Consider the following 72,089-nt stretch of genomic DNA (forward strand, 5'->3'; position numbering starts at 1 on the left):
AGATCAAGGGTTTGGGAATTCAAGAGGAGAGTGGATGTTCCCTTGGGCTTCATGGAGGAAGTAAGTCGCATATACATGAGCCGGGAAAGACAGGTGAGATTCAGACTGATACGATGCCCAGGGCAGCAGGGGAATCTGGCAAATTACATGCAAGGAGAAAGAAAAGAACAAAGATGTAAATGAGGAAAACAGGGCTGCATGGTTGAAGTGGCCAAAGATCCTTCCAGAGAGAAGATTCAAACCAAAGAGTAAGTAGGAATAACATTTTGCCCTGATGAAATCGGGTCAGAGCACAAATGGCACTCATTGGATGCCAGCTTTCGGAGGTTGGACATATTTAGGACGTCTGCTGGGAGCCATTGAGGATTTATGAGCAGGTTAATGATATTGGAACTAATCTTTAGGAAAAATAATCTGGCATCAGTTGTGTGGTAGTATGGAAGAAGGGGAGACAAGCCCTAGAGATGGAAGTTCATCCAATGTGAGACAGTCCAAGAGACTGGAAACATGGCGAGGGTCAGCAGTCTGGGACTTTGATGTTTGGTTGAGCCGACAGGAGGAAGGAGGCCAATCCTGCCGACCTCCCCTTGATCTGCCTCCGCTTGTGGCACAGACGTGGTGGAGAGTCCCACGTGGCCTCAAACTCACTTTGCGCTCTGCCTGCACCTCACCTCAAAGCCTCCTCGTGCTTCATTCCATTTGCACCCCAATGCCTTCTCTGGAACCTAGAAGCTTCCCGCCCACTCCGTGTCTCAAGCTCCGCTTTGGGGATACTCTGAGACAGACATAGCCCGTGTGAGGTGGGCAGTGGGCGTTCAGGTGGAGCTTTTCCTAAGACCAACGTAAATGTGACTCCAGAATTTTAGACTGATAGGGGAAAAGAAGGAACAGAGGTAATTTGATGGTCTGAGGCAAGAAGGGAGGGAGGAGATGTCTTAGTGTAGAAGAGATGTAGAGGGGATGCATCCCGGGTAGAGGGAATTGAGCCTGTGGAAAGGAACGTATTAAAGATGCAAGAGAAAGGGAATCATATGTGAAGAAGGACTCAGAAGAGAAGGAGGGACCGAGACCACAAGTGGGGTCCAGGGAGTCTGGCTTTAATGAGGATTCATTCATCCAGCCATTCAACAGGCATGGATTCGGTCCTTCTGTGAGCCCAGGCTTCGAGCTAGGACCCTTGGCACAAAGAGGCGGGCGAGGCACAGCCACTCCCCTCTAGGAGGGAGGAGGGGGAAACAACCATCCCTGGAAACAGGCTAGCTTCCAGAATGGAAACATTTGTGGCGGAAAAGGAAGAAATGCTCCTGCTTCAAATAGCGCCTCTGACGGCTTCCCCACAGGGGGGCCGAGAGGGGCTTACCTCTTGGAGGCTCACTCTCCTCCTCTTTCACCACGACCCCACTAAGCTGTGACAGCAAACCAAGCAGAAAGGTGCCGTGTGGCACCACCGATCCCAGCAACGAGACGAGCGCGTACCGTGCCTTGCAAGCTTAGCTTTCTTTCTTCCCGGGGCAAAGCACAACAGTACTATAGAGGATGACACATTTAACTCTGTCCCGAGCACCAAGTAAAGCTGTTGAGAGAGAAACTTAGAGCTGAGGTAGGGGAAAGGGAGAAGGTGGTGAAGATTCAGGAATAATTGGAGTTTAGAACAGGGCAATGAGGAAGATAGATCTGCTGGCTCTGGTCTTCTAATGAACAGAAAGCAAGGTTGTCTTTTGAGGCGGTATGGCCTGAACTGTGCCCGCCCCCCATTCATATGTTGACGTCCTAACCCCAGTATTCTGTAATGTGACTATTGGGTGATAAGGCCTTGAAAGAGGTACCTAAGGTAGAACGAGATCATACGAGTGGACCTTAAGCTGACCATGTCCCTGTAAGGAGAAGAGGTTAGATCACAGACACCCTGGAATAAGACGGCCGTGTCCAAGCCAAGGGAAGTGGTCTTCGAAGAAACCAACCCTGCTGTCACCTTGATCTTGGGCTTCTAGTCTCCTGAACGAGGAGGAATAATACATTTCTGTGGTCGAAGCCACCTCGCCTGTGGAATCTGTTACAACAGCTTTCACAGATTTACACATTAGGGGTAAGGGGACAGCAACGGATTGGAGAGAATGAGAATGTTTTGGAAGAACCATAATGGGAAAGTCTATTAAATCTGAGTAAATGGGCTCCTGAAGAGAATATGGTCCATCTAACTAGGGATGGATCCATGATTTTTTTTTTTTTTTTACCTCCAGCAATATTTGGGAAGACAGCACAGAAAACTGGGCTGTGTTTGGGCTTGGCAGCAAGAGACCTCTGAGGTGGGACAGTGGGGACTTCCAGAGTGACAGTGAGCAGGTGAAATGGCTGCCCAGGTAGGCACATGAGGCTGGTGAGAACAGACAAACTAAGAGGTTAAGGAAGATTCTAGAATGGGAGAAGACTTGGGTAATTACGGGGGAGGGAGTAGGAGGTAGAAGAGGGCAGAGTTGTGCTCGCAGAATGGCAGTCAGCTTGGGGGGGTTGCTCATGGTTCAAACACAGTGGACAGAGTTTTGTCATATCATGTGAGGTCTGAGTCAGACTGAACAGTGGTCAAATACAACATGGAGAGTTAGGTTAAGGATGTTTTGCAGCTTCCAGTGGTCCATGTTTCAACAGCAAGGTTCTGAAAAGTGGAAGTCCTGGCTTGCGGACCCTTCTTGTCTGCTATGGAGGGGCATATCCCCTTTATAAGGATGGATATATGAGGCCTTGCATCCTTCCCTAAAATGATTATGCTCTGGTGGAGCTGGAACCTGGGTGTCCTAATTCCCAATTCAGGGCTTTCCACAACCTGCTCACGTTAGCAAGTGCGTGGTGGTGAGGGCACCGGTGTCCTCCTTCCACAGAGGACATGGGTTAAGAGTCATTTTCCCAACACCTCACCAGGATGTAGCCTTGCAGCCTGTGGATTAGCAGGACCCGGTGACCAGAAGGAGGCAGCTGAGGGTACAGGCCACATGATAGGGTTCCCTCTTAGACTCTCCCATTCTAGGGTCCTGGAACTAAGGCCACAAATCATCCCTACGTGCTTGGAGAAGAATGGGAAGTAACTGGAATGACATATGGCAGAATGTCATTGGCCTTGCCAATTTTTTTTTAAAGTTTATTTACTTATTTTGAGACAGAGAGAGCAACCGAGCCGGTGAGGGAGGGGCAGAGAGAGAGAGAGAGGGAGGGAGGGAGGGAGAATCCCAAGCAGTCTCCATCCACACTGTCAGCACAGAGCACCATGCAGGGCTCCTTCCCACCAACTATGAGATCACGACCTGAGCGGAAATCAAGAGTTGGGCACTTAACCAACAGAGTCACCCACGTGCCTCTGGCCTTGCCCATTTTCTGCCTGATCTCTGCTTGGGTGATTTACTTTCTTTTTTCTTTAAATGCTTATTTATTCTTGAGAGAGAGAGAGACAGAGACAGAGTGCAAGCAGGGGAGGGCAGAGAGAGAGGGAGACACAGGATCCTAGTAGGCTCCAGGCTCTGAGCTGTCAGCGCAGAACCTGACGTGGGGCTCAAACTCACAAACCATGAATCATGACCTGAGCCAAAGTCGGGTGCTTAACCGACTGAGCCACCCACGCGTCCCTGCTTAGGTGATTCTCTAAACCATTCTGAAAGATATTCATAGATTCCAGTTACTCTTGCAACAGGCAGTCATGCCCCACACCTAGCACAGAGCCCGGCACCAAGTAGGCACTCAGGCGTTTGCTGAGTGCTCATAAATCGTCCTACCCAGAGGCTCTTATACTCTCATGCCCTGCTACACGTGTGTTCCTTACAGTGTGCTTGGCTGTTGGTTTCTGTGCCCTCGTCTGGGGTGAGGCGCACTGCGAGTACTTTGTTACCAATCATACAGCATCAAGTCCGAGAAGCTTTTATTTGAGAAAGAGAGAAGATCTGAAAGAGAGCTTAGCTTATCATAATGTCTCTTGCACCGCACCCGGCATTTCCGTTTGCTCTTAGAGGGAAAGCGATGGGCAGAGTCACAGCAGGATTGCAGGGCCTGGCGCACGACCTCTGTAGAGGCAGTGGGGGCTGTCTGGGGTATGTAGCTTTTGTCCAAGTGTCCTGACTTAGTCAGGGGGCGGGGGTGGAAACAAGCATGAGCCTTGCCGCTGACACATTCATTCCTCAACGTGGGGTGGATGGCCAGCTCTTCAGCTTTCTCCTTGCCAGGCCGGATATGCACAGATCCGCCCAGGGGACTGGATGTTTAGCACACTCCTGAAGAACATTTTAATTGTCTGAGTGGGTCTCTGAGGACCTGCCCCCATTAGCATGAGAGTGATTCCTGAAAGTTGCCCAAACATAGCCGTGTCCTAACAACAGGGCGCCGGTGACCTCTGAACCACGTCTCTCTCCATAGCCTTGGCTATTTCAAAGAGATCATTAACAAGGTGGAATTGGGTGCCCCCAGGGTCACAGCACAATATACATTGTTACTGTCTTTTAATGGACTTTCCCCAGACACGGTGATTCTTAAACTGCAGCGTCGGCAGCTGCTAACGCCAGGCTGAGCCACGCTGTCTGCAAGGAGAGAGCCGGCCTGCCAGTCCTGCCAGAGCAGATCTGAGCTTGGGCAGATGGATCGGGCTGAGAGAAAGGAGGAGGGGACGTGGGCTTAAGGGGAGGGGGCACCAGCGGAGAAGCCTGGCAGCCCTCGGAGGTCTTTGTTATTGATTTAGCGTGAGGACTCAAAGTGGCAGGCAGGCAGGTGGCAGGGGCTGGCGGGCGGGGAAGACAGGTGTAGGCGGTCGTGGGCAGTGATTAGCCGGGGTGTTCCAGATGTGGCTGGGGGTGTCAGCTGGTGGTGACTAACGTGGGTGCTTCTGAGGGGCGTGGCGTCAGATGGTGGTTTCAGAATGCAGATGCGAGAGTTCTGGGCCCCCCCCTCGCTGCTTCCACACCGCTTCACACGAGTTCTACTCTCCCGAGCATGCGCGTTCAACTTCGTCTTTACTTCCGTGTCGCGACTACCCCCTTTCCTACATTCGTCTCTAGGCCAAGGGCAGGAATATGCAGATTACTCTCCCCCAGCCTTCAGCCTTCAGCCTTCAGCCTTCAGCCAATTTTGGAGATGATCACACGGACCGAGCATCCTCGATCGTGTACGAGCAAGTACAATCAAGTACGATCATGCGCGTTCACGTGAGAAACATACCTGGTGGCAGAGGACGTTCATAGTCCACGGTCTTCTTTGCCTGCTTCCTTTTTGAAAACCTGCCTACGATTTTTATAAAAAGATTTTTATCGAAGTAGAATATACACAAAAAGTAAACATAGTAGTACCACTCCCACTGGATCAAGAAACAGATAATTCACAGCACTCCAAAAGCTTTTCTTAGTCTGTTCCAGTCACACTAACTCTGTTCCGGCCTTCTTCTCCAAAAGTGGCCACTTGCCTTCAATCACCACAGATTCGTTTTGGCTGTTTCGGAATTAAAAAAAATTTTTTTTTAACATTTATTTATTTTTGATAAGAGAGAGAGCATGAGCAGGGGAGGAGAGAGAAAGAGGGAGACACAGAATCCGAAACAGGCTCCGGGCTCTGAGCTGTCAGCACAGAGCTCGACGCGGGACTTGAACTCACGGACTGTGAGATCATGACCTGAGCTGAAGTCAGACGCTCAACTGACTGAGCCACCCAGGCGCCCCATGTTTCGGAATTTTATATGAATGGACCCAGACACAATGCATTATGGTCTAGCCAGCTCTTTTTGCTCAACATTTGTATGCAATGTTTGTTCTTTTTCATTGCTGTATACTATTCCACCATCTGAGTCATTCACAATTATCTGTTCCACTATTAAGAAACATTTGGATTATTTATGGATTTGGCTTACGATGAATAATGATGTCCTAATCATTTTGACAGGTATTTTGTTCTATATATGCATCCGTTTCTCTATATTTGGGAATGGAGTTGTTAGAATCATAGGGTATGGGTATGCTCAGCTGTAGTAAGCACTGTTTAGTAGAAAGGATTTTGCAAAACCATGTACCATGCCTTGGCCTTGATGTTATGGCACCAGCCCCCTTCCACACCACAGGGGCCCAGGAACTCACCACAAACCAGTCATCACCCACAGCCTCCTGTCTCAGGCATCTTGTTGGACCACTCAGCCTCTTACCCACTTTGACATGTGGCTCTCCCTATTCATCTACTCTTGCGTACTGACCCTTATGAACTCTGGCTCCCTATGACCATTTCAGGCCTTCCTTGCTTCAATGACCCCTTTGTATCTGCTTCTGTGACTCACCGACCAATGAAACTCTTGACTACACTCCATCCCCAATCACAGAGTTCTGGTGTGGCCTCCACAGAGCTCATTCAGACCAGCCCCAGCTCCTGGCCTGTGTGTTAAGAGTGGGTAGAGCGATCGGAAGTAGAGCTTTGCCATCCCAAGAAGAGAAGCAAGTGAACTGTAAGACAGGCAGATCAATGAAATCGGCTTTTTTCATTATTAATGGGCCCAATTTGTCCTGGGTTAGTGGCTATTTACAAAATTTCAAGATGCCCAGCCCTTTGAACTTCCCTGTGTCCCGACCAGACTTCCTTGCTATGGTGAATGTGTGTGCGTGTGCATGCGTGCGTGTGTGCATGGGCATGTGTGTGATGTGTCTCTTTCTCCCAGCGTCTGTGACTTGCATGTCTGCAAGCAAGTGCTTGCACCCAGAAGGAGGGTGTGATGAAACGCTGTCACGTGGCTAGCCGCGGGCAGTGAGTCAACGAGCTCCCCCACAGCCACCTCACTGGAGTGGAGGGAACAGGAACCACCACACTTGGCAACTTGGGCTGTGTCCACATGGTTGGAAACAATCTGTGAAGTGAGTCAGATCCATTGAGAAAACAATTAAGTCAGTGGGAAAAGAAAATCGGTAGGCCGGGTTATTTGGCATGGTGAAAGAAAGCAGCCCATTGTTTGTTCACATTTGTCCCTTTCCAGCTGGTCATTGTGACACTAGCTGATGCTGGGCTTGCCTACACAAGTGCTTTTAACAGTTTGACCCAGACTCTGTCTACACAGCTCTAAAACCCTCCAGCGAGCTTGTCCAGAGTCAAAGAATCAACTATCTGCCTCACTAGTAATTCTGTCCTCAGGACGGTTTTATGGGGATCCCACTGGAAATGATGGCAGACATTTTGGGGCAAGATAGGACTTTGGGGTTGCTCCACCACTTCTGGTGAGTTCCATGTCTGAGGACTGAGTAGCTTCAGGCAGCTCTAGATAATATCTGGCCACTGGTATGGGAGGCAGGGATAGGGGTCAGATGAAGTTCAAAACTGTGAAATCCAGAGATAATCCCCCCAAATCATGCTGACCACCTTTTTTGTTTTCACTTAGGATTGTTGGGTGAGTGACCCCAGAAGAGACAAACTTCTAATTCCGGCCTCTTGGAGATCATTATCCCAACTCCCAGATTTTTTTTAAGCTTTATTTTTTTTAATGTTTATTTCTTTATTTTGAGAAAGAGAGGGTGCATGCAAGTGGGGGAGAGGGGCAGAGAGAGAGAGAGGGAGAGACAGAATCCCAAGCAGGCTCCATGCTCAGTGCATAGCCTGACACGGGGCTCGATCCCACGACCGTGAGACCATGACCTGAACCGAAATCACGAGTCGGACGCTTAACTGACTGAGCCACCCGGGCGCCCCCCAACTCCCAGATCTTAAAGGGGAGAAAAGGGAGGCCCAGGGAGATAGAGAGACATACACAGGGCTACACAGGTAAAAAGTGAGTGTTCACTTGGCTAAATTTAATTGCACCTGGCTGTCTCCAGTTAAGGTGCTAATGAACCAGGAGACGCAGATACAACATAGCAACCTGTAATGGACATGTTGAAAAGGAATGGGTTATGAAGTAGAATTCTCTCTTAAGAACTAGGGAGCTTCTCTGAGTCCTTTTTTGGGCACCTTTCCTGTATCCAGCTGCTAGTTACCTGCAAGAACTCTCATCAATCTCCAAAGAACAGCGGTGTCCAAAAGTTGGGGAATGTGTATGATGTGGCTTTGGCTGGAGCATATTTATGACCTGGAGTGTGCTCTAATTGTGCAGATATTCCCATAAATGTTATTTTATTAAGTTGAGCTACAGTAAATCTGTCATCTCCATAAGTAACACCACAGTGAATCTGTAGGTAAGCTCAGAATACTGCCGTGAGCCATGCTGGGCTATTAGCTTCAGTCCAATGTTGTTATCTGCGCAGTTATAGCATCTCAGGGGCAAAACTCAGGCACTGCGTTTACAAGATTTGGTTCCTCATGCATGCCCTTGGCTCCCAAAGACAACAGAAATGGCTACAAAAGACGGAGGCAAGAAAACCAGAGAATGCTGAATGTTTGCTTCCTCTAGCCCGTTTGGAAACAGCTCAGGCCAACAAAGAGCGCTGGAACAGGGAATTCAGCGTCTTGGGTTCTATTGTTACTCTTATGAACTTCTCAACCTAAGGAAGATCCGTTGGTGTGACGGGTCTCACACCTGCCATCTTGGAAATGGCGGCACGGTAGGCATGCCTCTCCATGGTAAATACCGCAGTCCTGGAAGCCAAGTTGTTGAGATCTCAGGGTGAAAGCAATAATAATTAAGTGTATCTATTACCTGGTCTGATATCCTCTGACCACCACCTGGAGAGGGTCCATAATCCACTATCTCCTTCCCCTGGGGAAAGAAAGGAAAGGAGATTAATGATGTCTCTTCCTCCAGGGAAATTTATGACACGTTGATATCCAGGCACTTTGTTCATGAATCTGGATGACTCATGTCTACTTGTGGTGTAGAAGCCAGACTATTGTAAACATAGCATTCCTGAGTATATTAGGAATTTTCCAGAGCTGACAACATTCAAGAACAATCAGGTTCAGCCCTAGTCCTTGCCCCTCAAAACCGATCGCGGGCTCCCAGTTGTGAGGCAGTACAGTGTGTTCAGAGGAAGCAGTCTTTGAAGGGACAAAATTGGGAGGCATTTGCTTTAGCGCTCTGGATTGAATTAGTTGTTATTCATTACAGGAAATCACGTTTCATAGTTCCTAAGAAATAAGGCAAACGTTTTTAAGATTTGATTCCATATCCAATAGAATCTCTCTCCACAGCCTTTTCAGAGCATCACTGTAAAGTCCCCCAGCCCCCGCCATTTTTTTTTATTAACCTGAGAAGAAAATGAACTGAGTTTGGAGAAGGATGTTAGGCGGACACAAGGGAGGGTTTACAGACCCAGGGAAAATGCACTTGAAGAAAAAATGCCACAAACTGGGGTCAGCAGACATTAAATTATAGACATGCCCATGGTTTGTCCAGATTGGTTAGAACATGTTTCTTTTCAGCAATAAAAAACAAGAGCCATTAACAAGCAAAGATGTTAGATGGAATTAAGTGGCGTTCAAACGATGAAAGGGGAATTTAAGGAGCTAACCTTCCACTGCCCAGGCAGTTTACCCAGTCAATTAAAACACAAGACTGTCTTTCCCACCGTCCTGCCATCAACGGGAGAAAGTGACTCTGATAGGCCACAAGGCTTGGCTGCCATATACCCTCACGCAGCCGTCCTTCCCAGAGCCTCCTGACGGCTTCAGGTGACTAAATGGCCAGCTAAGCACAACACATTTCGATTGAGAATGTTGTGTCTCGTGGTGGTTCCCTGATGCCTCCCTGATGCAAGGCACTGTCGTAGATCACCGCCATCCTACAGGCACGCCACCCAGATAGCAACCATAGGATTGTCAACAGAACGATTCACACACCGGCATCAGCAGCTAAACGCAGCGCAGTTTGCGACCCCAAGCACGACACCAAGATTCTAAATGGGATGTTGCAGCAGCAAAGATTCTAAAACACAACTGTGTCACTGGGGCATTCAGAGGGTGTCACGACCTGTAACTGACAGGCACACCTGCCCTGGTTTCCCCCTGGGCACAGCATTCTTGCATTCCCCTGGGCCTCCTGTTGCATTGCGGCTGCTTATTTGCATCCGCAAGCAGGGAGCAGGTATCCTGCAGAAATAGTCCGGGAGTGGTGTCTGATTCCCATAGGCCTTTGCAGCCAGCTCTAACGGAATGATTTCCAATATTCAGTTTCTGAGAATTCTAACCATGATAGGCAGACCATGGCAGATCTTAATGACAATAATATCATCTCATATTTTCATGGCATTTAACAGTTTACAAAGTGCTTTCACATACATTATCACATTTAATCCGGTGAGGTCGATACTCTCTTCTTTTTTTCTATTGGCAGGTTGGTGTAGTGGAAAGAGTGCTGGACCCAGGCAGACGTAAGTTCAAATCCCGGCAATGACCACCCACCAGCTGTCCAACCACAGACGATGTGCTCCCATTCTTCCAGTGTCCTTTTTTTGTACCTGTAAGATGGGGAATCATTTCTACTACCCGTAAGATGAGGTATGCGGTAAGAATTAAACAGCCTATATAAAAACACAGTGTAGGTCCTGATGCATAGAAGCACCGGATAATCGTTACTTTCTATCCACTTACAGAAGAAAACGAAGCTGGAGAGGTTAAGGGAATTGCTCAAAGTAACAGCTAGTAAACGGCAGAACTGAGACTTCATTTATTTTACAAACATTATTGAACACCTACTATATGCCAGTGCCTCAGGCATAGGAAAGTGGATAAGTCCTAATTCTAGTTCTCGAAATGTTCACAGTAGAGTGCCAGAGCCTGAAACGCAAATAATCAATTACAGTCTAGTGTGATGTGAAAAGCAAGACGTATTTAGGGAATGTCCTAAAGCCAGGGGTGAGCCCAGGTATCGACACAGGAAGTGAGTCTTAAGAAGAGGACCCTTCAGAGGAAGCAGCCACGGAGTTCAAGCTGGAATATACATCGCAGGTGGACGCTGCAGCCAAGAAGGGATTCGAGGGACAGGTGAGAGGGAGAGAGGAGGAAGCAAGGGTGGGCAGAGTCAAAGGGGCTCACAGGGGATGCTGTAAGGTGATCCCCTTCATCCAGTCCACGCTGGAGCGAACCCATGGGATGACTTCACATAAGGACCCAAGGTGGTCAGATTTGCATTTTTGAGATTGGGGCAGCAATGTGGAAGATCGACTGCAGGAAGGAGATAATGGAAGCAGTAGTTCAATGAGAGATAATGAGGCTGTGAACTAAGAAAGTGGCAGAGCAGACAATTTTGAGAGGTGTAGCAGAGTCAGAATTGACAGGGAGAGGCCATTGATTTGATGTCGAGGCATGAGAGAAAGAGGAGTCAGGAAGAACTCCCAGGTTATTAGCTTGGATGGCCGGGTGAATAGGTGCCCTCCCCGCCCCGACACAGCGGGGAGTGGGCTTGAAGGGTCAATAATGAGTTCATTTGGACTTGCTTGTTCTGGGAGACCTGGGGACATCTAGAAGCAGGTGTGCAGGAGAGGGCTGTGAGTCAGCCTTGGGAGAGAACGGGGGTGCTGTGCTCTGATCTGGGGGTCCCTGGCTTTTAGATGGTGGTTGAAGTTGGACGTAGGCTAAGACCACAGAGCAGGAAGAAAAGAGGGTCATGGAGAGCTCTAGGGAGCACCAACATTCAGGTGCTAGAATAAGGACTGTCAGAGACGCGGAAGTCCCAGGAGAAAGAGGGGCTTAAGACTCCAAGGGAGACAAACATTTTGTGATGGCGCAAGCAGACGGAGGTGTCAAAATCTACCCGGGGTCAAAGAAGATGGAAACTGAAACATGCCTATCACATTCGGAAATTAGAAGGTCACTTTGGCGACTTATTTTAAGATGTAGTTAAGAGAAGAACTTTTCCACTTTGGTTGTTGCTGTTGTTACTATGATCCAGAGTAAGAAAAATGTGTTATATTATGACCTGGGACAAAAGTTTCATGACCAATACTCGCTCTCTGATATTTCAGACTTTTCTATTCTATTCTATTCTATTCTATTCTATTCTATTCTATTCCATTCCATTCCATTCCATTCCATTCCATTCCATCCTGTCCCATCCCATATGGATGCTCCTTAGTATGCACTAAATTTGCTTTATGGCCAAATAGTGGGCTGCAAGCTGCAGTTTTAAAAAGCATCGGTTTAGATAGATATAATTTTCCTAGAAGAAGAGAAATGTAGGATAAAGGAAAGAACACTGGATTTTGAGTGGAGATACCTGATTCATGGCATGACTCAGCTACTTATTGCCTGTGTGACCTTAGATGTGCCCATTAACCTCTATGTGTCTCTTTCATTATCTGTAAAATTCAGATAATACATTAGCTGTAAAGGGATATTCTGGGGGATCAAAGAAGATAAAATATATGAATGCAAAGAGAGTATGTCTAGAATGGTCTTGGAAAAACTACGACTTTTTAGTCACATTCAAAGAAAGAGCAGAATAATGTCTTATGTGTCCCAGTTGGTTCTAGCTCTCTAACCTGAATCCTGGAGCCATACCACTGCAAAACACACCAAGAACCAGAATGGAACAAAAAAAAAAATCAGGCAAAATTGGTGGTGTTGCTACATTTATAAAATACTCTTGTTCTAATACTATTGTAGCCATCTTAGTTTCCTGATTTATATCCAGAATCTAATAGAGGACTTCCCTTAATAAAAGAAGAGCCAATACAGGCAGTTTTTTTTAATGTTTATTTTTGAAAGAGAGAGAGAGAAAGACAGAGGGAGACAGAGAATCCATCCAAAGCAGGCTCTGCACTGACAGCAGAGAGCCCAATGCGGTGCTCAGACTCATGAACCATGAGATCATGACCTGAGCCATGGTCAGATGCTTAACTGACTGAGTCACCCAGGTGCCTCTACAGGCAAGTTTCCTCACCACTGTGTGAAATGACAGCAGAAAATACTGCAGGCAAACACAGAAAGATGGGATCCCAGTGGCACCTGGGTCCCAGTTGGTTGAGCGTCCAACTCTTGGTTTCGGCTCATGTCATAATCTCACAGTTCATGGGACCACACCCTGCACTGGGCTCCTTGCTGGCAGTGCAGAGCCTGCTTGGGATTCTCTCTCTGCCCCTACCCTGGCACACATTCTCTCTCTCTCTCTCTCTCTCTCTCTCTCTCTCTCTCTCTCTCTTTCTCTCTCTCTCAAAATGAAAAAATAAACTACAAAAAAAAAAAAAAAGAAAGACAGATCCTTTAATATAGACAATAATCTTTACGAATTCCAGTAGACCAGCTGGTATCACTGTATTAAGGCATAATACAGTAATTGATTTTTATGATTCACTCAACAAACTGCTACATTTTAATACCTAACATATGCGTTGACTTAGGTGTAAGGAAGACAAAGATGACCAAGGCATCATTTCTAACCTCTAAAAATGTGCAAACAGGTGGCTGAGCAGACACCTACATGGATAATTCCAATTAAATGGTACAACTAAAAGAGATATGCATTTGAGTATAATAACATATGAACATACCATGAGAGAAAAAAAGAGCAGCCAGCCCAATCTGGAGTTCAGGGAATGCTTCCTGAAGTTCACCTTGCCCAAGACGAGTCTTGGTGTAAGCATTAACAAAGGAAGCTGGGAAAGACATTTCAGAAAGGCAGAATAGTCTAAGAATGCCACAAAAGTATGAGAACCTGTATAGTGTATACACTATCTCTCAAGCATAAAAAGGCAAGAACAAGCTAGACAACAGAGGTAGGTATGGTCGCCATCTTGGAGAGACTTCCCTACCAAGTTAAGGTGCTTAGAGTACATTGCATTGGACATGGAAGCCATTAATGGGGACCAATCACTCTGGAAGCCTTATGGAGAGGAAGTTAAGAGTAGGTCAGGGACATATTTGGCGATAATTGCAGTGATCCAGGAGAGACATGTTGAGGGCCTGAGGAGCAGTAATAGAGAAGGAAGAGAGGAGTTAGATTTGAGGAATATTTTGGATGCTGAGATTAGATGTGGGGGGTTGAGATCATATGACACTCTACTTCAGAGACCAAAAATGAGTAATACTGACCTATACTGCCCAACAACATTGTCATCCTCAAGTTCGGGGTCCAGTGTGGAAAAATTAAGACAAGTCTGTTGTAAGCACTTGTAACACAAGGTTGAAGATGCTAAGTGTTGAAACAGAGGTGTAGACACCTGGCTGTGGGAGTCAGAGGAAAGAGGCATAAATTCCAGTTGAGTTATCCAGACAAGGCTTCATGGAAGAAGTGGCCTTCAAAGTGGGCTTTGAAAGATATAAAAGATTTCACCATGAGTTCATAAGAGGAGAGGGCATTTCTGGTGGAGGAAGCATCCTGAGCAGTCATTGGGACAGGGAATGGTGTAGTCTAGGGACAATACCACAGGCTCTGGAGTTACACAAGCCTGGGCTCAAACAGCTCTGTCATATTCTAGGCAGAGAGTTAGGGGTAAGTTACTTTGCTCCTCTGAGCCTCTGTTCCTCATTTGTAAAATAGTTATAATTATCATTTATCTTATGGTTCCTCTATTTAATGAAATAATGTATTTAACTGTGTTTGACTCAAAGCAAGCCATCAGCACAGTTAACTGCTATCCTCTTATCATGGCAGAGCAACAGGGAGTGGGGGCTGAGGCAGGGTGTGTCATGTAAAGGAGAATGCATATGGTGCAGAACAAAATGGAGAGGGAAAGTGGGTCAGAGAGCCTGGGAGAGACTGTGCAAGGCCTTGAGTGCTAGACTAAGGAATTTGGACTTTACTGGGTTGGCGGTTGGGAGCCACTGAAGATTCACAAATAGGGCTGAAGAGTTGAGCTGTGTTGACTGAGATTAATAAGTACCCATACGAAAGATGGTTTGGAGGAGGAAGGGATTGAAAACATGACAATCATTTATGAAATGATTACAAGAGCTCAAATGAGAGGCAATGAAGGTCTGAATTTGTGTAGTGTCAATAAGAATGGGGAAGAGATATTAAACATGGGGGAATTTGTTGAGGTAAACTAAGAGGAAATATCAAATACCCAAATTTCCAATCAAGGTTACTGGAAGGAGCACCAACAAATATTGGGACAGGAGTTGTGAGAGTCAGGAAATAGACAAAATGGTGGGCTTTTTGAAAAACTGAAAAGTTTTGGGGGTTGCTAATGATCTCAATATTCCTTCTCCGCCATGCTGTATAGATGGCTACCCGGCTAAAGACTTCATTTCCCAGTCTCCCTTGCAACAGGTGTTGCCATGTGATTAGGTTCTGACCAATGGGATGTAAGCAGAATGATATGTGCCACTTCCAGATCATTCCCTTAAAAAGAGTCACTTGTTTTCCATTCTTCTTTCCCTTTCCTAAAGGTCTATATAGGAATGGAGTAGTGAGCCATGCAGGCGAGGGCAACCTCCAAAGCATTAGGATTAGAACAACAAGGGGCCCCAGCAGAGCTGTGCCTCTTACCCAGACCTCTACCAGCTCAGATTTTCACATAAAAGGGAAACACAGCTTAAACAGTCCTCTAATAAAGAGACAATGAGTTTGGTGTATAGTAGAAGGCAGAGGTGGCCAGGAGAGGTCAAGCCTGAACGGTAGGTATAGAGATGGATCCAGGGTGTAGACAGGGATTTAAGAGTCATGTGAGTCATGATGATGCTTGAAGCCATGTAGTGAGTGAGATTGCTCAGGGAAGCACTGGAGAGAGAGGAGAGGTGAGGACCACAGGGCACCCGGACAGCATGTTTGCTCAGGTGGGAGGGAAGGAAGAGGAGCAGGGACTGAAACTGAAATGGAGGCAGGTGCACAGTGGCGATGAGCTGAGAAGGAGGAAGAAGAGACAGAAGAGAATAATGGCAGGGTCATCGGGAGAAATTTTTTTCCTTGATGAAGAGTGGCCAACAATGTCAAAATCTGCAGAGGACAAGGGAGGTAAGAACTGAGAAAAGGCCACAAAATTTACGGAGATTAGAGTATACTTAGGACAGGAAGCAATCAAGAAGAAGTCAAATTATGTTGAAAATAATGTGCTTAAGAAGCCTGGGAATTTATTATTTTTTATTATTTATTTTTTATTTATTATAATTTATTATTTATAGTAAAGTGCAAAGAGTTCAATCAATCTAAAATTATTTTTTAAAAAGTGTAAGGCAAATAATATATGTAGAAACGTCTCCCTCTGGGAGGTAGAGCTTAATCCTCCCTGTCCCTCAGTATGGGCTGGACTTAGTGAGTTGGCTTCTACAGAATAGGATGCAGAGAGGGGAAAAAATAGTAACTTTAGAGTGGAGAAACCTGGCGAATACCTCCCACCTTACCCAAATGGTCAAGGTCAACTACATCAGTGATAAGTCACATGGATATAATGCGCCCTTGTGTGATGTGTTGAGAAGGGCAATTCAGCTCTGTGGTGGTCTTTCCCAAAACCCATAACCTCAGCCTAGAATTGAGGAAAACATCAGACAAACTCAAATTGAGAGACGTTCTACAAAATACCTGACCAGTATCTTCAAAACTGTCTAGGCCATGAACAACAAGGAAAGACTGAAAAAGTGACACAGACCAGCAGCTATGGAGACTTGATGATCAAACGTTATGTGGATCGTGGACGGGATTCTGGAACAGAAAAAGAAAGGGTATTACTGAAATCTAAATAAAGTCTGGAGGTTAGTTAACAGTATCGTACCAACATTACCTTCATAGTTTTGATAAATATACCACAGTTATATAAGATGTTAAAATAGGGGAAGCTGGGTGAAGGATATCCTCTCTATTCTTAACTATCTTTGTAACTTTTCTGTAAATCTAAAATTATTTCGGTATAAAAAGTTTGGGGGGGGGAGTTGTTTTGTTTTGCTTTGTTTTTTGAAGGAGTAAGGCACGGGCAGAGCTAGGTCCTTACTAGGACTAAGTAAGTTTGCAATAGGAAGTATCTGGTCTCCCACTGCCCCACCCCCCACCCAAGAAAAACTTTCCGTTAGTCCATTATTACAGTACAATGGAATGTTCAATTTCACACTGTGTGTGACATTCCATGCCAGCTAGAATAGTTAATGCAACTTTACATTTATGACTCTGCTTGGGTGTGAATTATTGTGTTTATGAAAATCTCCATATTAATGTCTGATTGTAAATCATTCTGCCGGCTCCTTTATTAATAGCTCAATTCCCACTACTCACTGCTGCAAGCCATTCAAATTACGGCAACCGTACAGGAAACGGGCTGCTTCCCATTTGTTTCCCATCTAAATTTAACCATCTTGGGCTTTGCTTTAAAGCCACTGTTCCTCAGAATTGTTCAAGCCAGACATGTTTGACTGTGTTCATTGGTGAAGTTAAGGCAGCGTGTCTGAGGGGTAGTTTATTACTCTCTGTGTCTGGATTTCCTGCTCTTCAGAAGTGATCTGGGCACAGATCCTGGTGGTGTTGGTTCAAACCCTGGCTGTGTTACTAACTGGCTGTGCGATCTCAGCAAGCTATTTAGTCTTTCTGGGTCCCGGTTTCCTCATCTAAAGTGGAAATCATAACACATCATTTTTATTTGTTTATTTTTTTAATGTTTATTCATATTTTGAGGGGGGAGAGGGGCAGAGAGAGAGAGAGAGAGAGAGACCCAGAAACTGAAACAGGCTCCAGGCTCTGAGCCGTCAGCACAGAGCCTGATGCGGGGCTCAAACCCTTGAATCATGGGATCATGACCCAAGCCAAAGTCGGATGCTCAACCAACTGAGCCACCCAGGCACGCCAATCTGAGCTATTGTTTTTAGAGTTGGTATGAAAATTGAGCGTGATGTTGTTAGGAAAACTGGTGGTGTAGTTGTGGCAGGTAGGAAGCTCTTGGCGGTCTTTTTGTGATGGGAATTATACTAACAATAATGATAGTATTAATGGTGGGTATAGCTGAAAGAATTTAGGACTGGCATCCAGAAGGTCTGGGTATAGTTCCAGTTTGTCTGTAAACTAGAGTTGTGATCTTGGAAAAGTCACTTTATATCTCTGGCTCTCTGTTTCCCCAGGTGTAAAATGAAGGAGCTGCCTTTCTTAAGCATCTCTCTTCCCCAGGCTAGTATTCCAGGCTCTACGTGTGCAACAGTCACCCCTAAAAGGTGTGCCCACCTTCATTCCTTTTTTCCATCCCTTCCCCAACCACCGCCGGCTCCTCGGGTCAGACGGCTCAACTGGAGGCTACAGAATATTCAGGAAGGGGCCAGCCTTGGCTTTGCATTTTCAGGCTTCCTCACACGACAGCTCAAATCAGACCCCCTACCCCAGCCCCCTTACCGGCAGGAGGGGAAATATGAAATCTCAGCAGGCAAGGAGGTTTTTTATGCTTCTGTAAATCATTAAAGTGGCCAATATTTCCCTTTGCTGCACTTCTCCCACCTCACAATATTTTTTTTTCCTGCAGTGAAATCCATTCGCCCAGCCTGGAAATGTGGTCACTTTATAGAAAATCTTTAGCTTGTACCAGCACAAATGGATGGGTCTTATTTCCTGTCTACAGTTCATGGTGTTGCAAAGGCATTGCCAAAAACTATTGACTGAGACATAAAAGCAAGAAATGGATGGAAATGAACGTGGGCACGTTCGCGTGTACATTTACAAACACACAGAGCCGAACATGATCAAGTCTACACTTAAAGGAAGAGATTCCCTGAAGGGACGTCCTAATTCATAACTCAGCCCCCTACCCTGCCCATGTTCAGAATCTATCTCACGCTCTGGAGGAGGGAGAAGAGGGTAGGACCAGGCAATGTGGTTTAGATACTGGGGAAGGAACTCCGTCCCCAGTAAGTCTCCCTGATCCCTGTGCCATGATGCTGGAAATAACACCCTTAACGATCCATCCATCTTGTAATTTCAGAAGTAGAGAAAAACATTCAGAATCCTCTGCGATTCTTTTTTTACTAAAATGATACTTCCTAAAAACGACTGCACCTTGCCTTTTAAGAACGAGCTTTGGGGTACGTGTAATGCCATATACGATTTTCACAGATTTCTGAGGGAACTGTTAGCACCCCCATTTTCCTGATGATGAAGCTGGGGTCCTCAAGGATGAGGTGAGGCATTCGACATCACCCAGTTAGGAAATGGGGCAGTGGGGACCCCAGCACACTCTCTTGAATTCAGTCCCAATGTTCTTTCCACTCGGCCACATTGCCACCTGGCAGTACCCTGAAGCAGAGGGGCAATCACCCTCAGGAACTCAGCTTCCTTCTGATCACAAGGTTTGTAATCTGTGGGAAAAGAGATGGAGCCCGAGAGGCAGGGACCCGGAGGCACGGATGGAGCCGCGGGACTCACAACAGTGAGCAGCAGTGGGGGCGCGCCTGTCGCTCACTTTCCTCACCGGATCTGGAGAGCCCAGTACGTGCTCAACAACACCCAATCTCCCTGGACACCGACTTACTCCCTGTGTGATCGCTTTGTGTCCCATTTCCTCATCTTTCAAGAGGGAGTCACAATACTGATTTCACAGAGTATTGCGAGGATTACTGAGACATCTAATAGAGAAACGTGTTTCATTTCTTCCTTCTCCCTCCCTCCTCCCTCCCTCCACCCCTCCTTCTACCCCTTTTTCCCTCCACCCCTCCTTCTACCCCTCCCTCCCTCCACCCCTCCTTCTACCCCTTCCTCCCTCCTCCCTTCCCTCTTTCCCACCCTCCTCTCCCTCCCTTGTCCCCTCCTTCTTTCCTTCCCTCCTTCTCTTTCCTTCCTTCCCTCCCTCCTCCGCTTCCTCTTTCCCTCCTTCCCTCCCTCACTTCCTTCTTTCCTGCCTTCTTCCTTCCTTCCTTCTTCCTTCCCCCCTTCTTCCTTTCTTCCTTCCCTCCTCCCCTTCATCTTCCCTTCCTTCCCTCCTCCCTCCTCTCCCTCCCTTGTCCCCTCCTTCTTTCCTTCCTTCTTTCCTTCCCTCCTTCTCGTTCCTTCCTTCCCTCCCTCCTCCCCTTCCTCTTTCCCTCCTTTCCTCCCTCACTTCCTTCCTTCCTTCCTTCCTTCCTTCCTTCCTTCCTTCCTTCTTCCCTCCCTCCCTTCCTTCCCCCCTTCTTCCTGCCTGTCATCCTCTCCCTCTGTCTCTGCACTGTTTGGTAGCTTTGGACCCAAATAACCTGAATTGAGTCACTTGAGGAGCTTCAATTGTCTGCTGGTCCCTCACCCCTGGCCCACCCCCACTTCCTCCACAGAACACTCAGCTCTTTCCCTCCAGGCGATGTCCTCAGGAAAATGCTGGCCTCCCTTGCAGCCAGAGGCCAACAGGCCAGCCCAGCACAGGCCACGTGTCATTACACTGAGGGGCCCCCTGCACAGTCTCGTCTCTGGCAGAACCAACATTCAGACCAGGTGGGCTGCCCGCTGTGCCCAGCCTGCTATCGGGGAGGCCTTCTGCCCAAGGTCAGGCTGCAAGTTCAGACTGACCCAAGCTGCTGCCCTGCTTCCTCCTGCCACACCTGCGACCTACCCAGAGAAGTCACCTAGTGCATGGTGACAAAGGCCCCCAAAGAGAGGCAGGGCTCAGAGCCAGTGCTCTGAGGGGCAGTGAGATTCCCCTCGTAGAGGGGAAGGGGCCACTCGGTCCCCAGCACAGTGACACCCCCTTCTCAGGGCCGGATGCCACCTCGGCCCTCTGCCCCCAGGTGCGTCTGAGTGTAAATAATCCCCACCTCCGCCTGGGCTCCCGCCCCATCACCCGCCCTTCCCTGGACTGTACGGACTCCCTGGAGGTTAGGGGACAGTGGCTGTTTTCCTTTTGTTCCTCCTTAGATGTTCTGTTTGTTGAGCGAATTGTTTTCTTCCAGGCTCCGAGCTGGCGGCTGACACGGGCTCACCCGCGCTAATTAGCTAGGCCAGCTGGTGCGTTGGGAAGGTTTTTCTGTGCTCCTCGGTATGCGTTTCCTTTTTTAAACATGATCAATACCCTCTCCGGCTGGGCTCCCTCACACACTCCCCATTGTTCTCCCGTTTGCATTGTGCCCTAGTCCTGGTCAAGGACTCAGGGAGCCTCAGAAGACACGCTTTTCCCCGAGGCTGGCGCACAGCCTGCAGCCGGGGAGAGACCGCACAGCAGATGTGGCTCGACCTTCCCCTGCTCCCGTGCCCGCAGCTTGGAGCAACTTTCAGTAGCTCTGGACGACGGCCCGGGGAGGCCCAAGTGGATGCCGAACGGTTGGGTAAAGAGGAGAGATTGCTGTGTGGCTCCAAGCAGATCCCTTGCCCTCTCTGGGCCTCTCCTTCCTTGTTTGTGAAGGGAGGAGTCAGTTTCCAGTTCTCGTGTGAGTAGCCTAGGCCTGTAATTCTCAGAAGTCTGAAAGGGGCATCCTGAGATGCGGACCCTTCTAGAGGGAGGGATATGAGGACAACATGCTCACCACAGGACCTCAGCTTGCTCCCCACCTCGGTCCTGAAGGAGGACAATGCAACCTTTTCTAGGTGGACACTCAGAGAGACCTCAACCCCACAGTGGCAGCCTGAGGCCTGACCCTCCCCTATGGCTGGTCCTGCCGTCCTCACAGCCCACTGGGGTCCACTTGCTTATTTCACACAAGAGACTCTGAGAAGATTCTCTGACGTCCCCCCTTCTCCTAGTCATCCAGCTGTGGTGACTGGGTAATCCCTGGGTGCAGAAGCTGAGAAATGTCTTCAACGTGTTTTTGTTTTACACGTATTTTTTAATAAACAGATGCTAGTTCAAATACGGTTTTACTGACAACTCATTCTGGGGCTTAGCTTTTTTCTCCCGCCTCCTTCAGATTAATAGTGTCTTCTGAAAATCACTGACAGACCAGGTGCTGGAGAGATTTTTCTCCTTTCTACCCAAGGTCATAATATTTTTCCCGTTTTCAGAAAGCAATAGTGATGATTTCTCATTGTTACGGAGAACTTAGTATGTGCCAGGTATTGGCACATGGCATGAGCTATTTTGTTAATCCATATGATGCACTTATGACATCCTCATTTTCTAAGACTCAGAGAGGTGAAGGAATTTGCCCAAGGTCACACAGGAAGTAAGCTGGAGAACCCAGAAGCAAGTCCTGGCCTTTCTGACCTCGAAGCCCCTTCTCTCTTGGATCTTCTCCTGGATGTCCTGTTTCAATGCCCCATCCCTGACTGCTAAGACGTTCATCACGTCTGATGACAACATCAAAGAGGAGGGAAGACACTGGCCTCAATGTCAAGTCCAGGTTTCCAGCCCTGACTCTATGGTCTTGTACCAATTAAAAAACAAAACAAAACAAAACAAAACAAAACAAAACAAAACAAAAAACAAACACCCTCAAAACCCCAGTAAGCTCTCCAAGCTTCTGTACCCTACTTCACAAAGATACCATGAAAATGAAATAAGATAATAATCATGAAAATGCTTTGAAAACTATAAAGCTCTCTCGGAATATCCAGTAAGGTATTTTGTTCTGACACCCGCCAAGACGGAGAACCACATTAATTCTCCAGGCATGGAAAAAGTCCTCCCCCCCGTCCCTTAGTAACGCCCGCCTCCAGGTCCCTGCCGTCAGCCCCGCTGCCCGCCCGTCCCACCCCCCACCCGAGGAAGTGTGAGAATGAAGCCCCCCCACACCCCCCACTCGCCCCCGGCACTGGGCTCTGCAGCAATCTGCAGCTCCTTTACTCCCAAGGCTCCCTCTGGACTTACAGGAGCCTAGAGTGGCTGAGTCAGCTGCATTTTCTCCCGTCTCAGGGCTCCCTTAAACCTGTTACTGAAATTGGCTCCCTGGTACCCGCAGGTCCGCTTGCCATCCAGCAAGTCCCCCGGGGTGGCCCCATTAATCACATTTGCTCTCTCTCTCTCTCTCTCTCCTCTGGCTAGCTGGGAGGACAGCAGGTAGGTGAGCCAAGCGTCCGCAGGTGTGGGTTGCGTGAGCCTGTGTGTGTCCCCCGGGAGCGCGGGGACTAAGTTCTCCCGCAATAAAAGTGAGTTAGTTGCTGCCTTCCTGATAACCATAATCCATCCCACTTCTCCCAAGGAAGTGACAGGCCCCCCGGGTGATGCATCTCCAAGACTGGGAGAAATCAGCTATTTCAGTCCCTTTTCTCGCAGAGGCAGGCTCCCAGCGCTATCTCGCGGCGGCCTGCCGGGCCCCTCTCCCATGCTGTTCGCCAGTTCCCGGGCTCCCCAAGACCATCCACGTGAGCTTAGGAGCTGGAGAGACACCCCACGCTGCTCTGCCGGGAAGCTGGCCCTCTCAGAGGTGGGGATATACCGGATGCTTTCAGGGGTTTCCAACCACTAAAGTTCATCCTGACAGAACAGCCTGAGAGAGTCCGCCTCCCGCCCTCGTGGAGGCCTGGGGGCACAGCCCGGAGAGGCCCTGCCACACGCCTGCAACGCTTCTTTGAAGTCCTACGGGAAGTCCCTTGACTTTTGCATTCCATTCCATGATGTATACAAATGTTGAAGCCCACATCTTCAAGTAACAGGGATCGTAGACTTGTTTACCCACGTCATCTGCCACTGCGTACCCCGGGAACACGAGGACTGAGCCGAGAAGCGCGTGAAATAATGCAGCAGGACTCCTCCCCAGACTTCTGAAGAAGATCCCGCGTCTGTCTGCTCAGCTCTCCTGTCTTCTGTCCAGACGGCAGGATAACAGGGAGAACCGAAGAACTGGGGGAGCCACAGAGGCCACACTGGTCCACGGTGTCCGGCTGCTTCCGAATGTTTGTTGAATGAATACTCTTCCTTCTGGCCTTAGCTCCACCTGCCGATGGAGCGTCACATCCTAATCAGACAGAGCCTTTTCCTCAGCTCGAACCCCGCTCCAGTAACAGCACAGGCAGCTTTATTATCCACCCACATATCATTTGCGCCTGCCTCGGAGAGTGGAAAGGAGCTTCTTTATAAGCTATGAAGTTCCTAGAAGAAATGACCCTGAGAAGTTCGGGGAAGAAGAGGCGATAGTTTTTTCCAATTCAAATTGTCTGGAGGGAAGGCCAGTCATGAGGAAAACTGATGTTGGGATTGAGTGGGTGAGAAAAAGAGAAGTCAAGGGACCTTAGAAAATGAGAGTGAGGAGAATTGATTTGACCTAGAGGAAGCCTTTTTGGATGATCAAGGGGATCCCACCCAGACTGGACAAATAGGGCTAGCGGGTCCCTGGAGGAAGTCCCCAGAAGTCAGGCAACTAACTCCACATAGAACAATTTCAAGGCCCGTCCGTCCTGGAGACAGGGGGGCTGGAGCAGGCGATGTGGGGCAGCGTCCGCCAGCCCCCTCCCTCCTCCTCCTCTATCTGCTACGGTCCCCAGAAGGTACCACTACAGGCGAGATAAATTATGGGACGCAAAGGCACGACCTGATATAATATTTGCAGTATTTCTTAGACAGACAAGGGAAACATCCAAGTCTGTGATTTCGCTTGAGACAACAAAGCCAAACCTTTATCACACAAGCATACGCGGAAGCCAGGAGTGAGAGAGCTGTAAACATCTCAGAGCAGCTCAGCAGACAGCCCCACATGGAGACACATTTCAATGGGGGTGGCCGGGGTGGGGAGGAAGGCTGGAGCTTGCCAAGTCACAGGGTTTTGATTTGCAGGGAGCGCAGGGTGGATATTTCAAATCATTTCTTTTTCATTAGTACCTAATCTCCCAGCTGTTCTCCGAGCCCTGGCTCAAATGCTGGGAAACAGTCAGCCTCAAATGTAAAAGCCACAGGGCTCCTTTAAATTATGTTGTCTTGCTACATTGGTGTGTCCTGTCAGCCCAAACTCCTGTATAGCTTCTGGGACAAGGGAATTTGTCTGATGGTGAATTTAAAGGAAAACGAGCCTTTTTTTTTTTTTTTAATCAAGGCCACTTACAATTAAACATAGCTTGGGCTGTGGTCTTATTTGAAGGCTCAGGAGTCCGTGAGGGAGGTTATTTTACAGCCGGATCAGAATCCCCAGTCTCTTTTGCAACTGTCCAGGCTGTGAGGTCTGAAGTGACCGTGAGCTTACGAGCATCAGGGGAAATGGAACCAATATCTGATGCCTGAATCCCAGATGAAACTTCATTCTATTCACATTAATCAAACGCTCTGTGATGCAATGGTACATTTGCCCGTTCATATAGATGAACTCACGTAGCCCCATGAAGCACCGAGTATTGGCCCCATGTTTCTCAGACGTGGAAACTGAGGCTTGGAGGGCTGAAGCAACCTTGCATAAGGATCCCACACTTAGAGATGGTGCATCAGGGTTTGAACAAAGGTTCCTAATGTCCAAACTTGAGCTTTTCTATTCTACCACTTTAAAAGGAGGCCTTAATCCTCTCTCCCAAAAATAAATAAACCTTTAAAAAAATGTAAAAAAAAAAAAAAGCAGGGGTGGGGGCAGCGCTTGGGTGGCTCAGTCGGTTAGGCATCCGACTTCGGCTCAGGTCATGATCTCGCAGTCTGTGAGTTCAAGCCCCACGTCAGGCTCTGTGTTGAGAGCTCAGAGCCTGGAGCCTGTTTCGGATTCTGTGTCTCCCTCTCTCTCTGACCCTCCCCTGTTCATGCTCTGTCTCTCTCTGTCTCAAAAATAAATAAAAATTTTAAAAAATGTAAAAGGAGGCCTTAATCTACATTCATGGGTTCACGTATTCGTTGATTTATACACTCAATAAATATGCACCAGGCATCTGTGGACTCAAATAGGCCAGGCACTAGGGAGGTACCAAGATGACATAGGCAAGTTCTCTGCACTAACAGATTACAGAATCTAGTGGAACTCACAACCTAGTCTTGAAATATTTATTCAACAAATATTTAACACTTAGTAAACAAACAGCTGGCCTGAGTGCACACAGTTCTCAAGCAACTGTTGTCACGTCCCATGGTTGCTACATTGCTATTGTTTTATGAGTGGGTTGCATCCTCTGCACTTGTCTTCAAGAAGCAAGGCAACCTCATGGTCCATACCCAGGAAGAGCCTCGTCCTGGATTCAGTCGGTCTGGAGCAAGGCCCAGATACTGTAGTTTTGCAGAAGCTCTACAGGTGAATTCATCCCACTGCCACCTGAGAGCCATTAAAACCCAAGGCTTGGGGGAAACACATTCCCTTGCGATCTAAATATAATTTTGCTTTTCTGGTTTTTAATCTATCATTTTGGGCCTTCATTAATTTTGGAAAATTAATTCTGGAAAAATTAATGAAGAGGGTTTTTTGCTTTTCACTTATGATGTCTTGTCTTGTTACATTAAACAGAACCTCGGTCTTACCCCAGACCTCAGCTGGGTAATATTGTACATTGGTCAGGGGTTATGAGTCACTTGTTTGAAACTCTGGTCATCGAATTGGCTTGACGTTGAGCTTAGCTCCTTCCCCACCCAGAGCCTTCCCGAAGACGCTGTCTAGGAGAACTCACCCTTTGTCCCCCATTGCTTCTGGAAATCTCATTGATGCTGCTTCTGCAGATGCCCTGTCTGTTCAGAGGTGCCAAACCTATGCTCTGGTTCTGACACCTGCTCATCATCCCTTGCCTCCGTCTCTTTCATGCTCCTCACACCCAACTCCCACCTGCCGACCCCGCTCCAGTGACCTGTGACCATCAGGTCAGTTTGAGCCGTCTTCCCTTGGCCCTGCTTCCTCGAAAACCCAGACTCAGCTTAGCTCATGGGAGGTCAGGAATTTTCTAAGACCAGAATAATGATGAAGAGAAAAGGAAGAGAAAGGAGATAGTCATAACAGTCTTCTCTTTTCTCATCCCCATACACGCATGTTTTGGTGCTTAGGACTGATAATTTACCATAGACCTTTACCATCCTCCTCCTCTTCCTCCCCTTCATGCTTCTTCCCCTCCTTTTTTAAAAACATTTTTTAATGTTTATTTATTTTTGAGAGAGAGAGCGAGAGAGAGCAGGGGAGGGGCAGAGAGGGAGGGAGACAGAATCCAAAGAAGGCTCCAGGCTCTGAGCAGACAGCACAGAGCCCAATGAGGGGCTCGAATCCACGAACCTTGAGGTCATGACCTGAGCCGAAGTCGGACACTCAACCGACTGAGCCACCCAATTGACCCTCCTTCCTTCTTTTTTGATTCTACCGATCATTTAACCCAAGACAGAGAATCATCCAGGGGGAAAAAAAAAAAAAAACAGAAACAAAAACCAGAAACAGATAATCAGAGCCGAATTACTTTGTCCAATTCTTTGGTTTTGTAGACAACAAAAGTGAACCCAGAATGAGGAGTGCTTTTCCCAAAGGCACACGGCCTCACAGTACCATTGGCTGGAGCCCAGAGTCATCTTTCTGAGGTACAAAGGAGAAGGCCGCGTGTTCGTGTCAAGGCCCGTGGTGAGCACACACCTCCAGATGGCCAGGGATGTGTCCGCTCCCCGCTCCAGCCGCTCAGCCTTAATACCAGGACACCTTCTCCGGTAGAACCAAGTAGAAGACAAGGAATTCTGTGATGGGTCAGGCCTGCAGTGCCTCCAGGCAGCAGCCGGGTGTCAGCCGGGCGGCCGAGGGGTCATTAGCATTCAGGAAATATGACAAGCCTCTGCTCCCTGTCTGCTGCCGTGCATCATGTGTTGCTTTACACGACAGGAGTGGCCCCGGCTGCAGACGGGAATCGAAGGCAGGGCCATTCCTGCAGCTGCAGGTTAATAGTGGACGAATTACACACTTGGAAAACAGTTTTCCCCTCGATGCATTATCTGGACCATTTCAAAGCCCTTTGTCTGGGCTAAGCTGGCTGCGGGCGATGTTTGCAGGCTAGGGACTTGCAGAAAAGATGTATTTTCTGACAGGGAGAAGGTCACCCGGGCAGAGGCCATTACAATGTGCTGCGGTCGGGTCGGAATTTCCCGGATCCCGATCGATGTGGTCTCTGGGCATTACTCAAGCATTGGGATTAGAGCACTGGCCAAGAAAATGCTCTTCAAATTGGACGACAAGTCACACGCCATAGAAAGTCACTCTCTCGTTTACCCTCAATCCTTCTGTGCTGAAGCTGGGGCCTCAGGGGTCAGCAAGACTTCAGGAGGTCAGAAGAGGAAACTCAACAGATGGGGTGCTGGGAGGGGTGGTTTGGTCTGGGGAACCTGAGTCTAGGGAGCTCCTGGCTCAGTAGACTGAGCTGGTAGAGGGATGTCGGGTCCCGGCCCCAGTTTTGCTCTGGACTCAGATAACCCTGAAGAGGTCACTCAGTTTACTCATCTATAAAGTGGGACTAATGATACTTACAGGCATCCTTGGTACTTCATGCATTAGACACAACAGATATAAAAACTCTGAAAACATTAAAGTGGTATTACCTTTTGGATGTAACTTTTGGAAACAAAAGTCTTCTTTGCCAAGCCCCTTAGAGGCGTGTAGATGGGAACAGAATGGGTTCTAATCAGTCCACCCAGCAACCCAGCCAAATTTAATATGAGCAAAAATAATGTGCACTAAGCTCAAAACTATGGGCATTGCTTCCAGTCAGTCATTCCCAAAGTGTTGGCCCAGTCTTGGGAATTGGCCCATCTTGTCCAGCCCATCTGCTTTGAGCTGCGTTTTCCAGAGGCAAGCTGACCCCCAAATCCAGCCCTGATTTTAGGTGGTAGTGAAGTTGGGCTAACTACCTGTAAGATTTCCTGATTTCAAAATGCTGCAAACCTGGGCTTTTGTGGTTTGAAATCACACTCTTGATCACACAAATGCAATGAGCTGCATGTGCTCCAGGAGATTCGGAACTGACGGACTCATTTAACACCTCACAAAACACACTTAGGCCCCAGAGAATGCTTTGCCCTGTCCAGGGTTTCTATCCATAGGGATGTGGGGACAGTGGGGCACAGGTGAGAAATGCTTCTGTTATCACGTCTTAACAGCCAGCTAGCTCATTGTCCATCAGGACCCCTTGTCCCCAGGCTGAGCATATTGGACTCCTGTCCATGAAGTGGGACAGGTGCCGTGGTTTGCACAGCCACAGTCCCACCCGTGCTTTCTCCTTCCTGGACAGTTGCCATTTCCATGCAGTTCTCTGGGTCCCATCCTGTTCTGTGATTCCAGTCTCCCATTAGTGGATACCTCCTTTGCTTTTGACGGTCACATCTGGTCTACCCAAAGTTCGGACCATCAGCTCTCCTTGAAGAGTTCTGTCTCAGGTCCGTCCTATCTGCTCTGTCTTCCCAGTCTATACCCTTGGCGGTGATCAGAGGGGTGCAGGCCACCCTCACCCACTATAGAGTGTTTACCGAGCACCTTCTGGTGCCATTCTGCCATTGCCTTCTGTGGTGCTGGGACCCTGAGACAGCTCCTTGGATGGTGGATGTCATGACACCATCACATCACAGAATGTTCTAGCAAGAAGAGCCTCTAGATCTCACCTCATTAGCAGTAGAACCCTTTCTTCTGGTGAACTACCACACAAAGCCATGATACATAAACTAGCTTTTTTAAAAGGTGGGGGTTCCCCTGGTCCAGGCAGGCACCTGAGCTCCACCCATTTCTCCAGCGACCTCTGGGTCCTTAGAGTTCTAGCTACTCCACTGAGCCCCACTTGAAAGCCACCGATGCAGCCCACTCTCTTGATTTGGCACATAAGGAGACAGGGGCACGGAGAGGTGAAGTGACTGTTGGCTGAGTCACACAGCTGTGGGCGGTAAAGCTGGGATTCGCGCCTGGAGCGCTCACCACCTAAGTCCCAGCTATTGTCCCGCACTTCCTCATTCTCTTCATCCGCTTCATCCTCATCGTCATTCTCTTTCTTTCTTTCTTTCTTTCTTTCTTTCTTTCTTTCTTTCTTTCTCTTTCTTATGTTTGATTCATTTTTGAGGGAAAGAGCATTGAGTGGAGGAGAGGCAGAGAGAGAGGGGGACAGAGGATCTGAAGCAGGCTCTGCACTGACAGCAGAGAATGTGATGTGGGGCTCGAACTCACGAACCGTGAGATCATGACCTGAGCTGAAGTCAGGCGCCCCTCGTCGTCATTATTTTCATCAACCACAGTTAACACTGTGTGCTAAACCACTTCCTTTTGTGGCTATGGGTAGCTCTGTGCGTTATCTGCCAGGCCCACTGCGGTGTCTGTTCCAGAGACGAGAATGTGGTATAGTTAAGGAAAAATGGTAGAGTTAGGGAGAGACCCAGACTGAGAGGCAGAGACCTTCCCTAGCTGCCCAGTCCGCCTACTTGCTAACTGCATAAGCTCTTCGGGCCTCACTTTCCTCATCTGTGAAGTGGGAGGAGCACCCTCTACTTTAGAGATTGGTTTTGAGAGCCCAGGGAGGAGGCATCTATGGAAGGGCTTGGCACGGTGTCCCATGTGCAGTGGGTGCCCCCACTAAGTGCATTCAGTTCTGACGGGAGGCCCGCAGGGAACCAGCATGAGGAAGTTCTGCTTTGCCTGAACGGAGTGGGCATTTCCATCAAAATAAACTCGGTGTCTTTGCTCTGCACTAATGCTTTCTCTGGCTGCTTCCGTGGCCATGGCTAAATAAATAGATAGATAAATAAATAAATAAATAAATAAACAAACATGAGATGGGGTGAGAAGTGGGAGAAGGGATGTGGCAAAAGACAAAGAAAGAGAGAGGGAGATTGATTTCTGGGCAGAATTTATACCGTTTTGGCTTTTTCAAAGGTAAATGAATAGATTGTTGTTGTTTTTCTGCCTGCCGCTGAGAGTATGCGTGCGCCTCTGTTATGTATAGACCCTTTTAAAGGCTTCTGGAAGCAATCCCTAACATTTTCTATAGGTGCAGACAGATAATTGAATGCTTTCAAAGACCACTGTGAGGCAGGGAAAGTTCAATTTTGCTGTGTGCCATTGCCTGCATTGACTGAGCGCACCGTGTGTGTGTTTTCCTGGGGAAGCTGAATTTCTCTTTTGCTTTTCTTCCCACTACTGCCCCTTCACCCCTGTCCCCCCATCTCTGATGAAGCACTTAGACAGAGGACAAGAAACAATATATATTCGCCCCGAAGTCACACCAAATAAACACAGCCAAACCTCCCAGCCACATCTCTGGCTGCCAATGAGAAGTGCTGTCTCTGTGCTCCGGGGCCTGACGGACAGGGGGGCCTTTCTGCTCGGCTACTATTAGAGCTGCCGCGGCAGAAGCCCAGGCAGCTCTGGGCGATGGGGGGTTCTTGTTTTAATTTGTTGCCTGTGCAGCCAGAACAAAGCGACATAGGGAGAAAGGATGGGGGGATTCCCTCCTGCTGCTATTTCTCTCCACGACAGCCATCACGTGTGTGTGTGTGTGTGTGTGTGTGTGTGTGTGTGTGTGTGGTGCAGGGGCTGCGGCCTGAGTGTGCCTGCTGTGTAGAACAAGAATATGCTGTATCCGCAGTAAAATGTTCCCTTCAGGGCATGAAGACGAGACGGACAAGGGTTTGAGGCAAGGAGGTAAAGAAAGCCCACCCCTCCAGATTCATGGCAAATGTGATTAACATTGACCATCACCTTTACGGGAGATCCTCACCTTAGCTGTCACAGCTACCCCTTCTCTTTGTAGATAAAAACCTGAGGCTCAGAGAGGTTGAGTGAATTACCTAAGGTCTAGCCCAACTGGCTCTAATTTCAGCACGATTTCTAATAATATATTTGGCATGCCCACTGCGTTTGTGGGGTACAGCAGAAAGAGAATCTCTTAGGGTTTCCGATCCAGGCACTGGGGACGATTCAGCAAGGTGCTTCCTCCTGGCAGATGGGTACAGGGCAGTGTGCCCTTTCTGGAGGTTTAAAGAAGGAACGTCCCCTATGTTCCCATGGCGCCACTGTATGGCTCTACTCCTATCTACCACTCAGGGAGCACCCACTCTGTGCCAGGCCCTGGACCAAGAGCCTATGCACATATTTCTTCTATCCTCAGGCTCTACGTCAGAGAATGTAGCACCTGCTACCAACCAATAAGGGATCAGGCAGGGATTCTCACCCAGGTCCATCCCTGAAGCCAAGTGGCTTTATCTTCTCCAGACATGTGAACAGGAAAATTCCCTCCCTGAGTTCAAGGCCCACCATGTGATGTCTTAGTTCCAGCCTGGTCCCACCACTGCTCCTCCCAACTGGACTGGAATGGCACTTGTCCCGAGCTACATTTCTGTGTCCTGAGCAGCACATCGGAATATTCGGAAAATGCTGTTTCCTGGCTTTCTGTGGTCGATCTTGCTTCCCCACTTGGAATGCAAACGCCCAAAACAAAGCCCCCAGGGCCAAGAAGTTTGAATTTACTTTTTACTCTTCACCAAGAGTCTCTAGCAACTCCATATGGAGCACTCACTATATTATGCTGAGTCTCCGGGTGTTATTTATACAACCCTCACGTTAGACACAGGAGGGAGGGATTGCAATAGCCATTGTACAGACGGGAACTCAAGGCTCAGCCATGTTGCATAACTTACCCAAGATCAAACACATAGAAGTCTTTAAACCACATTAGAACCCAGTGCCCACGCTCTACTTACGGTTTAATGCCTCGCTGTGTGTGCGGTGCAAATGCCTTTCCCCTTTCATGTCATGCTGCATCCCAAAACAAAACAAAACAAAAATGGTGCCAAATGACAGACTGACCAAAGAACCAGGGGGCCACACAAGATCAGACTCTCACTAGAACAGGAACAAGCATATAGGCTATATCAACCAGGAGTAGGTACAGTCTGGTCACGGTGTTAGGAGAAAACAGTGTTTACCTCATTCTGACTCCAAATGAAGAATCGGGGGAGAGCCACCTACTTTCCAAGCTCCTTATGGAGGATATTTGTGGTATTGTCTGCCCAGCCTTGCCTTTCAGGGCACTGCCCATTCCCTAGGATCCAGCATCTCCCACGCCCATATCTAACACAGGAGCAACAGTTTAATACACATGATCAGGCTCTTCAGCCTCAGCTGTTAGGTCTGGGGATAAGCAAATGACTCAGGCTAATCAGAGTTCTTTGCTGAGATGTTTAGATTTCACATCCAGGCTGAAGCTTTAAGGCCAAAGGTGTTTTTAGCTGTTTCCTACCATGTGGAAAAAGCTTGTCTGCAGTGAGAATGAAGAATAGTGCTGAGACTCACTGTGATGTGTACAGAAAAAAAGGATGAGGAGTGAGGACTGATGGCCTTAAAGGCCATCCTTCCAGGTGTTCTTGAGATGCAAACACAGTCCTGATGATGCGTCCCTTTTCTCATAATGAATTACCATTTTGCTCAAGCTAGTTCCAGTTATGGTTTGTATTTTGTTTTTCGATCAAAACTGACCTGATGCTTCTAACAACTAGTTAAAAGCGTCCTCAGTCATCTTCTTCTTAGGACTCTAGCATAAGATCTTGGTGAGAAGGGCTGAATCAGTGGGCGATTTATAATTACCCACGTGGATTGAGTCTCATTTCTGAGGCCAGCCTCTACCTTTGGACTCCACTTTGACACCTTGCCTCCTCCTCCTCCCCAAATATTCAAACTGACTCCAGTGGTTCAGATGGCCAGTCCCTGTATATATCCAAGCGCATCCAAATTTACAGGGCACACATGGCTTAGTTTTCAGAAAATTAAGCTGAAAGAAAGGGTTGGTCTATACCCTTTGGTCCTCTTGGGAAAGCCCTTGAATTCATACCTCTTAATGATGTGGAGTTTCTTGGACACAAGCCCCTATTGCTTCTGCTCTATGACAGCCCATCCCCCTAAGGAGCTACTAATCTTTCTCTCTACCTGTCATCTCACTTGAATGAGATATGGTCTTGGGAGACAATGAATCTCTTTGTTGCTATGGGGTAATATGTATTTATTTTTTAAATTTTTTTCATGTTTATTTTGAGAGAGAGAGAGAGAGAGAAAGAGAGAGAGAGGGAGAGAGAGAGAGAATGCACACAAGCAGGGGGTGTAACTACCACCCAGATCAAGATTTAGAATACTTCCAATATCCCAGAAGCCCTCCTATATCTCCTCCCAGTCAGGAGACCACGACCAGCCACCCTCAACGATAACCATTACTCCAACCTCCAAACATCGTAGTCAGGGTTTGCATGCCTTGGAGCTTCATACCAATGTAAGCACACAATATGTACTCCTGGCTTCCATGGTTTCACATTCTGCCTGCGAGACTGACCCATGTCGTGTGAACAGTACCTCACCTTGCTGCCCGACACCAAAGCGATGCGATCATTGTGTAGATATGCTACAATTTGTTTGGCCATTCTACTGTTGATGGACATTGGATTGCTTTTGTTTGCGCCTATTGGAAATAAGATTGCCACAAACATTCTTGTACATGTCTGAATAGACATGAGCCCTTGTTTCATTTGGATACATACCCAGGCAAGTCAGAGCACAGATACGTTCAGCTTTCAGTAGATTCTGTCAAATAGTTTTCCAAAGAGGTTGCATCCAACTGCACAATGTAAGGATTTAGTTCATCAAACAGTCTTTGTGCACCGATGATGAGGCAGGCACTCCACTGGGCACTGGGCACATGATAAAACGAGGATCATCCATGGCCCAGAGTAGCTACTAGCCTGGTCACCAAACCAACGGATGATTTTACATCACATAGTAAATGATAGGGCAGAGGTGGCCTTTGGGGGCTCTGGGGTTGGCTTCCAGACTTCAGATGATCTAACAAGAGGGCTTTTCCAGGTGAGGAAGCGCTGGTGTTTGAGGGAGAGTCTGCAGAGGAGGAGACTTTGGTCCCTCCAGAGGCAGACCCTGCAGGTCCTTCCCAGCTGGGAGTCCCACTGACGGAGCGGCCAGGCCCAGCGAACGAACGGCTGCCAACATGAGCAATGATTTAAAGGAGAAGGTTGAGACGTCGGGGAGATGAATACCACTGACTCCGCTGCCATCCTGGAAGCGATCCATCAGGGCGGCTTGGCAAAGAGGGGCATAAATCCCCAGCCAGCGAGGCCAAGCAGGGCTCCAGGAGGAGGAACAGGACGTGATGGCAAGTTCCAGAGCTGCCTCCGGCTGGGTGGGAGCCAGCAGGTTGAGAAGTGTCACGCTGGAAGCATCCCCAGAGGAGGGTTTTGTAGTGAGGGTCCCTCTCCTCCTGAGATGCACATCCCCAAGGAAGGCACCCTCCTGGTCATTTGCCATATTTGTGCCACATTCCATGCCCCCTCGTGGGAAGCTTTTCATCAAAGGAGGTTCCGCCTTTCTGTCTCCTCTCCAGCCTGAATCTTGCCGCTCCTGGGGTTTGGCTCGAATGACCCATTTTTCAACCAAAAGGGGAAGATTTGGGTTTGAAATGCATCCACACCTCCATCCTCTGAGCCTCCCCTTGATCACCCTCCAGCAGCAGCCTGAGGCCCAGAGGGATGTGGACCTGGGACGTGAGCGGGAACAGAACACTGAGTGGGAACAGCAAAGTGTGTGAGTGAATGGGAGATTTTTATGAGTGAAATTTGCTCACGAGCTTCTTTAATAATGTTATTCATCTTTCTGTCAAAGCCGTCACATTAATGTAGCGGGGAGAGATTTAGAGGAGATGAATTAAGACTTAAATACACAAAATGACTTGGGGAATATTTAAATACAATACATTTTATTTTGGTGCTGCATCCTTCCTCGGCGTCGCTCGTGACTCTTGCCAGGCGAGCACAGCCTGAGAATCGACAAGCCCCTCCCTCCCGGCACTTCATTCACTGAGCGTTTGCTGTGCACCTAGTGTGGTGAGTTAATACAGTCTAAACAGAGCACTTTCACAATAGCCCAGGAGTCAGGAGACCTGGGTGCCGGTTCTGGCTTAGATGAGCCACTTTTCCTTGGGGGCCTGCTTCTTCATGGTGAAAATGAGAGGCGTTTCAGTCTGAATTTCAGAGGATGCAAACAATCCTTAGGGACCGTTGCAGAAGAACGGGGGGGGGGGGGTGGGAATTACTCGGGATGCGGAGTTCTGAACCCCCTCCCATCTCTCCATAACAGTTGGTTGCTCTGTTTTTGCATATTGGCAGCTAGCAAGCATTTCATTTGAAATAAGAAGATTTTGACTTTGGAAAAAGAAGAGTGTATGAATTTGTTCATTCATTCATTCAATGACTACTGATGGAGCCCCTTCCCTGGGCCAGGAGCTGTGTTAAGCACTCGGGATATGTCACTGAACAAAGCAGACATGGCTCCTGCCGTCCTGGTGCTCAGTTATCCAGTCCAACTCTTACATTCCCTGGTGGCAGTGCTGAAAACGAAGACTGTGTGCCTCTGGGATTAAGCAGAGAAGCCTTCCAGAAGGAGGAAGGCTTTGAAGGCCACCCGCCTTTCCATCTGCATGCACACTGGACTTCTGGGCACACAGAGCTAGTTTCTCCCCCATGAGTTAGGGAGGCTCAGCCTTGGCCTTGGCTGCAGAGAGGGTGAAGTGAGGACACCAGATAAGAAGCCAAAATCAGAGTCAAGGAGGACAGCCTAGATGAGGCCCCCCCCATTCTATTTATTGCCCCACTGCCTGGGCCTGGGCCTGGGCCGGGACCAGAGACCTGGGGAGCTTGGGATCCCATCCCCTTATCCCACCCATCTCCCCACCCCAGGCCCCACCATTACCATCACCATCTTGCCCTCCTATCTCTCCCTTTCCTCTACTCAGGGTGTTTGGAGAACAGTAGAAGGATGATTTCTCAGAGGGGAGACTTTCCCACCCTGCCAGCCTCTGCTCGCCCCTCTCTGAGCCACTCTCCCAGACCATATGCAAAACATCTTCACCTATAGCCCTCCAAATCCCCCAAGAGTGTTGCCCCCAGTGGCAGGCCCAGAGATACACCTCAGCCTGACCCAGCTGAGGGTGTCATATGGGAAATGAAGAGGAAATGACGGGCTGGAAGCCAAGGAACCTCTGGTCAATGCTTTGCTTACCTTTTAAAGCAGGTTGTTTTGAGTATGTACTCTGTGCAAGTTACATTCTTTTAGGTTCTAGAAAAAGAAAACATGCTCAGGCCACTGCGACTGTTGCAAGAACACAGGAACTCAGCCTTATGAGAAGACAGGCCTGGGAATCCCCTGTGCCTCGGCCGCTGGGTCCCACCTGTGGGAGCAGGCACGGCGCCAGCCTAGGGTCACTGAACTACTCTGGGTGCTGCCTCTACCACCTCCAATTCACTAACCAGCCCACTCTTTTACCTCTCTCATTCAAGCTTCTGAGGGACAAGCTGACTCGTCTGGTTAGTCACCATCCAGGACTGGCCAGCTTGGAAGGTTTAGAAGCCTGACAACCACACAGGCCGCTGGTAGGCTAGAGGCAGCTACGTTTGGGTCTGAGACCCCTTCTGGTCCATTAGCTGTGGTGAAAGGGATGAATTGGGTAGTCTGAGACACAGAGACCATGCATAAGAAAGAAGGCCTCCAAAGAGGGCTCTGGAAATGGGCAGGCAGGGCCGAGGGTCCCCCGAAGAGGTCACTCTAATAGGCAGCCACCTGCCTTTCTCCCCAGGACAGGAGGGAAACAAGAAGGTGGGCCAGAGGAGGGACCTCAGAATATATGGAATTTGGAATTTGAGGCATTCAGAAACAAGGTCTGTGTGTAATTCCTTGCTTGGCCTCAAAGCAGCTTATACAGAGAAGGAACCAAAACTCCTCAAAGAGAGTGCCTTTTTTCTGTCAAACATGGCAGCCAGTGGAGACGATCCAGAATGCAAGTGTCAGGGTGACAAATTTAGGGGGTGAGCACACTCACAATCTCCCTCTTCCCCAGGCATGCAGGAGAAAGGCTGGACTCCTAGTCCAGATTTGAGGACAGGACTAGAAGCTTCAAGGCTAGCCAGCAGACCTAGGATTTCTTGAGTCCCTTAGCACCACACTAAGGAAGCATTCCAGGCACAAGGCGGGGGGGGGGGGGGGGGGGGGCGTCAGAAAGCTTCCGGGGAATGCCAGATGGCCCTCCCATCTCCCTCTCCTTTGCATAGAGTGGGTATATCTGGCCATTGTCAAGTCCATTCCCAAACCCTTCCCCCCATAGGACCTGAGGCCAGACTGCGGGGGAATGTGCTGACCCTGGCAGGGAGAGTTGCTTCCATCCCATGGCTGTGTGTTGGGTCATTTTTCTCAGCGGTAGGAACGGATGCATGCTGAGCCATCCATACTCTCTTACTGGGACTCCTTTGCCTTTAAGGAGAGTGTTTGTAATTCAGCTGGCTGGGGAGCAAGTAGAGGGTCCCCCAGGAGCTGCCTCCTAGGGCTGAAATTGTATGAGTGCTAAATATGAGTAAACCGGAAACTACTATCCTTTCTCCCCATCTTCCCCAAAGAATCCAAGGGCATTGGGCAGATCTATAGTCCAGCCAACTGAAGGTACAAGGAATAGGAAGGGGTCTCTTCAAGAACAGCCAGGCCGCCCAGGCCATCCAGGGGCTGGTCTTCCTGCAGGCAGAAAAGGCACAAGGTGACTCACGAAACCCTGCAGGCCCAGATCCAGCAGACTCCCCCAAAACTGGTTTCTATTTGAGATGGTTGGAGATGGTCTTGGGCCAGGATGGGGTGTCTCCAACTTCATGCAGTAGAATCAGGACATTACCAGCACGTTGAGGGGATGTGTCCAATTCCCAGGCCTTAATGGGATTTGTACTGGTAGCTTCTTTTATCCAACCCTCTGCTTCCAGGCTCATAGAAAGACTCTCTCAAGCTTTCAAAACAAGAATGGGAAAGCAGAAACAGGCACATCTACCCTGGAAACGGCTCACCTCATTATGGCCTGCCTCCTTGCCTCTGCCTGTCTGTGCTTCAGCGGCACGAGTGAATCCAACATCGTGAATCCTGGAATTATTGAGCCCTAGGCAGATGGCAGCCAGCAGTGATTACAGGGTAAATTCAAGTGGCTCTTGGAGGCCTTCTCAGGCAGCAGACAATTCATATGAAAGCATTTTGGAAAATACTTATTGACACTGAAGCTATTATTTAATTATTAATATTATTATTGTCGTGATTGTTAGCAAGATGGCACTATTGCCCCTCGCAGAGAATTGACAGTAGGAATGTGCTTCAAAGAGTACAGCCCCCTCGGAGACCAGCTTTTTTGCAGAGGCATCTATTCGTAATTCCATTAATGCTTCCCTCCTAAGAGCACACAGAGGTCCCTCACCGAAAGGTAGATTCCCTTCCTAGAGTACAGAGGCTCCTGGTGTGATGGTCTTTTCATTGTAGGGATATAATACCAGTGAATTTGCATCTGAGGATAAAATGTAAATTGTATATAAATGTATAAAGTATAAAGGATCTTATCTTCTGACCCACCTTCCATGACTACGCATGAACCCATGTTCCTGGTCTTCTAGGTCCTAAATGGTGGCCTGACATGGGGCACTTTCTGTCCACGGAGCTTGGGGATGTGAAGAGAAACCTGGGCCAAGAGTGAGGAGACCGGGTTGAATCTTGATGGGCTCCTTACCAGCTCTGTGTCCTTGGCAAACCCTTCGTACTCTTGATTTCCTCAAAAGATACGTAACAATTGTGTTGATCCTTTAGGCTGCTATAACAGAGTACCATGGGATGGATAGCTTATAAACGGCAGGATTTTATTTTTCACCGGAAGCTGGGAAGTCCAACATCAAGGTGTTAGCAGGTTTGGTGTCTGGCGAGAGCCCACATTCTGGCTCAGTAGATGGCCATCTTCTCACTATGTCATCCTATGGTAGGAGGGGTGAGGGAGTTCTCCAGTATCTCTTCTAGAAGGGCACTAATCCCATTCATGAAAGCTCCACCCTTCTGACCTAATCACCTCTCAAAGAGGTGGGAATCCTCACACTGGGGATGAGGTTTCCAACCGCTAAATTTGGGGGGATACATTTAGTGTGCAGCAAAAGAGTTGCCTAATGTCAAAGTATTGTTGAGAGGAACAAATGAAGTAATGGATATACCCTCCCAGGGCCCTGAGCCCTGTTAATAGTTAATATTAATTGAGTCAGAGTTGAAGGGAGCTATGCACACATAGTAGGTAGAATTATGGGGGGAGGTTGGTCGTAACGCACTCTCAACAGGTTGAAGACAGAGAATGGACAATTACACACTGTGTTTAGACCCTTGTCAACCGCAAGTAAAGGGAAATCCAGCTAGAAGCCCGGCCATAGGACTTGTCAAATCCTAATATGCGAATTCTGAACAAATCAACAGCATTCTTCCATGGATTCATTAAAACAAACAACCCCTCTTATTTATCAATGCTATTCACCCCAAGTGAAGATGACAACAATCAATTAAATAAACAAATCAAGTTTAAAAAAGCTTAACTCAAGGCAGACGTGATTAATTTCCTCATCATTGATTGACATTAACTATATTAGCCAGCTTTGCTATGGTAACAAACAACCCCTAAAATCTTAATGGCTTATAACCACAAGCATTTATTTCTTGTTCACGGAACATGTTGGCAGCTATGGATACATTCCACTTGTCTCCTCATTCTGGGACTTAGGCTGAAATGGCAGCCCCTAATTTTGGACTGGCTCTTCTGACAGTAGAAGGAAGCAAGCCAGAGAACTGGCTGACCGTGCCCTACTTCTGATAGCCTCTGAACTAACATTCCATGGGGCCAAGTCAGTCAAATGGTCAAGGCTGATAATGGCGGGATAGCACACAGGGCTGAGGGAGTGGCTAAAATGCATTCCATTTTCTTTTTTTTTTTTTAATTTTTTTTTTACATTTATTTATTTTTGAGAGACAGAATGAGACAAAGTGAGAGTGGGGGAGGGACAGAGAGAGAGGGAGACACAGAATCCAAAGCAGGCTCCGGGCTCTGAGCTGTCAGCACAGAGCCCAACGCGGGGCTTGAACCCACAAACTGTGAGATCATGACCTGAGCCGGAGTCAGACACTCAACCGACTGAGCCACCCAGGCGCCCAAATGCATTCCATTTTCTAAAGGCCACAGTGAGTCAGAGGTTCACGGGCAAGGGAGCATAATGGTCTTATGGGAAGAGAATAAATACCTGGTAGAGCAATAGGATCCACTACAGTGGGCACTGACCCTCTCCTTCCCCTCAGCTGCCCCCATGGATACAGTATTCCGCTTAGAAGATATCCTGTGCTCTGTTAATTTCATGTACCTGGTGATTTGAAGAGTGGGCCATACCTCTGGGGGGTCTGTGCAGCTGGGAGTCCCTCCATTCACCCCTTTCATCCTTCCTGCCTGCTTCCTTCATGTCTGCCTTACCCTTCTGGACTTTCCTCCCTCTCACACTGGGCTCACTGAGGTGACTCTTCCTGTGATGGGGCAGCGGACACAAACTCCTTTGATGACCTCGTTGGATCCGGTGCCAAAGCCAGACCATCCCTCAGCCCCTCGGCCCCCACAGGCTACTGGGCAGGCCCCCCGGCCACCCTTCCAGATTGGCACCTGAAAAACAGAATTTCTGCTTCAGGGAACGCAGCTGCTCCTGTCTGAATAATGCATGCCGTGCACCGCACCGGACCAAGGACAAGTGGCTGAGAAATTGGGGAGCTTTCATTTGATTTCATTATTTTGCTTTTAGACCCGAGCATTTGCTGCTGTCAGGCATTTCAAAGAGGACAAGACAACAAGGTGTTCTGAGACAAGCAGAAAAGGTCAATCATCCGCGGGGGCTGAAGGGATTGCAGTGGGGGACGGCAGGGCAGGGACATCCCCCCGCAGACACAAGGTCCTAACAGGGGGCAATGTGGCTGACAGTGCCCGTGGGGTCTGGGGAGACCAGAAAGCCTGCGTCGACCGACTTTCCATCAGGTACTTCCAGGAGGCTGGGGACCGACACCTCCACACAAGTCAGTGGCAGAGGAGAGCAGGACACACAGGGAGCTCTGACATGGAAATCAGGGATCGGAATCAGAGTCCAGAGCAAAGGATGGTCATCAGTGTAGTAAATGGGCCTTGATGAAATGTGGCTCCAACAAACAAAGAAGGTTCAAGGCAATGAATCAGCCCAACTAGAGTCAGACAGCTGAACCCCCCTCCCTGTCCACCGGGCCTTCTCCTTCCTGGTTTGGGCTTCTCATCCGACCTGCTCAAGGAGGGCGGCCTTAACCAGCCCATACCCCCCACCCTGCACACGTGTTCTGCTCTACTCCTCTACTCTCTCTTGTGCCTGCAGAGCACAGGTGATCACCTACCTCCCTGCCTTTGCTCACCTCCAGGCCGCCGTCCTCTCCCTGCTCCCCTCTGCCCGGTCAGACACTCGCTTTCCTTAAAGGATCAGTGCATGTCTCGCTGCTGTTTAACACTTAAGCTCACATTGATCTCTCAATTCCGACAATTATCTCCATTAATGGCCAGTCTGTATGATTAATAAAAATAGTAACACACAATTTCAGAGCATTTTCTCACTGGTCTTCGAGTTACAATTCTCAGAGCCATAGTGTATCCACGGGTGCCGCAGAGGTCAGCCTGGGGCCGAGGAGAGGCTGGGTAGGTGGGTGAGCCCTTAGCCCCCGCCCCTCCGAAAACAGCAGCTCAGCCACTCTCTGTGTTGTATCTTAGACTTGCACATACAATGTTCCTTTCTAAAAAGGATCCTGCTATTGATTTGGAAACCACGGCATTTTTTTTCTTCCATCCTCACAAGAAGCTTGTGCGGCACATAAGACTAAGTGTTATCATGCACATATTACGGTAGAAGAGCCTGACGGTCAGGGAGGCCCAGGGAAGAGGGAGGATCCCAGCTTCTGTCTCCTGACTCTGAAACCAGAGTATTTACAACCCACGCTTGGGAGTGGCTTATCTGTGATTCACTTGTTAACTTCTTTCACGAGCAAAACATGTATTTTAACATTTGTCCTGTTTATCCGGCTTACTTCCCATTGGAGCACGGTTGTGGGCACACAGTAGGCATTCGCTGCCTTCCTCGCTGTGATTGTGGGTCTGCCCTGGGCTTTGCCGAAGATGCGAGGCCTCCGGCAGCACGTGGCGCAAGCTGAGCGATTTACAAGGCTGTACTAGAAACCTGGGCGTTTTATGTAATCAAAGGGATACTTCCTCGCTCCCTTTCTCTTGCTGTTGACATGGTTACAAAATCTTATTATTAGCCCAGAGGATGGGGTAATAGGACACGACATTCATATTGTCACTGTTTTAAAGAGCTGCAGTCACCTTCTGGAGAACAATGTGTGTCTTGTAGTGATAACACCGTTGCTTGTCAGATGCAGCGTCTGTTCTCCGCCTTCCTCTGGTCTGGGAATGGGGTGTTCCCACCAGGAGGGAAGATGGGGTGTCCTGCCTTCTCGGCCTCCCCCTGGCCACACTTGGGGGATCCAGCACCATTCCTGCCGCCATGGTGACCCCAGGAGGACTCATGGGGAGGACTGCCTTCAGGTAAGGGAAGGAGCAGAAGCAGCGGCTGACACACAAAGGGGGGGAGAAAAAGATAAATCGAGGTAAAATTGTTTCCAAATTGAATGTTTTTCACTATTTTCAGTGTGGTGTCTGCAGTGCTCCAAGATGCTTCCCTCTCGGGGGCTTCAGAAAAGCTGTAAATAGAATGAATTGCTTTTAGGGACATACTCCGATAGTTCTCTTCTCAAGAAAATATATGCTAATGCATGTAGACTATCATTATTGGGGAGACCTATGTACCGACTCTTTTATGTCTATGAAGAGCGGATTTCTGATTGCTAGCATTTTGCCAAAGTCTTTGTCACTCGTGGGCTGAATATCTAGCAGGAAGAGGCGGATCAGCCACAACTGCATGCTGTGTCTCTCCTCGGCCAGGGCTGGAGGGGGGTCTTGGTTTGCCCGAGAGAAGTTTCTTAGGAAACCAGAAGCAGAGAAAACACATCTTTGAGGACAAAGCCAAGCCAGTCCGGACTCCACTGCAATTCTGGGACCTCAGGGAGGTTAAGAGGCAGGGAGGCCCCCCCACCACCCAAGGGAGTGAGGGGGTGCCTACTTGGTTCAGCAAGGTGTGATGCTACACCCAGCCAGAGGGTGGCAGCACCTCCCACATGCCCTCAGAGCTGTTTCCTGTGACCTTTTGTGGGATGATGTTCCCCTTGCCCAGCCAGCCTCTTCTGCATTTTCTTCCTCTGTGGGAAAGTAGGTTAGACGGCACTCGACTTTGTGAGGAACGCTGCCAATACATGAGGTATCAAACACAGCTTCCCGTGTAAGAGATCAGACTCTGGAGGGCATGCACGCGGGCGCTCTGCTGGAGCTCTTGGGCTCTGCAGCCAGCTTCCTTTAGGATTCATAAATACTTTTGCACACTCCGGCATGTACTGCCACCAAAGGAATTTCATTCTGCATCATCTGCATTCGAATGCAACAGAGTGCAAAACTGTGGACCTGAAGAAGAGGAGGAGGAGGAGGAGGAGAGGTTCTGAAAGCAAGTCGGAGGCTCGGAATGGTGTGTGTTTGGTAGCTGGTGACTTGATGAAGCCTTCCGTCTGGCTTTCCCTGGCTCCAGCTCACCGGTAGCCAGTTGGGTAAATGGCAGTTGGCATAGGGTTCCTTGGCCAATGAAGCTTTGAAAACTGCCTAATTGGGCGCCTGTCAAGGTGGGCATTGACCTTAGACATGTGTTGATCGTAAAGTCCCTCCTTCGAGGCTTCTAGGGAGCTGGGACATTTTGAGCTCCAACTTGGGTCTTAGGTAGCAAACCCAAGTTGCTCTGGGAACCAAGCTGAGGAATCTAAATGCGCCAGGCCGGCCAGGTGATACGTAGAGCGTGTCTGCCCAGCCTAAAGAGGGCGGCAGCTGAAACTCAGTTTCAGCTGGTCATTGTCATTCAGGTGGGAATTATCAAATCTCCAAGTTGATCAAAAGAAACCAGAAACCCATCTCTCTCTCTCTTTTTTTAATATAAAATCTGATTTTCAAGTGATGACAGCTAATTAAAAAAATTAAATACTAGACGGGCCATAATGACAATTCCAACACGTTATACCCTGCACCACATCTACCCTAAACACCCTAGTCTATCAAATACTTTCCTTCTCTGGTTGCTTAAAGCTTTATAACCTGTGCCCCATACGTTTTCAGGTTTGTTTTTTTCCTGACTTGTTCTCTGGTTTGCATTGTTTGCTCAGCAGGACTATATGCATTTCAAGGGCAGAGTCATGCCTTTTTTCCCAATTGTTCCCAGCTGCCAGTTGACACTCAGCAATTTTTAGTGAGTTGTAACCTACCCTATTCCATGAAAGATTTGAAGAACCCTACACAAATACATTCTACAGAAAAACACAATAAATAATCAAGAGTGTCAGCGTGAGTACTTGGGCTTGACCTGTTGTCTGGGTGCCTCTATGGTACTTGTGTGAGTTTCCTCAGGATAACTGCCTCCTTGCAGTATGTGTGGAACCAAGAGGTATGAGCGAGTGCCTGGCACACGGGGAAAGCTCATCAATTGTTTGTAGAGTGAACAAAGGACAAGGCAAAGTGAAATGGCCCTGGGGAAGGAGTTTTGTCTGAGAGGACGGGAGCTCAGAATGCAAGATCCAAGCTCAACTTGGAGCCAGGGGGCCAGGGTAGTGAATGGCAGCCTCTCTATTGAGCCTCTTTTGGTTGTAAGTGACAGAAAACTGGTTTAGGCAAGAAGAGGAATGTACTGGAAGGGGACTGACACACTAGCATCCCAAGCCATGAAGAAGAAATGCACTTGGATCCAAAGAAAATCTGAGTCGGACATACTGTCACCAGTGTCTGTGCATTCTGTCCCCCCTTGGAGTGTGGGCTTAGTTCTCTCTCCCAGCAGTTAAACCTCCCCCACACATTAGGGAACAGAGCAACCAACCGTCTCTGCTTCTCATCTAACAGCTTCCACACCCAGGGGGGAACCGCTTCATACTCTTTTCTCGTGGCAAGATCAAAACCCTGGGGAAGGGCTCTGAATGTCCCCCACAGAGCCATCCCAATCAACTGTGACAGCCATAGGAGAGGGTTGCCATGACTGATCTGGCTTCGGTCAGACACCCACACATGGAGCGACAACATGGCAGCTTTTATTCAAATCACAAGGTTTGTTGTGAGGGAGGAACATTCCCCAGAAGATGGGGCCTCTGTTCTTAGAAGAAGGGAAGGGTGCTGTCCGATCAAATGTCCCCTGGAATTCACACGGCACTTGGCTACTCGTGGCTCCTTATATGTATCATGTCATTTTGTCTCCCACCAAACTCTGCAGAGAGTAGACGACGTTTATAATTCTTTCCATTTTACTGATGGGAAGAGTGAGGTCCAGGGAGGTGAAATGGATTAAGCAAGGTCACATAGCTTCTAAAGGACCCATCCATGACCTGCGTCTTTACTGATTGCTGTACTGATTTTTATTTCAATACCAATCTTCATTCTCCTGTACAAGAGGGGAGCAGGAAGGTTGTGAGCTTCCAGGAAAAGAATCTCTTATTGTAAGATCGTGTTTTCCTGAATGATAGAAAGCCTTGGCTGGTAGACTTGTTGGGGGCTATTCCTCAGCTCCATTTGAAAGTTTGTGGGGATCTCCTGAGATACAACAGCTGACCTCAATGACCACGTCTGCTTAACTTAGGGATTTTGTTGTCTAGCCAGGATCCATACCCAAAGACTCTGGCCCCATCCCCATTCCAGTCTTGATTGTCTAATTTTGGGTACTTAGAGATTCTTCTACCTTGTGAAATGACTGGAGACCTCTGGTCCAGAGGCAGTACTGCCTATGGGGAAAGAGAAACTGGAAAAGGGGATAAAGTCCATCTAGAAGGTATAGTGCGAACTGAGACGAAGAAGATCATTCCCATTGCTGTGGCCGGGAGCAGCTCCAGTCACCTTGGGCAGGTGGCACGGCCCTATCGTGAGTAGTAAGACTATGGCAGACAGATATTTGACATCTTCTCTCCAAAGATGATGAGGGACCCAGACGTCCTCGGCCAGATCACCACTAGACTCACCAAGTCTCACGGCCTCTCCTGCTTTTGAGGCAAATCAGCAACATGCACCTTTCCACCATCCTTCATGTCAACACCCAGAGAAGTACTGGGTTGAATTGATTGGAGCTGGATCAGCCAGGCCCTGTGTCCAAGTCACTTTGCTGAGAGTAGTAAGTACCGCATACCAGAAAGAAAGAATTACTCTTGACACCAGGATTATATCGCTGCCAAAGGCATCAATAATCTATTAAAGATGTGGGATAATATAACACTAATTATCAATTGAGGGCACCCATCACAGGGAGAAGGCAGGTAAGGTTTCGATTTCCCTTTCTGGATGAACCTTACCCCTCCATCCCACAACGATTTGCTGTTCCCTGGGTTTGGCCTCATGCATAATTCAGTGATCCGTGTGGCAGGAAAACATTTAGAAAACTTCTTTTGCCTTCTCCAGGAGGCTGGGGCAAAGGTGGCTTACAGCTAATCATCCGTGCAGGGAAAGCTATCACTGCTGCAGCCCGCCGGAAAGGACGGGGGCCTTGGCCTCTCTCATTCCCATTTGGTGACTTGCCTAAGGGTGACATAATGAATTGCTGTGACCCAGTCAGAAGAAAAATACAGGTTGGAGGAGATAAACTGACGCCCCACCCCCCACCCCACTCTTTCCTGCAGTCCTGGTGGTGAGGAACATCTCCTCCTTGGAGGCTTTGCTTCCTCAGAAGGAAGGAAGGAAACACCAGGGCTTTATGTTGCCGATGAAGGTAATAGAATGGAGTTCTCTGGGGCGTTACAGAGAAATGTAAATGAATTGACTCATTCCTAATGAATACCTAACTGTATACCTAACTGTATTCATCCTAAAAAGCTCAACGAGCATCTACTAAGCTCTAGCTACCGTGTTAGGTCCCAGGAAGGCAACGAAAAGCACCCAGAGTGTGTTGGGAAGCACAGACAAGTGGACAATCACACTTTGTATTTCTGCTGCCTGAGCTGCTGGAAGCATTTATTATTATTTTTTTTATTCATTCATCAGAAAGATCTTTCTTGAGCACCGGTTATGTGCCCAGACCTGCACGAGATGTTGGGCATTCAGTGGCGCACAAGACAAAATTTCTACTGAGGCAGGTGAACAATAGACCAGCACAGGACGTTCGAGCACAATGTAGCTACCGATCAAAGTAAGTGCTCTGAAGGAAAGAATGGGTGGTATACCAGAAAGTGACTAGGGTGGGGGATAACTTCAGATTAAAGGTCTCTCTGAAGAGGTGATATCTGAGCTGAAATGTATAGATTAGAAGAAGCCAGTCATGCCAAGAGATAAGAAGAGAGTTGCCAGCAGTGGTGTGCCAGTAAATGTTTCACAGCTGGCTCTCTGGGGGGGCAAGAAAGCCCTGACTTGTAACGTTTGCCAGTTTCCATGGTGTAAATACTCCCGTATTGCCAATTTCGAGCTGCCAACGTGATATCACTGCACACAGAACCAGGAAGAGATGTGAAGGACAGATCCCCACCAGCCCAGGCAAGCTGCCTTCAGCACAGCACCGGTTCGCAGTTACCTGGCCCAACCAGAGGGCGAGCAGAGAATGGGTCGGGGCCAATGTTAAAGGATCAGACAACCGAAATGATGGGAGTAGAGAGAGCTCTCCGGGGCTACGGGCTGAGGATCGGGGATTGCTACATTCAGGCACAACTCCCAGATACATGGATGGCACACCCCACAATTAAATGCAAGAGACACGGCACCTGATCCTTCTTAAAATGATCCCATTTAAAACGAAATACTCCCGTGCCACCTGCCTAGATACGTCTGCTTAATTTAATAAGTGCATTTTTAACGTGTGCATGGATGGATGGATGGAAAAGTCATGGTGTTAGGAGTACAAAAATGGGAAAGGCAGGGTCTCTGCCCTCATGTCACCTACAGACTGATAGAGAAAGGGGAAGCAGGGAGAGAAAACAAATACTTCTACCATTAGTAAAAATTAGAGAGGTCAGGAGGGAGGAAACATGAAAGATCATATGTATTTTCTGTGATATAAAGAATATATTTTTATAGTTCAATGTGACTCAGAATTTTTCAGCACAGAATATCTGGGCCAGATGGGCAGAATGAGTGGTTTTCTTTGGTCCAGGCCAGGAAAATGTCATCTGATAAGAATTGGTCTCATTACTCTCTTAGTGAACACATTGTTCACCCATCAAGAAAGCTTTGAGAGGCACTCCAGATGTCAACTGATAGATTTTGGTCATAGACACCTGCAGAAATCAAGAATCTAGAACCCAGGGAGATGGGTAGCAACAGGAAAATGTCAATCCCTACATTGCCACAACAATATCCAGAGACCTATGGGAGTAGACATTACCACCTTCTACTTGAATACCGACGCTATAATTTATAACATGAAATCTATCTAACAGGGATTGTTTTTCTCTGATTGGCATTTTGGGGGTGGTCCCTGATGGTAAGTACAGTTCTTTGTAGGGCTGACCGGTAATCATTCAGTGTCTGGCCTTTTCAAACTGCTTTGTCAGGGGCTCTGTGAAAATGTATTGATTTACCTTGTGTCAACAATGAAGAGTTTGAGATTCTGGCAGGAAAACCAGATGGAGAAATCCAACAGAGTTGCAAACCTGGGACCAAAGCTTTGGGAAAGAAGTCTGAGCTGGTTATGTACCCAGAGGAGATAGTTGGACCCTCTGGGAGAGAGATTATTTCTTGAATTCTAGGTGAAGGAATAACAGTAGGAAAAGGAAGACGGTGTTGCTGCTAGGGGCTAGAAGAGGATTTGAAGAGGAAACTGGGTAAGATATGTTAATTTCCTAAAAACAAATGAAGAGAAAATCATGAAAATAGTTTCACAAAGAGGGACATGGTCAGCAGATTCAAATGTAGCCAAGGAGTTAGGACATTGTGAGTTGAGGAAAGACCATGGAAACAAGTGATCAAGATGTCATTAGTCAACTTCGTGACAGCAGTTTCAGTAACACTGACATCTGCATAGTGCTTTTCAGTGTGTGTGCGTGAGTGATGGGGAGCATCTTCCTTAACTAGTAGCTCATTTGACACTCATAACAAATGGGATGATGAGAATGAGTTTAGATAGTAAAAATGGCTGATCCAGAAACTAAGCCCAAGTTTTCTGACTCCAAATCTCGTTCTCTTTCTGTTACATTGCGTAGCATCCCTCAAGAGAATCCCTTGGGACCAAAGCTGTACCACGAGCAAGCAGGGAGGTACAAGGATGTGCTCAAGGTCAAGGTCAAGGTCAAGCCCAATGAGAGTAAAGCATTCTCTTTAAAAGTTTGGATGGTAAAGAGAAGCTGAGTAGTAATTGAAAGGGCTTTTTTTTTCTTTTTCCAGATTCAAAAGCATTTTAAATGTGTGTGGCCAGGGAAGGAAGGACTGGATATGGCAAAGGATGGAGCAAGGTCCCAGAAGGGGGAGAAGGGACATGGGACCGAGCACACATGGGGAGGGGTGCATCTTGGCACATCACTTTGACAGTGAAGAGGCAGAAGAAATTCTGAGCTAGAGGAAGGCGAGGGTGACGAAGACCCTGCCGTTGGGTGAGGACACGGTGAGATCATCTGTGAGGCTAACTGGGGGCATCAGTAAAGGGGAGCTATTGAGAAGACAGGAAAGGGGGGAGGAAAGCTGCTGTGGGTGTTTTATTGGTGACTTCCTGTTGTCTGATGGCCTCCCATTCATGTCTCCTGGGGTTGGGGAAGACCCAGACACTTCCTAGTCCAGAGTGGCCACCTTTCGGCCCTGGCGGTCCTTCTCCAGGATAACCATGGTATAATGTGAACCTCCCCATGTTCAGAGTACAGTTCTGACCTCCTCAGCTTCACGTCCAGGAACTCCAACCGCTGGGCGATGTGCCAGCAAGTCATACTGCTTTTTCAAAACTCACTGGGACAAAAACCATCATGAAATTACAGAATTGCAAGTGGTGGAAGGATTACCTGGTCTCATCGTTGAATTCCCTTTATAACAACTGTGCCAAATGTTCTGCTGATCATTTCCTGTAATAAGGAACTCGCTACTTCTTTAGGCTGTCTGTTCCACTTTTAAGCATGTCTAATTGATATAAAATTCTTTCTTATATTTGTCTTAGATATTACTCCTGGGCAATGCAGAACACAGAAATAAATTGGCCAATTCCTGTTCCCCTGGGAGTGGTCGTCAAAGATTTGAAGAGAGCCATCATGTCACCCTCTATTTTCTATGCTTAAGGGCATGCAAATCAATTTTTTTTCCTATTATTTCTGGGCTAGCGACTGTCACATTCATTTTCGCCTGGACACACCCTGGATGCTGATGACCATAGGGGTGCCTTGGCTGAGCCCACCTTCTGCCTCTTGGCCTTTCTACCTGAGGCTCTGATCCCCTTGGACCTGACCAGAGCCTCTTTTCCTCCAGTTTATCTTCTTTCAGGTTTAATCTGAATGCCACTGTCAGACTAACCATCCTAAAACATGATTTTTTACAGGTCACTTCCCCTTATCGGAGAAACCACAGTGGTTCTCCATTTACTGTGAGATAAAGTCCAAATCTGGCATTGACCACCCACCCAAATGAAGGCATTTCAGTATGTTTCCAAGCTTATCTCTGTTGTGAATATTCCCCTCCAACCAGGTTCCCTCATTCACTTTTTCATTTGTTCATCTATTTATTCATTAAAGAAACAATTATTGAGTGTCAACGATATGGCAGTCACCATGACAGGTTAGGAGAATACAACTATGATAGAGACATGGCCCTTGACAGGAAGGAGTTCACAGTCTGGGGAGGAAGGAGTTCACAGTCTGGGGAGGAAGAAAACAAAGTGTGTGCATAAACAATTCCTGTTATCAAATACAGCCAAAAAAAATCACTACCAAAAATGTGTACTGGTAACAGGGGAGGGCGTGATCCACCCTGCTTGGAGTGGTTAGAAAGAACCTGAGCAGATGCCCAAGTTGAGACTGTAAGCGTAGGCAGACGTGTGGATGGTTAATAAGGAAAGCCAGGAGTATTATGGATAGAAGACATGGCAGCTGAAAGGCCATATTCTAGAAACTCCAAGTTGTCTAACATTGTAATAGTGTGGAGATGGGGAAAAGGTGGGAGGAAGCAGTGGTGAGGCAGTGCATTTTTAACAACCAGTTCTCTGGGGGAAGAAGGAATCTTTTTTTTTTTTTTTTTTTTTTTTTTGGAGCATTTGCCTGTTTCTATGTTGCAAATATTCCCATCGTGGCTGATTTCAAAGTATCATATGTGACATCACCAAACACAGAGCTGGGGGAACAATTGTGTTGACTTGGCTACCACATGCCTATAGGAGATAGACAAGGACAGAATCAGGAATGGCTTTTATATGTTAAAGAATCGGGATTTTTGTCCTGTGGGGTGACAAGGAGGAGGCACTGAAAGGTTTTAGCCTCCTCTTTCTTCTCCTTTCTTTATTATACTGATGAGGACGTCTGATATAATGTTTAATAGGAGTGCTGAGAGCAGACATCCTGGTCTGTTTCCTGTTCTCTTGTTCTAGGTTTTTCATAGTTGCCTTTTATCAGTTTGAAGCAGTTCCCTTTTGTTCCTAGTTTGCTGAGAGTTTTTATCGTGAACAAATGCTGGATTTTGTCAAATAATTTTTCTATGTAAATAAACAGGATGAAATGTTTTTCTTCTTTCATCTGCTGAATGGTAAATTACACTGATTAATTTGTGAATGCTGGACCAAACTTGTATCCTGCAATAACATCCACTTGGTCAGATGTATTATCCTTTTTATATATTCAGGATCAATTTGCTATTCTTCTATTAAGAAGTTTTATAACAATGTTCATGGGAGGATATTGGTCCGTAGTTTTCATCCCTTGTAATGTTTTTTTCTGGTTTTGGTATCAGGGAAATGCTGACCTTATAAAACTATTTGGGGAGTGTCCTCTCTTCTTTTGCTTTCTGGAAGAGTTTGTGTAGAATTGGTATTTTTATTATTATTATTAATTATTCTTTCTTAAATGTTTAGTAGAATTCACCAGTGAAACCATCTGGGCCTGGAGTTTTCTTCACTGGGACTTTTATAAACACAATTGTACTTTCTTAATAAATATAGAGCTATTTAGATGATCTATTCTTAAGTGGACTTAGTGAAATTTATGTATTTCTTGCAATGTGTCAGTTTCTTCTGTTTTCAAATTTATTGGCATAATGTAGTTCGAATATCCCTTTATTATCTTTTTAATGCCTGTAGGATCTGCATGTTGTTTCTTCTTTCATTGGTGATACTGTTCATTTGTATCTTTTGTTCTTGATCAGGTCTGGCTAGAAGCTAATTAATTTTATTGATCTTTTCAAAGAATCATCTTTTGATTCTTTTCTCTTGATAGCTTTTTCGGTTTTAAATTTTGTTTATTTCTGCCCTTGTCATTATTATTCCCTTTCTTCTGTTCGCTTTCTTCAATTTTATCTCCTGTTTTTGGCTTCTTAAAGTGAAAATTTAGACAATTTATCCCACCTTTTTTTGTATCGTCTAATAGAAATACGTAATGCTGTAAATTCCTCTTGAAGCACTTGCTTCATGTGCATTCCACAAGTTATGTTGTAATTTTTTTCCAAGTTTTATTTATTTTTCTTGAAATAGTGAGCATGAACAGGGGAGAGGCAGAGAGAGAAAGGGAGAGAGAGAATCCCAAGCAGGCTCCATGCTTAACGGACTGAGCCACCCCGGTGCCCCCAATTTTAATTATTATTAAACAAAAAACGGCTACAGATTTTCCTTGTGACTTCCCCTTTAGTCCTTCAGGTATTTAGAAGTGTGTTGTATAATTTTCTAGTATTTGAGGGGGCACCTGGTGGCTCAGTCGGTTAAGCATCCAAGTCTTGATTTTGGCTCAGGTTATGATCTCACGGCTTGTTAGTTCGAGTCCCGCGTCTGGCTCTGTGCTGACTGGAGCCCGCTTCGCATTCTGTGTCTCCCTCTTTCTGCCCCTCTCCCACTCATGCTCTTTCTCTCTCTGTCTCTCTGTCTCTCTCTCAAAAATAAATAAACATTAAAAAACTAATTTTCTAGAATTTGGGGATTTTCGGCCTTCTGTCACTGTTTTCTGTTTTAATTCCATCGTGGTCAGAAAACACACTTTTGATTTTAATTCTTTGTTATTATTTTTATGGTCCTTTTTTTGATGACCATTTCACGTTCACTTGTAAAACATGCGTGTTCTGTTGTTCTTGTATAAATGTCAATTAGGCTATGCTGGCTAATAATGCTGTTTAGGACATCTTTCCTCACTGATTTTCTGTCTATCTGTTCTATTAATTAATGAGAGAAGTGTTAAAGTCTTTGACTATAATTATGGATTTCTCTCTTTTCCCTTTCAGTTCTGTCAGTTTTTGCCTCATGTATTTTGAAATATATTATTAGGTGCATAACCATTTGGAAGTATTATACCTTCTTGAAATTGGACTCCCTCATCATTATGAAACATCTCATTTCGATCCCTATAGCATCCTCTGTTCTGAGGTCTACTTTGTTGTTAGGAGAGCCGCTCCAGCTTTCTTATGATAATTGTTTTCACCATACATTATTTTTCTATTCTTGAATTTTAACTCACATGTGTCTTACGGTATTTCTGTTTTTACTTTTTTGAACTTATCTGTGTGTTTATACTTAAGTTGGGCTTCTTATAAACAGCATATAATTTGATCGTGCTTTATTATCCAGCCTTACAATATTTGACTTTTAATTGGAATTTTTTTCCTATAGGTTTTCTGTAGTTTTTTTTTCTTTCTTTTTTTGAAGTATAATTAACATACAGTGTCGTATTAGTTTCACGTGTAGAATATAGTGATGTGACAGTTCTGTGCATTACTCAGTGAACGTCACGGTAAGCGTGCTCTTAATCCCCATCACCTATTTCACCCATCCCCCACCCACCTCCCTTCTGGAAACCACCAGTTTGTTCTCTGTAGTTAAGAGTTCAGTTTGTCTCTTTTTTTCTTTGTTCATTTGTTTTGTTTCTTAAATTCCACATATGAATGAAATGGTATGTTTAAACCATTTATTTTTAATATATTTATTTATATGGTTTAAGTTCACCCTATTGTCTTTTGTTTTCAATTTGTTCCATCTCTTTTTTCTTATTTCTTCCACCAGTTGAAGCTTTCTTAAAGTTTTAATTTTTGTTTCAGTACTTTAAAAAAAATTTTTTTTAATATTTATTTATTTTTGAGAGAGACAGAGACAGAGCAGGGGAAAGGCAGAGAGAGAGGGAGAAACAGAATGCAAAGTAGGCTCCAGGTTCTGAGCTGTCAGCACAGAGCCTGAAGTAGGGCTTGAACCCATAGGCCATGAGATCATGACCTAAGCCAAAGCTGGACATTTAACCGACTGAGCCACCCAGGTGCCCCATTGTTTCAGTGATTTTAATGGTTCCCTTTTTATTTCCTGTAGTGGAGTAGGTATTAGCTGTATTTCTTTGTCCTATTTTTCATGTTTGCATCATGGTTTCCAGCACACATCTTTGGCTTATCACCATCTACCTACAGTGCTGTGACACTATTTCACATGTAAGTAATGATGTTGAATCTTGAGCTCTTATACAAGAATCTTGTTTCTCTCCTCCCATTCTTTGTGCTTTTGTTGTTACATATTTTACTTTAACATGTTATAAATCTCAAAATAAACTATTATTTTCTGTAAATAACCAATAATCTTTAAAATAAATTAAATGAGTACAAAAATATTTTATACTTACCTCCATATTTGCTATTTCCAGCACTCTGTACTTCTTTAGGTAAGTCTGTTTCTGTCTGCTGTCATTTTTCTTTTGGGTCTGTTTCTCTTGACTCATTTTCCTCCTTTCATTTATGGGCTACATGCTCACGTTTCTTCTCATGTCTACCAGTTTTTAACTGGAAATGGCGAATTGTACATTGTTGGGTGCTAGATTTTGTTACATTCCTTTAAAAATATTGGTCTTGGGGCACCTGGATGGCTCTGTGGGTTGAGCACCCGACTTTTGATTTCAGCTCAGGTGGTGATCGCAGGGTTCTCACTCCCTCTCTCTCTGCCCCTCCCCCACTCACGTACACACACATGCACTCTCTCATAAATAAATGAATAAATAAACAAATATTGATCTTTATTTTGGCAGGCAATAAAGTTACTTGTGAATCAGTTTGATCTCTTCAAGACTTGTTTTTTGAGATTCTTAAAGACCAGATCTAGAGGAAACTCCTATAGACTCAGTTTATCCACCTAGTAAAACATGATCCTTTTCAGTGTCTCTACTATATTTTTTGTGTCCACAACAAAGTCTCTCCATTCTGACGGGTTGGCACTCTGATGGCACCTGGCCTTGCACAAGCTCTGTAAATTGTCCTTGACTGACAGTCCTCAGGAAGTGCTCTTTCCCCAGGAGGTGTCCTTTTTCCAGTCTTGTAGAATCTCACCCTGTACACGTGAGGGGTGGTTTGCAGCTAACAACCCCAAGGAATTCCTGGGCTGATTTCTGGAGCTCTTTCCCTGCATGGCTTTCTCTCTCTGGTACTCAGCCCCACAAACTCTTGCCACCCCAATTTCACCAGACTCTGATGAAATCAGCGAGGCTATCAGGCTGTTTTGACTCTCCTCCCCACTGCCCAGAAACTGCTTCAGCACAGAAGTCCAGGGTGATCGTAGGGTCCTCTTGTTTTGTTCTTGTTCCTTCAGGGACCTCTTGCTCAAGGTCAGGGAAATGCTTCACATATCTGGTCCAGTCTCAGGTGCTGACCCTGGGAAGCCAAGTCTGGACTCTCTTCTTCATAGCCACAGTGGAAGTTACTAGATTGCAGGTTCATATGTCACTTCCCTAGGTGTACTGCCCAGTTAATTTCAATCTATACTCCCCTAGGAATGTGAAAAGTTCCTTCATCCCTCACTGCTTATTTTTGTAAATTGAGTAGATGTCAAGTAACATCTGACTTTTTAAAGTTTGTATTTCCTCATTACCAGTGAGGATAAGCACCTTTGCTTTTATATGTTTTTTGAATATAAATTTCCCTTCTTTATATGCTTTGACAATGGTGACTATATATCCTTGCTTACCTGAGACAGTCCCAGGGTTTATTATAGGGTACATAAACAGCATTACGTGGAGAATATTTATTGTGCTTCCTGATATTTAGATTTAATTGTACTTTTCATTGTTTTGTCCTTCCCCAGACTTTCCTGCTTTCTCCTGTTTTCCATTTGATTGATTGCATTTCTTTTTAATTTCCTTCTTATATGCATTCTATTTCTTTTTTACATGAGTGTGGTTAGCTTTAAATTTTTAACATAACTGCTGACTTGAAAAATCTAAAGTTAATCAATATTTCTACCTTTTTCCTGAACAAAACAGGAAAGTTTAATCATTTTAGCTCCCAACTATTATGCCCCAACTGTTTTACTTGATATTATATATTTACTTGATATATATATTTACTTGATATTATAGTCCACTATTTTACTCTCCACCTTGTTTGTATAAACCCCAAATCAGGTATTTTCGTTATTATTATTTTATATAATCTATTTCTGCATCTTTACCCACATATTCACCCCTTCTTTTATCCACCATCACTTTTTGTGTCTTACTTTCTCCTTCCGGTTTCAATTCCCCTCTATAATTTTTCTCTCAGGAGGGTTCTGTGGGTTACAAAATCTTTTAATTTCTACCTTTCTGGATATATCTTTATTTTTCCTTCACTTCTGAACAGTAGTTCGGATCAGGATAGAGTTTGGCACTGGCAATGACTTTCCTTCCGTTAATCTTTCAAACACCTTCCATCACCTCCCGACTGAAATACTGCTGTTGTGAAGTCGGCTGCCCAAATAACCTGCTTCTCTGTAGTAAACTCTCTTTGACGTCTGCATTCAGCAGTTTCACTGTGAAGTGTTTAGTGATGGATTTATTTTTAATTATTCTGCTTGACCATGATGCCTTTTGAATGAAATTAATCAAGTTTGTCATCAGTTCTGGACAACTTTCGTCTTTTCATTCTGTCAGTACTTTCCTTCTGGAATGCCTACTAGCCATTTGCTGTGGGTTTATCCTTCCAGCCCCTCTACATTTTTCATATTTTTATCTTTTCCTCACATCATATTCTGATTAAAGTCTCCCAGGGGCGCCTGGGTAGCTCAGTCGGTTAAGCATCCAGCTTCATCTCAGGTCATGATCTCACAGTGTGAGTTGGAACCCCACATCAGACTCTGTGCTGACAGTTCAGAGCCTGGAGCCTGCTTCAGATTCTGTCTCTCCTTCTCTCTTTGCTCCTCCCCTGCTCACACTCTGTCTCTCTCTCAGAAATAAATAAATATTGAATGAATAAACAAATAAATAAGTAAATAAACAAATAAATAAATAAATAAATAAAGTCTCCTGATCCATTTTCCAATTCACCTATTATCTTTTCTCCTATTTCCAACATATTTCCATTGAGCTTTTCCTCGCAAAGGCTTTATTTCTCATTTCTATGTGGTTCGTGCAAAAACCCGCATGTTCTGTTGTTCATAGTGCTTTATGTGTGTATTAGAATCTCTACTACCTTTAAAGTTTTTTTTTATTCATTTTAAACAGACTTATTGTACATTATCTTCCAGATTGCTTGTCTATTATGTCAAGTTTCTGATGCCCAAATTGGCCTGTTGGTGGTGTTTGCTGATTCCTACTCACAGTAGACCATATCCCCGTGTTTTCCTCTGAATACCCTAGTTCTTATCTTCCCCTTTTATGTTTTCCTTTTTTTTCCCTTGAGAGTTTACTTGTGCATTTATATGATTCTTTTAAAATATGAAACATATAAGGGCGCCTGGGTGTCTTAGTTGGCTAAGCGTCCGACTTTGGCTCAGGTCATGATCTCGTGCTTCGTGGATTTGAGTCCCGCCTCAGGCTCTGTGTTGACAGCTCAGAACCTGGAGCCTGCTTCAGATTCTGTCTCCATCTCTCTGCCTTTCTCTGCTCACTCTCTCTCTCAAATATAAATAAACATTAAAAAAATTTTAAATATGAGACATTTATAGCTGCTTCTAGTGGAAAGATTTTTGGGTTATAATGATTTACCATCTTGCCAAGACCTCGAGTGTCAACTCTTCTTTCTTAATGATGGTGCTTCCCAACATACAGGCAAGATGAGGGCAAAGAGTGCTATGTTGTCTTAACTGGGTCATTTCTATCTTTGCAAACTTCAACTTGGTGACAACTAGCTCCATTGACCACTGATTCTATTTTTAGCAAAGTAGTTCTAGTTGTGGGAATCAAAATCAAACACACAAAATTTGAAACAAAAGTGCTTAACCTCGGTAGGTGGTGGGCTTTATTCCAAGGACGTGGGGACGTCTTAGGGACATTGAGGAGAAAGAGCAGCTGAGCCTCAGGGTGGACTGGAATGCTGTCAAGCGCCCAGGCAAGACTCCCTCTGATGTCTGGCCTCACCTCTCTCTATATATCTGCATTATTCTTCTCTACCTTCTTTTAGATTGGCTTTTCCTGCTTCACAGGCACATGGCTAAACATGGCTATAAGTTTACTGACACCCCAGCTCACCACTTTACTATTTCTCTGTTCACAGAACTAGCTCAGACTGAAACTAGTCTCTTGGTCCTTCTTTCTCAACTCCTGGAGGAGACAATCAGATTGTCCCTGTCCGACCATGAATGTATGTTGGTCCTCTCACCTGTGGATAAGGAATCAGGACCATAAAATGTAAAGACAGTTTCTGGACCTATACCAGAAGGCCAAAGAAAAGCATGGCCAAAGAAAAGCATTTTTTTTTCCTTGAATACGTTATTGTTTATTGTTTTAAGTGAATGGAATAGATAAATCCCATTGAGTAGTTTAGTGTGGCTCTGTATCTTATATAAACAGGTAAAATGAAGACGTTATTTTGTATTCTGTGTAGTCACATATACCATAAACTGTCTTAGTGACAAATGCAAAATTACCCTTATTACTTGCCCCAAGTTAGCTGTTGATCCCTTTCACTGATAATATACAAGTGTAGAGAATAAGAAGCCTTTAAAATTGGGGGGTGGAGGGGGAAAGATACTTTCCACTAGATTACTGAAAATTGGAATTTTTATGTTGACTCTTGATGACTGGAAAGCCAATGTTAAGAATCAATATTTTCCAATATAAAATAGTACATTGAATTGTTTAATAATAAACAGTATATTAAGAGCCTATATATGCTGACTGGGAACCAGTGGTGGCTTTTTAAATTCTCAGAACGACTAAACATCTTATGGTTAGAAGCAACCACAAGTGATGATGAAGGTGCTCCATTTCTCTGTAGCAGCCATTCCAATAAAAATCTTTACAAAATTACTTCATGATCAGCAAGAGAAAAGCATGGAAGACACCCCCAAAGATAAGTACCGTATCTCTAAGCAGAAGTATTATTTTTTTGCATAATTTCTTACAAAGTGACCTGGACACACAGATATAACAACAATTAAGAGAGCTGGAAAGATGTCTCAGCAGATACACGAGGCTCAAACTATATTGAGGCATTTCCCATGACAGGAAGAATAATGATCTAGAAACAGAAATGGGGAAGTAGCAGAAAGTTGACCCTCACCCTCCTTTGTCTAGATGCTACAGGGTGAGTGCAGAATAAGAGCCCTCCACTGAAAGAACTGCAAAGAAGGCCATGATCTCGGAGGAATCAGGTTTTTATTAGAGCCAGAAGATGGAGCATTGGTGACGAAGTTGAAGATACAGGATTTTTTTTTTTTTAAATAATGCGGTAGGTGTGGATGGGTTACAGGTAAAAGGACTGGGGGAAAGTTCAATAGTGGGGGAGCAGATGGCAGGTAAAGGTGGGAGGTGCCGGGCTGTGTGAGGAGAATCCACAGGTGCCCATGAGCTGAGACTGAGTGGAGAGGCAGGGACAGGCCCTCCAGTGAGGGCTGCCTGCTCGCCAGATCTGGTCATGGTGTTCTGGGCTCATTGGGCTTCATTGCCTTTGAATATTTCTTTGAGTATTCTCTTTTTCCTGTTCTGATTTTATCGGCCTATCCTGTTCATTCCCATCTCTCATCAGGCCTTCCAGGAGCACTGTAATCTGCCTTCCTGCCTACCGTGGCCCCTCTGGTCTACACCATTCATTTGGGATCATCTATGGACCATCTTGTACTATTGTCCCAAGTTGCTAAGTATCTCCTACGTCATCATTTGACCACCCGTGGTTTTTGTTTTGTTTCACCCGTGAGACTGGCAGCTTCAGGAAGGAGGAAGATGTTCTGCACTTCTTTGTGCTTACTGCAGCACAGTGGACAGTGACCCACACAGAGCAGGTCATAGCAGGTGTTGAACATGCATTTATACAGACTACCAGGATTCTTATGACCTTTAGCACACCACTCTGGAATGTTCAGGTTACCTAATGGGAAAGCATAGATAACAACATTCACTCTCCATTTGCCTGTTTTGTCTCTCGGTAGATACGTCTTGAACACCTACTCTGTGTAAGGATGAATTTGTGGAGTGAAAGCTTATTAACAGGATCACTAAAAGCATCAAATAAGATAATGGACATAAAAAATGCCGTGAAAAGCAGGAAGCACTTAGGAACAGCGTTATTTAAACATTCACATTTAGACATTGGAACATTAATCAAATGATTTTATAAGCTCCCTCCTGAGTTCCCATAGCACTCTGACTATACAGTACCTATATTATAGCACTTATCACATTGTATTGTAGTTATTTGTGTATGTTTCCATTTCTGCCCCAGACTGAGTTTCAACATTGAGTCCCCAGCACTTAGCACGGTGCCTGCCACATAATAGGTCCCAGTAAATATTTTAAATAAATTAATGAATAAAAGAGAATCAGCATCCTAGCATTCTCAGCCTATAAAAACATGTTCAGACAATAAGCACACAGACAAGAATTCTGTCCTAAGATTCTTGTGGAGAGAGAGTTACAAATGGAAGTGGGAAAAAAAAAAGTATAGATTTTGCCCGGAAGGAGCTTATAAATGGAATGGAGAAGCAGAGCACATGCATATGAAAATGCCTGAAGATGATTTATCAAATTACCTAAATGCAGTTGTATTTTTAAACTATGACACAGGCATTGATGGATTTCAGAAGAACAGTAAAAAGCAGGAGGGGTTAATCAAGAGGAGCTTTTTGGAGAAGCAGGGCATTATATGGAGGCATTGGCAATATAAACAAAATTCTATCTGTCACTTTGGATGGAGGGGGTGAGCAGACACCATTTGCAAGGGCATTTGAAAGTTCTGGAGCCACAGCGCTCGTGGGAGAGGTTTCCTCTGTGGGACGCACGCACGCACGCACGCACGCATCCCTGTGGCTGCAGGGGTGGAGTAATGGACTTGAAGTGCTTCCCCTCCCTGGAAGGGAGTCGTCTCTCCTCAAGGGCTTCTTTCTTTGCTTTCACGTCGACCCTTTGAAGGTAGCAGCTTCGCAGCTCTCAAGAGCTCTCTCCCAGGATTGGGTCTGCACTGCAAGTGCCCCCACTTCTAGGATGTAACACGGAACCCATTCAATGATGATTCTTTGTTCCAGTGCCTTTGATCATCTTAGGAACAGGAAATTTGAGCAGGTTGGCCGAGGGCAGAGCCAGGGTGACAGCTGTTTATGTTTCTCAGGGCTGGCCATGGGAAAGCACGGCCCCCTGCTATTGGGGGTGATGGTGTGGGGCGAGGCGAACAGGCGACTCACTGCCCAGTGCACAGCCTGCCCGTCCCCCAACAACATCCAGAGATGTGGCCTCCGAGCTCACCCTACAACAGGCATCCTGTGCTTATCGATTCAACAAATGTTTATTGTACTACTACGACATGCTAGCTATTATTCCAGGTGCTGGGAATAGAGTTGCCAACAAGAGAAAAAAGTTTCCTAGTTTCACCGAGATTATATTAAAGTGAGAGAAAAAGAAAATCGGCAAGTTAATTTTATACAGGATAATGTATAGATGCTATTAAGGAGTAAACAGTGATGTCCTAGAGAGGGTGCAGGGAAGATCTCCCTGAAGTTGCAATATTTGAGCCAAGAGCTGAAGAATAATGAGAAGCCAGCCATGGAAAGTAGTAAGGAAAGGGTTTTCCAGGCAGAGAGACAAGTACAACATGCTGAGGTGGGCACAAAACCGGAAACTCCAAGGTATGTGCAGGTGCTTGCAACTCACCACATATGTATGTATCCACACCCACACCACATATACATGTATCCACACACACACATACTGGCCTGTGCGTAAGGAGTAAGAACATCGGGGAGAGTCAAGCAAAAAGCCAGCAAAGGCCAGACCTCCAGGCTGAGTAACGTATGGCAGTATGCTGGCATTTTATTGAGTACAATGGGAAGCCATTGAACCACTCATGGCCCCCTGAGGAAAAGCTTCGTATCTGGCCTGGGTCGTGGGAGGTGGCGGCTGCCATGCCAAGTCTTGGGTGGGGGGGTGAAACCTCCCGTATGACCCCAAACCTTTCGACGCTCCTGAAACCTGGACCTTGCCATGGGGAGAGATCGTCCACCATCCCCAAAGGCTGCTTTAAGATACATCAAGCTGGAAAGCCCATAATGTTTTCCTATCTGCAGGATGTTTCAGGTAAAGTATCCCGGCGGGGGGGGGGGGGGGGGGGGCAGGGGGAGAGGAGACACCAAGTGCTTGCTCTTAATTCATGGGAGCCAGGTGGCTCACCTTGGGGCCAGGGAAGACAGGTGCAGGGCAGGGGTGGGCCAGCTCTGTGTGAGGGGTGAAGGGGATGGGCCCTGGTAATCCAATATCCTCTTGGAGCCACTCAGCGCTCCAATCCAAATCCATCACTGCAAATGAACCAGGTGACAGGATTAAATATCCCCTAATTGCAGTCCCCCGGGAGGGGCTGTGCCAGCTGTCTCTTCCACATGCCTAGCCCAGCAGATGGGAGATCAGATACCGAGGGGTCACTTTTGAGAGCCCAGAAGGCAGCCTGGGTCCCGGCCACCTGGGCCAAGTGGAAGGAGGAACAGAGGGCACACTGGGGTGCTCTAATGGGTCTGAAAAACAGAATACTGAGTACCGCCTGGGCCCTAGGCTTCTTTGCAGTAAGGTCTCCACTACTCGCTGCTGCCACTTCCTTGTCCTCCTCATTCACCAGGACAGGATTTGAGCTTGTCCTCTGAGACTCATTGCTAGCAATAGCTCTCTGTTACTGAAAACCAGAAAACCCTAGGGGTATGTAGAAGTCTGCCCACGCTAGGTCCCACCTGGAGGCCAGCCTGCTCCTCACCGAACCCTAAGAGGCAAGGGTATCTTGTCCTTCCTCCCAGTACTCTCAGGAAAGACTCTCTACAGGTTTGCTGGGTTGTGTATTCTGGTAATCGGGGCTCCAGTGAAAGGCGGGTTCTCCAAATCCACTGAGGACCAAGCAAGAAGAAATGGAACTTACGTTTAGGCTCAAGACATGGACTTGAGTGCGAAGTCAAAGCTCCTGGGCTGCGGAAGCTGTCTGGAGCCTCTCCGTTGGCTGGACTGAGAAAGCCCGTAGCAGAGGTGAGGTGGCTCCTGGCAGGCCCCCAGCCCTTCTCTTCGAAGACCTTTCCATTCGAGAAGCTCTGCTGCTGTCTCACCTCAAGGCTAGTCTCCCCCAAATCAGCTCCCATAAAAGGGTGCTGGGTAGTTAGTCTGTGGAAATAAGAGGCATTTTCATTTAGCTGAAATCATGATATTGCAAAATCAGAAGGAGCAGGTACAAGCCAAGAATAGCTCTCCATCCAGGGAAGGCGAGACCACAAGGCAAAACGAAGGTTTGCACGTCAAACTTCACTGAGGCTTGGGCGAAAGGCAGAAATAGGCATTGAAAGGGCCACTCAGGGCCCACAGTGAGAGGGCTGCCTGAGGCTCTGGCGACCTTTGAAGCAACATGATTGTTGAGAATGACAAGACCTCAGCAGAAGGGCCGGGACTCAGGTCCATGCTCCTGGGTGAAGCCAGAGATCTCCTGGCTCATCAGCCCCAGCACTTAGGAGAGGGTCCGATGCCTGGTCCAGCCCTAATAGATCATCTCTCCTTTTTTCATGTATTTGTTCATTCATCAACTCAACAAATGCACTTTTTTTCAAAAAAAGAATCTACTATTTTTTTTAGAAATATGCCAAGGGCAAAAATGATTAATACTACCGCTGTCTTTGTCCTTAGGGATCATATGTCTGTTGACTGAGGGAAGTCAGTGCATTGCTCTGAGCTTGAACATCACCATCCATCAAATGGAAGTTGTAACACCCAGCCTAGGTCCTCTGTACGGTTGCTTAGAGGTGCATGTGAGATGACAGAGGGCAAAATGCTCTGGCAAAGCTCTTTTGCAGGAACCATAAAAGTGAGCAGTATTGGGAGTATGGCTTTAGTTCAGAGAACAATATGGCTAAGTCACCAGGGAGCTGACTTAAACCCTTTTCCCTTCTTCCTTGGCCTTCCTTCTCCCCTTACTCAAGCTCTAAACAGAGACTTCATCTAAAGAGAACCATCCCATGCCAGATGATAGAAGGGACAACAGAATTTCCGGGTGGTCCTCTGGGCCCACGGACAGGAGACCTGCAGTCCAGGGTGCCAAGGAAACCAGGTTGTTTTGGAGTGAGTCAGAAGCAGACATGTAGGCTAAAAACAAGGGACTTGGCCCCTTTCTGCATCTCTGCAGTGGTCACGCACCAGCTGAGCCCAGCAGTTCCTGGTTGTGTCGCAATTTTAGGAAACCCGCAAATCTGGAATCTCAACATAGCCCCCCAGCCCCTGCAACCTACTTGATGATTCCTGGTCATGGTGACTTCTGGCTAATAGTGTGCTATCATATAGACCAATGGGCCCAAATGTTGGAATTAGGACCTCAAAAATGATTCTGATAACCAGAAAACTTGACAACCTCATATATAGACAGTCCACATGGGCCCATATCTTGTCTCTCTCTATATACAGATCATTTATATATAGTTCATATATAGATATCTATATGATATATAGGTACATACACACACATTAGGACAGAGCACAGGATAGACATTTAATAAATGTTTGGTGACTGAGTAAATAAATTCATTGAAATATATTCAAATACATTCAAGGAAAGCACAATGAGTGGCAAAGGTCAGACATTTCTTTAGGATTGGAAGCTTTCTAGGAACCAGTTATATCTGATTATCTTTCTGGCTCTCTACTGTCAGGGTACAAAATTGAGAAGCCCAGAGTTGAGCTTTATGAGCTCTTTGTTAGGTTGGTTTTGAATAAATGGAGCTCTGCTCGCATTGCCATAAAATAGAACTTGGTGTAAGAATGGTCTATCTTGTTTCTTCTCTCACTGTATTTTATTCTTATTATTGTAGTATCAGTAATAACAATAATAGTAAATGCTCTTGCTTGCGTTTTCTCATTTTCTCATTAGGGATCTTATGAAAGAGATTGGGAATTATTATTCCCACTATACAAATAAAAAAAAAAAAAACCTCATGCATAAAGGGGTCATATATCTCACTTTCCCTGCAATCAGCCAATTGGAAAATGGCAGCATCAGACTCCTGACTTGGAATCTGATGTTCTTCGTACCATTCCAAACTTCCAAAAACACCGCGGCAGATCTGAATCCAGTGACCTCCCACATATGTCATTCCAAATGTGAACACGCAATGACTGGAATCATTCACGAAGCACCAGGAAATATTCCTTTTCCAAAGAATCCCATTTTATAAAAGCTCTTCGTTTTATGTAGGATCATTAAGAGGTTGAGTAAGACAGATAACATAAAGAATCACTCCCTGCTAATTGAAATGCAGGCAAATCATCTCTGAAATGATAATGTAAGCTAATAGGAAAAAGGAATTTGTTTTAGAAGAATCCGGTATGTATGTGACTTTTCGGAAGTAAACCCAGCACTAGAAAGTCAGGTAAGTGTGTACACCAGACTTCGGCAGGAAACGCAGTCCTGAACTGAAAATAAATTCACAAATAAGCTGCTTCTCCTTTCTTTTCTCCCGGAGCTGGGTCCTTGTGTTGTCAGAACATTCCAGCATCCCAGCGACGACACTCAGTCAGACCATGGGCTCATGTATTTTCAACGAGGCAGCTTGAGCTGAAAGAAACTTTCAATGGAGTCCAACAAAATGAGCACAGCCTTAGGCTGGATCCAGATGATACCCAAGGAATGAAAAATGATGGCAATTTTCTGAATATTCCAAACTGGTGGATTGTGAAAGTGTCATTCACTTCACATACAAGCATAATGACTGAATATTTAGGCTGACCTATTACCCTAAATATTTTAAGCAATGCCTAAATTCATGACTTTCCTTAACTCCTGCTCATTTGGGGCAGAACTGATCAATTACTTCATCCTAAAGTCAATTTGACTAAATAGCCCATCAATTCAGTTTAACATCTGGCTGTTCCAATGAATGGGCTCACTGACAAAACAGACCAATAATCTTGAGGATGGGTCTTGGAAACAGTAGAGAGATAGGGTAGGAAGTAGAAGTCACCAGCTTCCCAATGTGGGGCCACTTGCTATAAAGCAAGAGCTGATACAGAGATGAACAGAATAAAGGTACCCTTTACTCACTATGTGTTTCTGGGGCCCAAATAGATGGACAGTTCTTGTCCCTGGAGAACCTGGCTGCCTCGTGGAGCAACCTGGCTCCCCACCAGCACCCTCTCCTCCCCAGACCACAGGCATCCAGGTCCCTGTCAGCTCTAACAGGGGGTGGGGATTGGTCAGGCCGTTCATTGGTTCTGAAGTTTCTACTACTTAAACCAATTTGTTAGGTGCTTCGTGATTTACAGCCACAGTGGAAAATGGGGCTGGGTATTGATTCTTGGCCTTTTCTATTGCAAATGGGCGTAATGTTTTATAGTATGTCAGAATAATAGCAGTGGGCACTCTATCAATGTCAAATGTTAAAAATGATCAGCTATTGTGATGTAGGAGATTAAATATGAAAGCTTGATGGGTATATAAAAGTGAAATGGCAATAATAAAGGGATTTTTATGTTCGGCTCATTGCTCTCTGGAATCCACCTGGGGAGCTATTAGAGCCAATTGTGCAGATCAGTGACATATCACCATGGGTTAAAGGACGGGACAGGTGCACCCCTTCCCAGGTGCTGTTCAGCCTGCAAAGTGAAATGGGAGAACCCAAGTGGAGAGACCAGAGTTCATCTGGCCCTACCTTTGGGAGCCTGAGTGCAACTTCTAGGTTAACTAGGAAGGGAAGGTACAAGGTGACAGAGGCCAATCAGAAATGCCACAGGTCTTTATATCCCTCCAAACACTAAAGTCCGCCTAGAGAATTCTTCCTATTCTTTAGGGTCTCTGGAGGGATGGAAATCCCATTCTATACACCTAAAGAAACTTACAACCGGAAGAGATCTTGTAGGTCACCTTGAATAGTCAACCTTCTCTTTTAAAGCTCAAGGAACTGAAGCCCAGGGAAGTAAAGAGATATGCCCAAGGTCACACAACCATTGAGTGCTGAGGCTGGACCAAATCCAGCTCCAGGCTGGAAATGTCCTCGCTGTAGATCAGCATTGCCCAATAAAAATATAATGAATGCCCTATATGTGGCTTTAAATATTCCAGTAGCCACATTTAAGGAGTAATAAGAGACAGGTGAGATTAATTTTAATATTTTCTATTCAACCTAACATAGGCAAATTAGTATCCTTTTAACATGTCATCAACATAAGAAGTGCTGAGGTAGTTTACACTCTTTGCGTCATGCTGAGGCTCTGGGTCCATTTTACAACGACAGCACATCTCAGTTTGGAGTAGCCACACGTGCTTGTGCCTACCATGCTGTATTTGCATCTCTACACTGAGGTATATGAGGCCAGGGCAATGTGCGCATATCCCCTGGAGAGGCAGGGAGGGCCTAGGCGAGGGCATGCGTACTTTGAAAAGGCAAATAAATACTACAATACGCTCGGAAACTTTTAAAAACCTGATTCATAAGCACAAGCTACATACAGATAGTAAACCCTGACAAAATCTTAGGACACCCTGAAGACAGACTGTCTGTCACGTTATGAGTCTTCTCAGGGAGGTATGGAAGGTGAATTAGAGTTTCCGGGCGTTATTAGGGGTCTGTGTTTGCCAAAAATGAGCATGAACTTATAGGCTAAGAAACATGCCAGCCCTTTGGGGCAGAGCAGTTTCTCAGATGACATTGTTGCCACCACAATATAAGTTACCGAATGCGTTTCCTTAGAGAACCAAACTCAGTACCTACAGAGTCTCACGTGGAGGTGGAAGCCTGAGACTTTATGTAGGACGCCGGGGAACCCTCGAGGCATCCACCTGCCTGAGCCGTCCGTGTGCCTCTATCAAACACGCAGGGGAGCAGCAGCCTAGCCCCGTGTGCAGGTTGGCCCATCTATGCCCTGGCACGTCCACTGGGGATGCCCAAGGGAGGGGGGGAAAGTCATAGCTCCCAGCTTTAAGCTGGAGATCTGGCTAGCGGGGCCCTGGAGGTCACCCCCTGGCCAGCAGGCGGGGAGGCAGGAGCCGGGGGAGAGCAGAGATCAGGATGCCATGCGGCTTTGTGTTGCCATTACCAGGAGCAAGCCAAGCATGTAACGCACATAAAGCCAGCCTGAGAACTAACACCAGGTCCCTTTCAGCCAGAGACAGCTTGTCACTCTGACAGCTATCAAGCCAATCAGAAGGGTAAATTAAGGCATCCTTTTTTTTTCTTTCTTTTTTTTCCTCTTTTTTTTTTTTTTTTTCCTGAGGAGCAAGGGTTAGTTAAAATGCTGATCTCCAAGTGACAGGTTTCTGAGCTGAGAGTGAACTGTCACCGCTAGAGCCTCTCAGGAGGAGCATGTCAGGGAAACCAGCAGGCTCCTTATAGACCTGCTTGCTCCCTAAGGGCATCCTGGCTCAAGTCACACAGTCTGATCTGCCTCCTGGGACCAAGAGGGTGAGAGCACCAGCCTGCACCAGCTCGTACTGCAGTGGGATCCAGGGATCAACTTTCCATTTTGGTGGAGAAACCCCTCCTTCTTGCCCTCACGGCAGCATTAATAATTAAGCGGGTGCTTTAATGATGTGGATGTCTCGTTACGGGAGCAACACCGAAATACGCACAGAGGCACACACCCTCGCGTGTGTACATGTCTTCTGGAAACCAGACATCAAATCATTAAAAAAAAAATTATCGTAAGCAAAAATTTTAAATAAAAACAAGGGATGTATGTGTGCTTAATTACAAGAGGACTTTATTAGCCGGTGCTAATTAAAGCATGTTTTGGCGTCTGACGAATGTCTAAAATTACCCATTTTTGTAAATAGTTTTGATGCGAGTAATTTGTTTAAAGCTAGAACTTGGTGGAAAAGTTCAAGCAATTTTATTTTTGCCTGGGCAGCACATTATGCGATGTCAAGGGGGATAATTAACGATTAGTGGTTTAATGACAGCAGCACATTCATTATCCTGGTTCCAGCTGCCACCAGGACTTACATGCTGGGTACCCAAGCTTGCTCCACCCCCAGCTCCATGAGAGCTGACAGTTGAACCCATTTCACAGATGGGCATCGCCAAGGCCCAATGCCTGCCCTCTGGTCTTCCCAAGATCCCAGAAATGTCCTAAATGGACACTCCCTATGCCTCACGGACAAGGGGCATCTTCCGGTCAGCACTGTCTTCACAGACCCTGCCTCTTGTGGGTGTCCCAGGGCAGCAGACAGGCCCAATTGTGAGCTCCGTGGTTTGGTCCCCTCTCCCAGGAGCACCGAGCCCGACCCAGAGAGCAGTGGCTCCTTTCCAAAGCTAGGAAGGCCGTCACCGATCCTTTCACTGGCCCTCGCCTGTTGGCTTCCTCACCTGTTCCAGTGCCTTCTTCTCACCCCACCAGGGCGAAAGCAGAGCTAAGTAGTTATCCACACACAATCCAGGCCTTTCAGAAAAAGGAAGCCTCTACATTCAAGCCCAAATGAAATATACTGGCTGTGCGAGCAGGACCATATCCTCCCAGTACCGTCCTGTGCCTTGGTTTTTATGTCTCCCCAGAATGGTTCAGTGCCCTGCTCTGAACAGCAGGCTTTTTGTGGGGGGGGCAGGGAAATGGACTGATTGACCTCATGGGGCTCCGTTCAGTCTGTAAATCTGAGACAAGAAAGGGTCACTTCCTAGTCAATACAGAGGCTTGCCTTTACTGTTCTTAACCCAGGCATACTTCCTGGAGGCAGGAAGGGAGACTCAGAAGAAGATCGCAACATACAGAACATTCTCTGTTTCGTCACCCGGCCCCACAGAGGAATCCCCCTCCTTCTTTCTCTCTGTTTTTTTTTTTTTTTCTTTTTTCTTAAACCAAAGTTTGAAGGCAAATCCACTGTGGGCTGAAGGAGGCACTTTAAACTTCACTTGCTTCCAAGTTTAAATGGGAAGACTTGACAGGTATGCTAATGCTCCTCTATTAAGTCTGCAGAAAATGACATTAAAGGTATTGGTTAAAGACACGGCTCAGTGTTTGAGCAATTTAATGAAGTGTTACACACAAGCTGACCTTGTAGAGGGAGAAGCTCGCGGCTCTCTCAGCGTTTCGGGAGGCCCTGGCCACTCTGTTTGACATCTGAGCTTAACACCAACCCCAGACTCATTACTGTCTGCGAGGTTCTGGGAACCGCCAAGGGGGAGACCGGCCTTTGCTTGTAAAGTCCAGTGACAGAAAGGAGAGGTAAAAATACAGGCTCCTGATCCTCAGCTGTGTGAGGCCAGAGGTGCCGGTTTGAATGACATGTTCAGTTTTCATAAACATGGGCAGTGGCCCCCTGGGGGAGCCAGACAGGATAAAAGGAGGGGTTCTCGGACTGGGCAGAGTGGACAGGGTCAGCCGAGTGTAAAGGCCAGAGCTTCTGGCTGGCATCTGATAGCCAGGTAAGCTGGCGGAGCTCTGAGGGGGGTCTCTGCCAGGAGAGCGGACAGCCCCACAGAGAGTCCAGGACGAGCTTGCCCGAGCCATCGGTGGCAATACAGAGATGTGAACCCCTAGGAAGGGGGGGGTCCCCAAGACCCCTAAAGCAACCTCACTCACTCACCAAATCATTCATTTGTTCATCAAACGGTATCAAGCCCCTGCTATATATCACTTCTCTCTCCAACCGCACCCCATTCGCTATGTTTCACCCATACTGGTCGGCCAATTCCTAGAACATTCGAAGCTCCTTCCCACCACAGGGCCTTTGCACACACTTTCCCCTCTGCCTGCAATGCTCTTCTGAGATTTTCATAAGGATAGCCATTTTAAGCCTTCCAAAATCAGTTTATCTATACTCTTATCAGAGAGACAGGTGCGCAGCTCATGGACAAGTGTAAGACCCCCAGGTCTTGCTGGGTACACGACAATGAATAATTGTTACATTGATGATACTTACAATCTTTTGCTTTTGAGTAGCTCGTTAATGCCTGTCAAAGTTCTCTCATATGTTATCTCATTTGAGGTTTCTAGAACCTCCTAAGGCAGAAGGGAGGTTTGCTGGCTATACTTATGTAGAGGCAAGTAACCTGAGGCCAACAGAAGCTGCGAATGTCCAGAGAGACAGGGCTGGACCCGCC

The 72,089-nt window shown here is 46.6% G+C and overlaps 2 long non-coding RNA genes across 3 annotated transcripts; one reads left to right on the top strand and one right to left on the bottom strand.

Moving 5' to 3' along the window:
* Positions 1 to 5,346: 5,346 nt before the first annotated feature.
* On the bottom strand, positions 5,347 to 10,280 carry LOC122231439. Its single transcript, XR_006208684.1, has 3 exons — positions 10,204 to 10,280; positions 8,627 to 8,686; positions 5,347 to 5,457 (listed from the first exon to the last, which is right to left on the bottom strand). It is a non-coding gene; the product is annotated as an uncharacterized LOC122231439 (long non-coding RNA).
* On the top strand, positions 6,942 to 18,666 carry LOC122231438. Of its 2 annotated transcripts, XR_006208682.1 has the most exons (6): positions 6,942 to 7,214; positions 7,376 to 7,384; positions 10,259 to 10,422; positions 10,518 to 10,908; positions 16,409 to 16,551; positions 17,902 to 18,666. It is a non-coding gene; the product is annotated as an uncharacterized LOC122231438 (long non-coding RNA). The 2 variants fall into 2 exon arrangements; XR_006208683.1 differs by lacking the exon at positions 10,518 to 10,908.
* Positions 18,667 to 72,089: the final 53,423 nt, after the last annotated feature.

Source organism: Panthera tigris, chromosome D1 (genome assembly GCF_018350195.1).
Source record: "Panthera tigris isolate Pti1 chromosome D1, P.tigris_Pti1_mat1.1, whole genome shotgun sequence".
NCBI lineage: Eukaryota > Metazoa > Chordata > Mammalia > Carnivora > Felidae > Panthera > Panthera tigris.